Genomic DNA, 72,089 nt, shown 5'->3' on the forward strand with positions numbered 1-72,089 from the left:
ATCGAATTAAGGAACTAAGGTGACTTCACACTTCACCATGATAACGTTAACAGTGATTTCCGGAAAAATTACTTTGAAATTTATACCTAGTAACTTATTTTTTATTGTGATGGAGTGATTCAAGTGTTTTTTACTAATGGTAAGCTCAGTAACTGGTTTAACATATGACCTGAGTAAAATTTAATTCTACTCCCTGAGTACATGGAATATACCATAGCAACGTTGTGGTATACCACTTAATAACAGTAAGATTCAGCCAATCACAATTCCAAATTTTTATAAACATACATTTTGATGTGATTTAACGTTAATACACTATAGGTGTGTATGTTCTATTTTAAAAATTAATTTTGAAATAAAAACAGAATATTATGGTTTTAAAAACATATATTTTAAAAACAAATTCTTTTAAAATAATTCACCATTAGATAAGTAGAATAAAATATGTAAAACAGAATTACATGGGTATTTCGTACTTATTGTTTTTTGTCAAACATGAATAACTATAAACATTGGTAAATTTCATAATATTGTTTATTTTTTTATGTCTTGAACTTGTCATGCCTAAAAATATTAAATATTTAAAAATGTACGAAAAATATTCATGTATTATCCATTAAAATGTTTTACTGTTGTCTGTTTGTAACTTTATACATTGGACAAGTTAAATAAAATAAATAATTATGTGTTTTAGACTACACTAACAACAAATATCCCTTGTAAATAAGTGTTCATTCATTAACCATGCTGACACTTAAATGTTTGATATTATTTATTGGTTTTTTTTTTATTTATTTATGGTCGGTACGTACTCTGGTTGTCTGTAATCTGTAATGTGTTATGAGTAGGGTTCAGGACTTGTTGCATTTGCATGTGGTTTAATAAAGACTGCAGAATAGTCTAAGTGAGGTATAAATTTGTTTTAAGTCATAATGGATTGACATACAAACATTTTGATTACATATTTTCGCATATTTTGCCATTTTCCGAGAAAAATGCATATTTGTGTTATTCATATCATATTTACGCAGTTTTTGTTTTATTTTAAGTAAATCTATTTTAAAGGATACCATTATTTTTTTTTACTTTCATGAGTCGGTCAATATTGAATATACCTAATCGTAGACCTAGTCAGGACAGGACAACTACAGAAATATCTAATTGTTCCTGAGTATACTATCGGTTATCAACTTATCGTTTATAGTATTATTGTTGTCAAAAAATTACTAATTAAAAAAAAATTGTCTAAATTAAAATGAATAAATCAATTTTTTTAATTTCCTTTAAAAAAGTATTGAGTTGCATATTTTGGTTATTTTAAGTGCATATGTACAATGTACATGCATATTTCCTACAGTTTGTGTGCAATAAGTTCCGAACCCTAGTTATGGATTATGATATTTTATTTATGAAACACTTACAGATCTATGTACAGTTTATATTGATAATATAAACTATAAGAAAAATATTTCACGCTATCAAACAATTCTATAATAACCGATGAACCAAAATTACATATTATGGGTAGGTACTCTACATTTTCGAAGATAATTGCTGGATCTCGTTAAAAATATTACCCAGTACCTACTTATATCACTAATTTACAATAATTTTAGATATTGCAGGTCTGTGATAGGATATTATTGCTACACAATAAGGAAACCAGAAAAAAAATGGTTTTAAACCCAATTTACACATGAATTGTATACTTTCAGGTATTTTAATCGTTATCAACAACTTGTAAAACATCTAAGCCTATACGTTTACGACGTAACAATCCCGATGTAACCGTATCATTGAATTATTTAGTTCATAGCGCTGATCCGAACCTTTTCGGGATTTTGAAGGACATATTTGGGTATTTGATTGTAGGGCAAGTGTTTGAGTCCGTTGCGCTTTTTATTAATATTGATACATATACATTTACTAACCTTAATCTATTCATTTTTATAACAATTAATAAAAATATATTTTTATTTATTATTTTGTATGTATATTATGTAATATATATTATAAATTCATATCGAGTATAGATTGATTTACGAGAGCCGTTAAAATATCTGTGTCTATGCTGTGATAATAAAATAATTTGTGACTTGGGAAATGTATATTTTTTGCACATTAAAATATGGCAGAGCTGTGTATTAATATGATATTACATTCATATAGAAAAATTTTTCCTATGCAGGTAATATGTCTTTTGGGTGCTTTTATTAATATTATTAAAAAATTAAATTATATAAATATTCAAAATTGTTTTGACCGGTAGACGCTATAGTATATATTTAAACTGAAGGCATAATCAATAATAAGCCGCTCATCCTAGTCTATAATTCAAAGATAAATATACTTTTTCATAGTACAATTATTAAATAATAATTCTATTTACTTCAATTTTAGATCCGAATCTATAATAAATTAAGGTGTGGAATCCTATAAGTATAAAATATTCACCCTGCTGTATTATGAATTATGTCTTATGGATTACAAATCTCCAAGTGTCCAAGCATATATTTTTAATATTAATAGAATCATACTAGAATTTGTTGTAGAATTATTATTACTTGGGAAATTAGTTTTTTATTGTTTCTATTGTGAGAGATATGCTATTGTTACAATTGTATTATCATCTAACATTGATACTGGGGTCCTGCACCGAATCGAATTAACAGATAGATTTTTCTATTTTAAATTATTTTAAAAAGAATACGTCATTACGTATTTATCATTAATGGTTGAACCTGGCATGGTTTCTTTCATATTTCGATCATAGGAAAAAATGTATCAAAGGTTGATAATTATTTTGATACTTCGTATTATAGACTATAGTATGTACAATTGTGTGTCTTCGTTAAACCAGATTACTGGATCAGTATGATATCCTTGTATAGTTGTATGTAATATATTATGAAATTAACTTTTAGGAATAGGTACCGTTGTATACTAAATTATAAGTATAATAGTATACTGATGTCCTAAAACTTAGTTATTGTTATTATTTAGTAATTATAATTCAAACCAGAGGTGTTTGTGAAAAGTATAATAAGCGATTAATTAATTATTTAATCTCGGTATTCTAATCATAGATATTACCTACATTGATAAAGGTAAGTCTGTCAACAGTAATTTACATTTGCTATCAAGTGCATGCACTCGCTAAAGGATGTATTCTGAAAGTTGCGATAGAGAATGAGAATCCTACTCATATTCTTCAATTGCTATTATAATTATGAGAAATGGATATTGACCATAAAGATAATCGATCTAATATTAGTTAAAATAATTTTTTATTTCGATAAAATTATAACTTACTGTACAATTCATTATTATTCTAATATGCCGAAATAGTTCTAGAATTACTGAATATACTTTGTGCACATAGGTGTGTGTGTGTACTGCAGTGTACTTAGGCGTAATAGCGTGAGCAATGATTGTATTATAACCATAGCAACCTCGACATTAAGACATTAATATAATATCATACAGGTTGCGCTTACGTTGTGATCAACACAAATGCTCATACAATGCGATTACGCGATGTCTTGTAATAATTGATTTGACGCGTGCAGGTCACTGTTTTACGTGGGAGTTATTCACGTAATTTCCCGATACATTCACACATAACACTTATGTCTCAGACAAATACAAATATACAAACAACATTCTACATTTACATACATTTGCAGATCCAAATTAACTAATTACAGATGTAATTAGTGCTAAAATCAACCAAAAAAATATATTACAATATTTTTGTAATTCACTAAATTTTCACTCAGAAAAACGTTAGCAAAAAAATGTATTATATTTTATATGAATTTATAATGGTCGAACAATCAAGATATGAATATCAAACTCAATTTTGTAAAAAGTTGATTCCAAACGGTTATAAAAAAAACCTGCGTCATTACATCGATTATTTTATTAAATTACACATTTATAGGTATATTTCCTTGTCCATGGACACCTCAAAGTAGCAACCGTACATATAACAATATATTTTATATTTTTATCTTTAATTATATGTACAATTAATAAGTAGGTATTATAATATTTTAATGATATCAATTGAATTTGTCTGATATTGTTTTTATCGATGTTTCTCTTTTGAGCATGTCATTAGTGCTCTGTTTATTTTTTCTCTTTCACCCAAGCGCTGCATAAGTAGTAAAATCTCGTTGACGCGGTCTGAGTAGAACTCGTTTAATTTTGGTTTTAAAATGAAAATGCCTATTAGAAAATTGAAATATGAGAATAATTCCGAATGCAAGACCTATGTTACAGCGTTTTTTAAAAATAAAATATAATTTTCATTTAAAAATGTTGAAATGGTCGTTATTTTTAAACAATATAATACTGAGTGCTATATTAGGAATAATGTAAAAAATTCGCCGTCTTGCTTTTCGAATAAAGTCATCTCTTAACTTCAAAATATTTATTTTTACTCTAGAACCCAAATATTGAGCGAGTTCTACTCAGACTGGGTAAACGCGTTTTGTCTATCGGTGGGCGAATGACAGAAAACAAACAGTGCGGCCGACATCCTCTTAGGTTTATTCGTCGTCGATATATTTTGTGACTACCCGCCCGCACTTTTTATAAAATAAAAAATAAATATAGAGCACTCGGTAAACTGAATGGGGCGACGACCAACGAAATGGACAAGTGAGCGTTAACGATATTGCGCGCATGCATCCACTGCAACTTGCAAGCAACCGACGACGGTCAATCGGCTGCAGAAAAGAGGAGGCGGCGTCGGCGATGTGGCGACGACGGTCTCTCCCACAAGCGCCGCGGGAGCACGACGGATCTGTGCCGCCGTCATCGCCGCCACCGCCGCCGCCACCTGGTCTATCCGCCGCCGCCGCCCTTTGTTCGCGTAAAGATTAGGTACACGCGTGCGCGCGGACGCGTTTTCCGAATCGTCCTGTATAATACGCTTATTATACCGTTGTCCGCGATCACGGCGTAGAACCGGTTATATATTTTTATACTCGAGCGCACAGGTACATATTATTATTATACCGTATATACTTATTTTTACTCTTTCTCTCTCTCTCTCTCTCTCTCTCTCTCTGTGTGATCCATCTCTCTCACTCCCCGACCCCTCATCTATGTCATCGCCATGAGTAGGTATAATAATAATAATATTTATTTTTCTTCGATTCTTCGAGCAAACGCTTTTACTTCATACCGTCTGAAGACGACGATAATCGGACTTGAGTCCTATAAAACCGAGTGGTATATAAAATCTAGTTCTATAATGGATAGAGTACTATAAAATTAACTCTTTAAATAAAAAATTCTATAAAATTGTTTTCCTGTAAAGGTTGAGCAAATGACAAGACGTAACATAATATCATGAGAACTAATAATTAATAAGTGATGAGAGCTGTAATAAAAACAGTTACATTTGAATTTTTAAATATTTTGATAATATTATTAATTTATGACTTATTGGACCAATGATATATTTTTTGATATAACGTGTAAAAATACCAATATATAATATTATAATGTGCAACTGGAATTCAAGTCTCTCACTCGCCTTAGTATGAGACTCAAATAACATTTTAATATAGAATTTTATTATAAATTGATGGAAACAGTTTTACGGAACTTGGTTTTCGTAAGACTCGGTTCATTGTAGAACTCGTTCTCATAGAACTCGGTGCATTACTCGACGACGACTTGCGCCCGCCGAAACAGACTCGACTACGCCGCCACCGATATACTTCGAACCGGGTACTCGCCTTCACGTCGAGCGGTGACCGCGACCCGCGATCGGTAGTCGCGCTGCACATGCACATAAGCATTAAGCACACGTACAGGTAATCTGCATAGACACTGTCTTATGAGTATAAATAATAATAATGGGGTTCACGCACACGCATAGAGATGCACCGACAATATAAGTATTTCGCCCCGTCTGATGTAGCAGCAGCAGCAGAATCACCGGTAGTATAGACAGTAGTAGTAGTAGTAGTAGTAGTAGTAGTAGTAGTAGTAGTAGTACCTAAATAGTATTAGTAACCGAGATGGTTGTGACGGTGCAGATGGTGGGAGTCGCTATTATATTGCACCGCGGTATATATCTACGGTGACGACTGTGATGACCGCGGTCGCGCCGCCGCCGGTGTTGGTGGTGGTTCTGGTGGTGGTTCAGGTGCTCTTTGACATTGAAGTTTATTGACACCGTCGCAGCCGCCGCAGCCGCCGCAACAGTCACCGTCTCTGCACGGCGCACGCAGTCTTTTCGTGCACGTTCGTCCGACCGGTTCACGGTGAGTACTAGGTCGTCTCCGTATCGCTGCCGCTTTTCGTCTCGTCGGTCCGGTATAATATAATCGCACCGTCGTTACTATTTGTCGCCGTCACCCGTCACCAATCACCCAATAACCACGACGGTCGTGCGCGCGTATCTCTCACACGTCTTCCCCAGTGTGCGACAATATCGACATCCGTTGCGGCCGTTACGAATTTACGATGCCGCCGCCGAAGTCGTTACCGCCACCGCTCGCGTGATCATCGTGTGTGCGCGGAAGCGCATTTGTTCGTGGTACATGTTTTCCCCGGAAAAGACGTGTACAGGCACCGGTGGCCAAAGATGATATGTTACATGCCTCGGATCCAAGTCAAAGAGCGACTTATCAAGTTTAGAATCGAAGGTACCTAAAAAAAAAAAATATTACATAATAATAAAATATACAATATTTAGTAGGTATGTTATTGAAAATTCCATTTTTTATAGTTGTCTTTAGCTCGATCCAGACCGAAAAATGTTTCTTGGTCTAGACCGGGCGTCTTTATAACTGTAGGAAAATAAAGCTTTGACTGTTTTTCCGCTTTGGTCATAAGCCTGAGCAGATTCCTTATCAAGATATAATGAGAATTATACATTTCATAATCGATTTTATACGATAAATTATATGTAAAGTACTAAAGTATGATAGTAGTATTATATTATAGAGGCTTTGGTAATTTTAAGGTAATTTGATCTATATTTACTGAAATAAACATTGTATTATTTACATTCGATGATTGATACAGATGAGTAACGACTATTATAATATAGTATATGAATAAAAACATAGTATGGCCGTGTATAATATTAGGTAGGAACCACTGCTCATGAAAATTATCACTCGTAGTATTTATGTTAAAATTAGAAAAACAAGTTTAAAATAAAATAAAATATTATGACAAATAATTCTTAAATATAAAAAATAAAATCAATAAATCAATGTACATCCACTTCATTCACATAGCAATTAATAAGACTTCAGCAGTATTATACTTTATTGTAGGTAAATGTATCATTCACGAGCATTAATATTTAATAAGATTTTATTCCAATACGTATTGTGGCTATACGTAAAATGTGAATAATATAATATTTTACGCAACTTCACGACTAATACTACAGTAATGCGACACGATAATTTCGTATAAAGTTGTCATAATATTTACACTACAGACCTCTTTTCTCTCTTATGTACGATCCTCACTTGGATATTTTCTCTTTTGAAATATTTTCCTGGGTCCTATTTTTATTCAATAGATATTTTGACTAGCGGTCTGCGGGGAATTATATGTTCTTATCAGGTTTACCGCATGTGTGGATCACTGGCGCGTGAATATTCACGTTTCAAACAGTATGTAGGTATGTAGCTCAAACTCGAAGATTTTTTTAATCGACTATCCGTCTATCCATCCACACAATCAACGTACACACGAATTTGATTACAGTCGTTTATTTCTATAGAATATGCGTCGATAAAAATATGTTGTTATCGTTTTTAAACTGATGTTCTATTATTTTTCGCATACCTTTGTACGCATACGTATATATTATGTGTACTACGCTTAGCCCTTAGGTAGGTATTATTCCCAATATTTATCATGTGTTAATTTGTATAGATACCATTTAGTAAGCATTCATATTAACTACTATTACCTACTAGTTTCTTTGTGCCTAATGGGAACACCGACCGAGGGTGATATAATATTTTATCGAAGACATACCTAATATTATACATTTATTCAAAATTGATATCTGCTAATTTTAAATTAAATAAAACAATATTTTTATAATTATTATTTGATTGGATTTAATGAATAAGCGAGTGAATATTTACTTGGCCTAGATATACAACAGTTTATTTAATATTTGTTCTATTGTAGATATACCTAACTTTGCGACGCAATTATGTATTCTAAGCATCTATGGTATTGTTTATTTTTTGTAGGGTTTTTAATATTTTTCTAATAATATTGATGTGTTAATATTGGTATCGTAAACTACATAGGTTATCTCTTATCAGTAATTAATTATTTATAGACTTTTAAAAATTGAATGATTTAAGTTGCTGTGATACACGAACATTTTGAATTCCTTTCTGCAATATGATTTTTTAATATTGCTTTGAATTTATATAAATAAATATTAAGGAATTCAGTATAAGATATTTAAACATGTAATTATATTTTTAAATATGAGATAAATATTTTTTTTTATGAATAAAGTTTTTTTTTTTGTCAAAAATGCTGTGTTTATGAATAATACATTTTAATTTACAACAGTACCTACTACCTTGGTATATTTAAAACAAATATTCGCCAACATTTATTGAATATTATGTGAAATAATTGTCCTCTACGACATGATATATTTCCATACTAATTTTAAATTAAGATTTGTGAATGAATTAAAATAAATAAAACATATATTTTCACAAACGTTTTTTATTAACCACTTAAAATAAATTAAATAAATACATTTTTAAAAACATATATATAATTGTATTGATATAATGAGTGGTTATTGTTATAGGAATCACCCAGTATTAAAGATAATATCTATACATAACAAACAAAAAGGGGTCATTTAAATTAAAATGCTTAGGTAACTACCTAGTTTTGCATTCTAAAATGTATTATATTTTAGTTTATTTAAAACTTCAAATAAATTGATAATTTAAATTTAGAATATGAATTTTATTTCGTGACGTATGAGTTATGACTACCCATTAATAGCTAATTCATTAAATGTTATGTATTTAAATATATGTCAATTATTTATGTATTACGAAAATAGTAGTTTATGTGGGTGACAAAATATCGATCTAAATCTGTTATGTAATCCATCACTCTTAGAATAATATAATTGAAGTTATTGTCAACAGAATTGCTTAAACAAGTGTACTACTGTGTTTATAAATAAATGAAATAATGGATACAATGTAAAGATATCAATTTGTGTGAATAAGGTAATATCATAATTATTATGAGATTATTCCAATTCAGATTCAGATTATTTAACACTACATACATTCGAATTTATTTAAATCTAGGTTTACAAATTACAAACAGCATAATGTTAATATTTTTTTAACTATCGCATTACAAAAAAGAAATAAAATAGAAAAACAAATTTTAAATATTCACAATTATACGACAATTCAAGTTTTCTCGGTCATATGTCGTATATTGAATAGAAAAATTTAATTTGGTGAACAAATTTGAGAATATTCTTAATAGTTACTAAACACGATTGAATGCATTAATTTGTCGTACAAACATTACAATAAGTACATAATTTATTTACACAGTATACACAAATAGATGGTTCATAATAATATAATGAAAGCGTCGGATGTATTTCATTCACACATTACGCGTTATTTAATAAGAGTATCGTCATAATATTATAGGATATTATCCATTAATGATATATTACATACTTTATTTAACAAATATTGAAATATAATATAATAGTGTAATTTGTTCAGTTACATGGCAAATGTATTAAAAAATTACAATTTAATCTCTAAAAAATGAATATTTTATAGGAGTGACGATCATATATGTCTATGATAAACAACTAATCTAATTTTTCAATTAGATATTATTTTAAATAAAAATATACCACAAAAACCATAAAAAAACCGCAATGTTAATTTTTAGAGTATATGTTTTGTCTGGATTGCGTATATTGTTGTAATTTAGTTATGTAAATATTTAAAAATAAATTAATACAATAATTCATCGTTGTGTCTGTTTTTTTTAGTAAAATTAATAAAACAAATCATAAACATGTATTCAATTCTATATAATATTAATATGCGGTATACAATTAAACGATACTATAGTATTGCTATAGCAATTAATGATAAATAAATATTTATTATAGGGATATTTTTAGAGATATGATTGATAAAGTTGAACGTAGACGAATAATTATACACTTAAATTGTAGAAGCATACAATTATATTGAGAGTATTAAAATACACAAATACCTCATTTGAATTACGTTTGTATAAAATCTACTACTAATGCCTTCGACAGGGTATACTACAGAATTTGAATAGAAGTTCTATAGAATATATATTATCTATTTATATAGAATAATAGTTTGATATGTCGCATAATATTTCAATACAATTGGATCAAAAGCTCAAGTATGTTTGTACGAAAATGTGTGTCGACAACACAAAGAAAATGTCGGTATAACCGGTATAGGTACAGTGCAATATGACTTAAGTAATAATAATATGATTCAATAATTCAACTTGATATGACACAGACGAAATTTTTATATATTTGTATAATTTATATTATGACTAATTGTATGTGACTTTAAATAATGTGTTTTAAGTAGGTTAAACGCAATTATTCCGTGAAAACCATCATTACCTAACAATCGGTAATGGAAAATAATAGAATAAACTATAAGGTAACACAATTGTGAGCACGCATAACCTATGGCCTTGTTCATGCAGGTATAGCGACTCACCAAATATAGGCATAATAATACAATCTTTGAAAAGCTGTTTCGTTGACATTTTTTTCTTTTATTTCAAAAAGTTTGCCTTGTACAACTCCTACGTGTTACTAACTTCTTTCTTTCGTGCGATACGCTGTGTCCGTTACCATATTGTGTGAACATGGTGATAGGGTATAGATATAAATAGCCAATATGTATTATCACATAATATTATAACATATGAGCGTTTAAGAATTATTATATACGATGCTATTAACATATATTTTAGTGACTGAGTATGAGTAATATAATTTATTACATAGTGAAAATTTAGATGTTCACAAATAAAAATAATATATAAACATACGATTGTAAAATGATACTGTTATGTAATAATATATGGATAATTGGGTAGGAACTAGTCTATGATGTATAGTCATGAGTTATGACCATTAGATTATAAAATTTTTTTTTTCAAACTAAAAAGTGTTTTAAAATGTCCTTTTCTATTATTGCAATAATGGATAAATAATATAATCGTTTTCGTTTCTCAACTAAGTACCTGTCTAATACCTATGACTTACGGGTGGATAGGGTGGATAAAGTGAACTGATTTTTTAAGTGTCATTTGTGTAATACGATTCTAAAACGGAAACCGTGTTCGTGTACGTTGTGTGCGTTTACACAGAATTGGAAAATCGGTCGTCGCGTTGTCGCATCCACGTGACAGCAGGATGACAGCGGTTAAGTTATGTTCAGTGTGCTGACAGCGTTACCGGCCACCACAGCCCAGATAATATATAGGATGAGATGATGGCGTTTTTAGTAATTATTATTATTATTATTATTATTTTCAGCCGGATAGCACACGACACCACACCGTGATGCATTATCCGTTTTAAATTATCCACATGACCGGGTAGTTTTATTCGTTAAAAAGAAATCGAAATTCAATTTATACCATTAAAAATGCGATTATTATTACCAATGAAAACCAAATATTTCTTTTGAAATAATATAATATTATTTACGCGTTTGCCAAAAGAATTACGAAAATGTAGTATCTTTGTACAATATTTACTCATTACACACACTTTAATACTTCTATTGATTATAGTTGAAATATTCGAGTGGTTTCATAATTTAAGCAATTCGTAATGTTTAATAATATAACACGTTTCATTGCCTAACTTAAATGGATTAAAATTGATAGTAAGGGTACTTATGTGTTAGCCATTATAATGTATTCTGTAAATAACTTAATATATTAAAAATATAGAATATGAAATTAAATATTTTTATATTCTATACGTTCTTATAATATCATATGGAAATAATTGATACAAACAAAATTGAGTGCGAATGTTGTACTATTTTTATAGCAAAAACAAATATTAGGTACATTTTTTACATAATATGTATCGTCTATAGTATTATTATTCAATGGTTTCTGACACCCTCAAATTATCTTATCTTCATATTTAATATTACTCATAAGATAAAGTACATTTTTAGTTTTCTTTCATCATTCATGTCTGCATTATTTTTTTCGGTCATCGAAGTCGTCTGTCATAATTATTAATATTATATTATTATATTGTTGTGAGACAAGTTCACTCCACATGTTTGTATCTAATTGTAACCTATCCCATAATGCTTAAATACGACTAGGAATATGTATAATATTTTAATATCTCTTATGCCAGTTTTACGCGATATACGTTGCTCCTCAAAATTATAAAAGTAAGGTTCGAACTTATATATTAGTAATTCGATATTCATAAAAAATATATATATTTATTATTCTGGTAGAAAATATGGCTTGCGTGAGAAAAGATGTGTCAACGGATCTAAAAATATTTTTTAAATTGAGTTTAGAGTAATATTTTCATTTACAGTACACATTTATGTACATGTAAACACATGTAAACAGTACTTGTATAAACGTTCTATTCGGAATTATATACACAGTATCTACGTATCATTTGTATTGTATGGTATTGAATTTGCGAAGGCACTATATAGAAGAAAAAGGAAATGAGAATATTTCCCATTAATATTGCCACCTTACACCAATGCTATGTACAAATTACAAATGTGTAGTCTTCTCGAAAAATTATGGAAAAGAAAATTGTTTTATTTTTAATTACGATTAAACAGGTTTTGCTGTTAAAACATGTTATGCACTTATATGACTATAGGTATAATATAAATTGTTGGTATATCAGCAGTGTTAAGTTTAACACGAAAAATATAAATATAATATACATTATACATATTATAATACATAAGTGTATAATAACATCATAAGCACCTATATTATAATATACACGTTACTTAGTTGAACGTATTTCCCATAACTATATCTAATCAGTTATATTGTTATAAAATATATATAGGCATTTTCAAAAGCTTCATTTTATTTCATTAGTATTTATATTCTCATGTTAATAATATGAAAAACCCTCTACTCCTGGTACAATATACCAGGCTTACAGAAAACGGTTGTCGCAAGTAATATGATACCCGTTTCGAATCGTAAAACAAGCGAGCAGAGACTTAACCACTTAAAACACTGAATACCGGCAAAATCATTCCAACTAAATTAGCTTGAAAACATATACACATCACAGTATAACACGCCCACGACAAAACAAAAGCGTAATCCAGTTATATAATAATACTCGCAATATATTTATTTACCAATGCAGACGACGAAACATTTTGGCTGTACCTATACAGATTATATGTTCACATTAAAATTGCAAATTTGCAACTGTTGGGTATAAATATTTAATTATAGATCAAATTATCATACAAGATTATAGCATACATTTTTTCTCATTCCAGGTGACAAAGGTAATAGAAATTATTTGACATTTAAACGTTTTATTTAAGTTATAATATATTATGAGCTTCGTTTTGAAATACAAGTTAAATTATTCCGACTCAATCTCCTCAGACAGCCAGATACGGATGACAGTCAGGATACGTATATAAAAGGTATATTGTATCTAACCGTATACACTCGTTGTAAGAGAATCCACGTGAAAGTTAATTTTAAACTTTAAAGTTTATCATAATATTTGTGTATTTGTGAATTGTACTTGAAATATTTTTGTTCGAAGCATGCAAATACGAAGTATATAGAATCCTACTACATAAAATATTTTGATGTATAAGACAGTATGGATTGAAAATATTTATATTTAATCGATAAAGAAGAAAATGTAATAGTGTTCTTACTTAAAAAATGGAACTATGTGAGTCTCATGGATTTGATTTATCTTTACCTCTCTGGCTCTCCCACTTAATCCAGGGTTATGTAAAGAGGAGTGTAGTAAACACATTATATTATGATATAATAATTTTGCAAGGTACAGAAAATAGAAACCCTAGAGTTTTTACTTTTTTAGTTAAGTAATTTTATATACATAATGGCGTAAAGTATGATCCTTTACACAAACAATTGTTGTAGTTTTATTTTGTATAATATACCTATATTATTATGAAATATGAAAAGGTGTATAAAAAAATAAACAATAGATACTCAATGAAATAATAAATATAGGTCATAACTCGAAACACTGAAAATGTTCTCTCTTGGCCCGTGACAAATAAAAGTTGTATATGAACTTTAAACCAAATTGCAGATTCACTGATACCCATGTCAGTCCATAAAAAAAATATAATACACTTTATATACACCGTTTCAACGATAAGGTTACTGAGTACTTGCGATAAAGAATTTAACCACACGAAAACACAAAAATAATGCTTTAATTCGGTTATTAGGTTAACAGTTAACTACGCGTGCACAAGTATTATAATAATAGGTTTGTCATGTTACCATAATATTGGTTCGCAACTGTAATATTAATTTGAGTTAATTTAATGGAATTAATAATATATGTATATTGTATATCAATCTATACAATCGTTATAAGTTTAGTTTAATTTCTTCTTTACATTGACAATTAATCGTAAGTTTCGTAACATAGTATAATATTATCAACTATATTCTTTGAACAAATATTATTTGTGCCTTTTTTTTTGCATTAGTTTGTCATTTCACATTTGTGAACTTTGATGTAAATTCGTTTTTACTGCAATTTAATTCGTCGGTGAATTTTATTTGGATAAAATATAATAGTGTAGAAGATATTTTTTAATTCTATAATACGACACCACTTGACAATACCCATATTTCAATGTATACCAAAAACTTAGGTAGGTCTGACATAATATAAATCTGAAATCTGTATACACAATTATCCTCGGCGAAAAAAAAAAATGCTGAATAAAATATTCATACCGTATTTTTTCACCGTCGGTCAACTGCGCTTAAAATTACGAGTACTTCTCTATACATTATAATATATTATAGCACGTATTTATGCCTACGCATAACCTACGCATATATTAAATACTTAAATTTTTTGTGTTATTATATTCATTACTCTCAAAAATACATTTATGATATTTAAAAATTTAAATCTTGATAACTTTTCAAAACGGTCATCTGTTTGACGCACGTACAACAAGGATAAAACCAGTGTTATTTATACGTATATGTAAATTAAAAGTCGAACAATTTGGCACCTCTGTGCCGCATGTGCGCTTATATACACAGTCAGGTACGTACGTATAATATACATTTAGGTACCTATCATATTATACGCTTCGGTGTAGGCACAATAATCATAAACAACCTTGATGCATAAAAAAATAAATCAGTGTTGTATAGTTGTCATGAACCGTAATCATGGGATTAGGTCCTTGTTAACAAGATAATCTCGTAATACAGTAACGAATTCAACACTCGTCGATATCGATAATATTATATCGGCTATTATCATGCTTATATAGTAATTATTAATATGCGGTCTATTGAGTGGAGGAAAAATAAACGATTGTATCAATGTAGGTACGCACCTAAATACTCAGCGCAACCGTATCCTCCGCTGTTCGACGTTTGGATCGTATAATACTATTATGACGTTTATTGACTTGTTTCACATAATTTAATACAGTCATATATGCACCGTTCTCGAGTTTTAATATCGCCAATGCATTTTATTTACACTCGCAGTACAATTATTATCTCGTAAATCAATGTCCGTTATTTGATATAAAGCCGATGAGGTCCCATAAAATACTCAACGAAGGTAAGGAGTATTATGTATATATTTTTTTATTAATGCGCAATAATACAGTGAATTATTTACAACAACGGATCATGACAGTCTTGACATAAATGAGGAAAAACGTTAGACGATTATTATTATACGCGTTATTCTATTATGCTGTCAAACAAAATTATGTAGACGGTCAACTTTCTGACATGACAAGTCACATTTAGAAGTAGTATTACGTTGAAAAGAAGAAAATAAATATTAAAATATCTTTGTAACGTAAGAAAATAATATTATTTTATAGTGGACGCTTTTTGTATCAAAATAAAATTAAGTTTAAGTGTGAATTAATAAAATAATTCCTAAGTAGAACTGTTAGTATTGCTTTTATAGTTTACTTATTGGGATAAAACTTCGTTAACATTTTGATCGACACATTATAACAGTATGTAATTTACCGATAAATTAATTGATTCATTAGATTTCCCGTAGTTGTTGATTTAATATAATAAAGGTAATAATATAATATACTAATAAAGTAATATATTATATTTATAACGTGTGCCTATCGTACTTATATATACTTCGGTCCTTCAGTACATAAAGTATACACTCGGATTTTTTGGTTTTCACATAGTTGTATACATTATTAGTTACTGATTTGTGAAAAAATATATACATTTTCTGTATCAGTGGCACACATGTACCTACACCACGACGATTTTATTATTGTAGTTAAAATCACATTTTTATAGGTTTATAACTTATAAGACGAGACAATTTTATGACAAATAATAATTATATTAAATTATTATTATATATTATATACCTAATATTATGTTCTATATAGTCTGCCTCTCTCTGCCTACGCTCTTCGTGTTGGTGTTTTATAGTGTTTATTTAGACACGAACGTCGTCGTAAACTTTACGCGTGAGCGTTTTTCCATAATATATAAATATAATGCAACGGTATTGCATTATCACCGATTATAATATTATTATAATGTTAAACTCATATTTTTACGCCACGATTATATTATATGATTATGTAATATTCATTTTTGTCCTGATTGCTGCAGTGGTGATCTCGAAAACTCGTACGAATACCAATAAATTTGATTTATATTTATTAAGTACATAGTTACTGGGCTTATTACTGTTAATTTACTTACGCGCGATGATATGACTTGATTCGATTTCTAAACACATTAGTTATACAACATTTCGGTACCTACCTACATTATTGTGTTTGATACCTATAATAATCTATATAATTATTATGTGCGTATATAAGCCAAATACCACCCATACTCACTCATTCATTCATCGCTACTTCTCAATATCTACCAAACGTATGCATTTGAAATTTGGAATAGTGGTTCCTCTAATGGTCTATAGATGCGGATGCGAAATAAGAAATGGTTTTCCGGTATTCGCATTTTAATGCGGGTCAGACGGGGATCTTGAGATTTGAAATCGATACTTTTTTTTTTTGTTCATAAATGGTTGCCATTTAACAGTAATAGTAAAAATTACTATTTTTATTTGTTTGTATATTATAAATGGCTGTCGTTGATTACTCGGGCAGATCAGGTATAAGCGTGCATCAAATCGTAGTGTTTTTTTTTCGTTGTCCCGATTAAAGAAACTATAATATCATAAAACCAAATGTATGTGTATAGCTTGTATTTCAAGAACTACTCAATTGAATTCGAAGAAAATCTCAGAGATTGTTTTTAGAGATGTCAGGAAAGTTTAGAGAGCAATGAGTTTACACCACGTCAAAAGATATATCAAGTGCTAAAGCCAATCAGCGAACTTGCGGTTTCCCATCTAGGTCAAATTATTCCACAAAGCTAGGGGTCGATTTGTCCATAAACTGAGGTACACTAAAATTGAGATATACACTCAAACCTAGACACACCTATATAGCGTATAAAAAATACAGGATTTGTCATAAACAAAAAAAACTGCACTGCACTGGCGAAGCCGGGATATTCAGATACCTGGTTTATTGTATAGCTCAAGCCTCAAATACAATGCTATTATGTCATAACAATAAAAAAAAAACTACAAGAGGATGATATTTTACTATCAATTTGTTCTTATACGTATCAAGTACCTATCACTACTATTATTCTGGAAAACACCGTTTCTTCTTATCGATCGGTCGAATTCGTCACCACAGTCGCGACGAGCAAATATGATCGGTGCGGATTGTCCTCGGGGGATGCCAGCAGCCATCGCGGGCCTTGGGAACGTATAACATTATAATATTTTATAAAATATATCGGGATTTGGCGCGAAATATTCGAACCTGTTCGGTCGTCGCCTTCGTGTATAATATGCAGATGACCAGCGTGTGCATTATAATAATATCTAGTTTACTTGTCTCACACGCGAACGGGAAAAAAACCAACTTTACACCGGTGCGATTACGCTCTGCCCGAGATTTCAAGGTCTGCCGAACACACGGCGACGAGTACGAACTATATACATCTTCAGGTTGTTACCTGAACTTGATATTATTATTATTATTATAGGTAGGTATAACGTTTGTTTCAAAGAACGTCTGCATTTTCCCCGTGGAACGTATCGTAATATTATGTATAGGCACACACAATGTAATATATTATAATAATATAATAATACACGTGCTATTAAAAAAAACGTTCCTTATCCAACAAATCCCACGGTGAGTTAATTAAAAATTCAAAAAAAAAATAATATGAATATAATATAAATTACGCGGTCGCCGAGTAGGTATAGAGTAGGTAGATATAGGTACTCACAATAATAATAATAATAATAATAATAATAATAATAATAATAATATGTAATATGGGTATACGCAGGCGGGCGGGATCGTTATAATTATTATTGCTGCTGTGATAGTTCATCGACTGCTGCACGGCAGTACACTACAATATAATAATATTTTATCGTTCACATATTACAACAATGCGCGTAGGCATCGGTATAATATAATAACATGACGTATATAGACCTATATATATATAGTATTCCAGTGTATTTCCTCGTGTACATACCGTGTTATATATATATATGTACAATATTATGCGTATATGTATTGTGTATAATATTATGTTTATTGTATACGTGCGTGATTCGCGAACATCATATATACAATAGTATTATAATATGTAAATACACCGACTACGACAAAGCGCCGACGACTGTGAAGATATTTCTGCGGGACAATAATGATGATAATTATTATGATTGCAGTTATCCTGTGCGTAGCTCGGGAAACGACCGTCGCAGCTGCAGCTCTATAATAATGTATACAGAGTGGCCCAACGCGTTTTCCCGTTTTTCACATTTAATCGACACAGGGAAACGGAAAATGACGGTGGTCCACTCTGTACAACATATAGTATTGCTAGCGACAAGACGAAATATCGACGCCCTTTCAATGCCGCCCGTCGATGATAATAATTTTTGCTATACAATATTATTATTATTGTATCGTAGCTAGTGTGACGAAATGGTGGTTACGAGTGGATTGGGAGAGGGGGTGGGCGATCACCCCTTACCACATCATGTGCTGGGTGTTTTTTTTTTCGCAATTCTTATAATTATTCTATAATTATTTGTACATAATATGACGATGGCAATATGCCAACATATTATTATAATATAGCTATTTAGACACATGTCATGTTCGCCGGCGAAAGAATTTCACGGCACAATACAATTTCCTCAAAATTATAACACTACACCGCATTACTGCGGCTGATACATGGTGTACATTTTTTTGTTTTTGCAAATTCAACCCCTTCGACAACCCCTGGATCCGCCACAGTTGGGTGACGACTATAGCAGTATATTCTATCGCAATCGCCAAGGCGCCGAGGTTGTAATTATTAATTTCCTTTAGTTTTCTACTACAGACATTTATTTTGTTCCCCCTGGATCGTCCGGGGAGTATTACACCCGTCCAATATATTATTTTAATTGGCATTTGGCGCAAATGACTTTTACACAACAGGCGCATAAGGTACCTGCAGCACATATGTATATTTACATTTTACGTGTGTACACCGGTGGCGCATTATACTTGACTTATGGTGGGCGGCGGATGGTTCGCAGGTTGTCGGTCGTATAATATAATATAATGTACAATAATAATAATAATAATAATAATAATAATAATAATAATAATATGGCGCGTGTGTGTTGTAGATTTGCGAAATTCGAACCGATGTATTTACGCGTAACGCTCTTTTACATTTATACCAATCACTCATCCAAGTGGAAATGAACATATGTATATGTACGAACATGAATTATTATTATTATTATTATTATTATATCGGTACCTGACGGGTTTGTCGTGTGAAGTCTCCTTTGCATTCGTCGTGGGCGTCGATAACGTGTGACACGGGTGTTTCACCCTGCAAAAAAAAAAAAAATTTACACGTATGCGAGGTACCTACGTGTATACACGATTGTAATGATATTATCGTATAATTGAATGAATGCGACACGTCTAGGCGTTTCATTTGGGTGAACAACTTTCTGTGATGTTCGCTAATTTGGGCGACTGATCGCGTTTTTGTCAATCGGTGCGCTGTATGTGTTATTCGGATACCTATAGGTACCAATGGGTAACACGTGTAGGTTGGTATAATTAATTATACCTACCTAATATTGTATGGGTCTACGCACTCGACAATGACGCAACCGCAAAGAATCATAGCCATGCACGAGGATCGTTCGAAAAGCTTTTGTTCGAGTATCAATATATTTTCATACTGAGCATTCATATATTGCCGTATATTTTCCGTATATTATACACTCAATACATGGCTAATCAATAACGTCGTGCTGTATTGTTAATGTTTATGTTTTTTATTCAAATATTAATATGTTGTTTGTGTATTAACTGTATACGCGTTTCGCGATCGGTTGAGCTTATAATAATAATTAACGCCTTTCAAACATACTACTACTATATTGATCGACGGCGGTTTTCATCGTGAACGGTAATTTGCAGAGTAAAAAACTTTAAAAAATGTAGCCACCTATTATTAAATAGAAAACAAATAAAGGTAGTCGCTTCATTTGTTAGTTTTAAAAACAAAAACTACTCGTTTTTCCAAAAAAAATCTCATACGTTTAAAATAGTATAAAAATCAATCAATTACTATCCAGGCAAAATATGCATATAATATTGTAGAAATCGTTATTTACTCGGATAGGTTCATGCTAATTGAATTATGTAATAATATGTATAATATGATGAGTAACATTCGTGGTAATATTTCTTTAATTTTTTTTTTAATTATTAGTAAAAAGTGATTCAGTAACATGGATATAACGTAGTATAGAGTAAGTACATATAGGTACAAAAACACAATTTTATTAATTGAATCTGTCATGTTTTCATACATACAACGATATTAAATGAAAAAATATGTGTAAGTACCTTCTGTAACTATTTTTTTTTGTGCCTGTGTTAAATAATATATATAATACATGCCAGAGTGCATCGCGTGGGTTATATTATTATACTTGGAATTGATGTGATCAAAAATTTAAGATTCCTTCAATCAATTTCAAAATTACTTTTCCGCTGCTAACGTCAGTCTCTCGTGTTTGGTGTTATTCCGTGGTTTGTACATCATTAGAACGAAGGATTTTACGGTCGTTAAATTTGGTTTCGAGGCGTTTATTTATGGAAAAAGTAATAAATCGATTCGAAATAATAATTCAACCAAAACCATCAGGCTGCATCTCTAATATCGATACCATAATATTATCAACACATAATGAGATATGATAGCACAGTGAACAAAATGTCGCAGTGTTGAGAACCAAAATAGTAAATTGATACAGCTGAATAAGCTTTCTATTTCTTATTGTCGCTTAAAGGAGTGGTTTTGACGTCGGAAAATCATTGACCACCGTACCCGACCGTAATTCAGCTGACATTAAAGGTGTTATGAGAAAAAATTAATCTGAACTTAGAAAATTGTCAAATACAACAAAGATTTCTAATTTAGCTTTCTATGTTCATCAAGTAACTTATTAAAATAGCAGGAAATGTATATTTACTAATTACAACTGGTTCAATTTATCCTTCGTGAAAACTAGGCGTTATTTATTTCGTAGTTATTTATTTAAAATTATGAACTTAATATTTACCATTTAAAATATACCGTTTTTTTTAACTTACTTTATATTAAGCTCAAACAATTTTAATCCAGAACATAAATTAAAGATTTATTAAATGAAAAATAAACACCTTCTGCTAATCTTACTTAATTAATAATTCAATGTAGGTAAATTTTAGATTATTAAATAGTGATAGATACAATTATAATAAATTTGAATTTATATCTAGTAAAAAATCATTACATTTTTGAGTGTTATTTAATAGTAATAAAGTAATTTTGAAATACTTTTCAAAAAATAAAAATTAATTAATATAAATTTAAATTAAAAAAATGACCATTTGTATTTAAATTATTGATATTGCTAAATTAAATATTCATACCTACTCTTGTAATATAAATGAAAGGTTAAATTCTTTATTGTAGAACGCGTTTCAAGAACATGAGCTCAAAATTTAAAAAGTTGAAAATCCATTTAAAAACTTGAAAACGTATGACGATAACAATCTGAATCTTTTTTATGTCAATTTTATTGCGTTATCGTAAAAAATTAAAATGTTCAAAAATCAAATATATTTAAAATATAAAATTTGATTTGAATTATTCCAACTGCATATTTTTAAATTAATTTTTTATGACTATGACTGCGATACAATCTACACACTCTTGTGTAAATGTACACGTATTATGTGTTTAAGTTATTATAAACGCTTTAACTATTAATATAATTTATTTATACCTTAAACTAAATATTAGTTATTCATTGTAAATTTGCTTCTAGTTTTTATACTTGAACTAGCTCAACTAATACTAAGCCTCATTCAAATAAATTGTAAATAAAATGTAACTAATGGTATCTATTGCCGAAGTTGTTTAAATTTAACATAAATATTGATATGAAATGAAATCCAGATAGATCTAGCATCATGTTATTTAATATTAATCTGTATACCTAGTGGTTTTCTCACTTGTGCATAAAACATAATATTAGAACTAGACATTATTAATTGGATATAAGTTAGAAGTGCCTACCTAATTCTATAATAGTGATAATTATTCACAGAATATTTTAGAAGACAATTATGAAATTAGCATGTTAATAGAATCCTTATACCTATATTTGCGACTGATGGGTATAAACAATCTTTGATTAAAGATGAGGTACTTACTAAAAAAAAAAAGATACTGATTAATTAATACTATTGTAATACAGATAATTTGTCATATTATACACCACCAATATTGTTTGATTTTTCACTATAAAATGCTCAATTACAATTTAAAGATAATAACTTAAAAATACTTCGTGACACATAATATTATAATAGTGAGTTGGTCAGTGTAAGAATATCATACCACATGTGGAGTCAAGTTAACCAGTTTCTTAAATTTCCAAGAGTCGTCAACCAGCTTCTGTTTATTTTATTTGCATGTACCTACGTGTTTCATAATTTAAAATTTCAACGAGACATGTATAAAATGTTCACAAGATATTTATATTTGACTAAAATTAATACGTGCGTGTGTTGATTATTTTTAAATGTTATTCATTTTTTTTTTTCTTATTTTTAAAGTTGAATAATTATAACAGTTTATGTATAAAAGATATTTTATTTACAGAAATAAATCTGAAAAGTTGATATAATATTATGACTGAATAATATTGAAAGAAGTGTTTACAAATAAATACAATTTAATACTACACCTACCTACATTTTATCTTATTCAACTAAAAATCCAAAATACTTAAAACTTAATGAATGTTTATTGTATAGTGATATTTATTAATTTCTTTAAAAAATGTATCAGAATATATTTTGATTTTTAAACTTGTATTTTCCGATTTTTTAGTTGATTTTTATTGAAATGCCAGTATTGTTGTATTACTCAAATATTTAATAACAATTTTTAAGAATAGAAAAAAACTGATTACATTATTTTCTTTATTCTGTTTCTGTGCTCTATAATATTATAAAAGAAACAACTTATTTTAAGTTGGATGAATACTATTTAACTTACAAGGGTTATATTAGTATTTAGTAGTTTCATAGTATAATAAGAAAAAAAATATTATATTTTGATGATATTTCATTGCTGTATTTCATACAGAATGAACCACCATTATTTACCTTGCTAGTAATGATGTTTATCGAAATATTTTATTTATATCATTCTTATTAAAACATACTTTGTATACTATTTCTTGAATTCACTACCTATTTATAAATTTAATAACAATTTCAGTACTTAAAAGAGGTACATTTGAATAACTTAAACCATAAGTATTTTCTTTTTAAATGTTCAAATATAAAATCATAATAATATTCAAATTAAAGAAATAATGTCATTTTGGCTGAACACAAATAAAAAAAAAAAACAATTTTATGATTTGAGTGAGGATTAGGTTTTGAGACCCAATAACTGAAAAAGTATACTAATTAAAGTTGCTTTAAGGTAAATTTTTAAAAACTCTACCATTGAATCAGTATACGATATAATATATAGAGAATATTAAAAATATATTAATATTTTTAACTGTTTTTAATAACTTCCAAAAAATAAGAATATTGGCTTGGAATTGACTAAAATAGTATTGCCACACTAAATAACTATTAGGTATAATAAATATGTAATTAACCTATAAGTATAATTAAAAAGTTAGATACAATTTTTGAATGAATTCACTGCCTGTATAGGTAATGATCATAAATAAAAAATGTTTTAAATTTCTAGCAACTTATTTTTTATTGGATTGATGCATATTTTATAATTAAGAACTATGGAAATTTTTTTTTTAATTTTAAAATTTTTAATTATTGTCAAGGAACTGGCAAATATTTATATAATCTTTCGATAAATATATCAATTAACTTATTTTTTTTTATCATCACCAGAGAGTTGAAAGAAAGCTAGTGGCACGTAAGTTTTTGTGATTTTAAAACTGTGCTATTGACATTTTTAAAATTAGAAATATAAATAAGTAGATAGAAGTAATAAGTAGGTTTCTAGTGTACCTCAACGTTGAGGTCACTTTGCTATAATGGATGTTTTAAATTTGAATTCAGTTATAAAACTATTGCCAAAGATTCTGAGTGGAGCCACAGTTACTACATCCATCTAATGTTGTTTTATAATTTATTTATATTATTATGAATAGTTTAGTTTTATTTACGAATTACAATAGGTTGAACTTATGGTATAAACATCGCATAGGTAACCTATGATTATTACAATAACATAATGACTATTATATTACTTGATATACTGGTATTATTGTTATTAACTATAAGTAAATAAATTATGGTAGAATAGTGTAGCTAAATAAGTTCGTTGTATAAACACCTAATGAAAATATATTATGTGTAGGAAAGAACAACATACGTAACTTCGATAAGTTTCAAGTTATCACAGGACATATTTTTTATTTAACACGTTTTAACTGAAATTGACAGAGAAAAAGTTATTATTTTTCGTTTCAATATTGAATTAAGTCACAATTAGAGCTTCAAATAACTATAAAAAGAATTGTGTAAATATATTTTTGAATTTTATATGTATTTAAATTGCTCCATAATTATAGCCTACAAGAAATCTTGTACTTCATTATCAAGGTTCTGACTCAGTGTAAACATTTTTACTAACATTTAAATAAAAATCTAAAAATGTAAAACTGTGAAATTCCTAAAAGTAATATAAAAGTAGTATTAATATTTCTTAAATGACATTGTGTTTAAAAAATTATAATTTAGTGAAAAGTTTCAAATTTTTACGATAAATATTTTTGAATTAAAACAAAATAAGAAAAATTGTTTTAGGATGTTATAATAGTTATATTTTTACATTTGAATAATGAGTATCCAAACTCAATAAACAAATTTGAACAATTTATGTCTACAAAATTAATTAATTTTGTCTATTAGCTAAGATTTTTTATTCAACTACAGTTGCAAATATTTTTAACGAATTTTGTCGTTTATTTTCTGGCTAAATTACTAAACATGTATCATACATAGATTTCAAACTAGCCAAAAAATTCTAATATCTATTAACAGCACAAAAATACTAAAATATTTGTTTCTTGTCCAAAAAATAATGTTGTAAAATATATTTGGTAAAAATTTAGTCTGTCAAAATCAATTCAGTCAAAAACGGGTTATGCAAAAATATTTCAGTTTTTCCTGATTATTTATGAAATATATATTATATATACATATATTCATTTTTATCTAGACAGTACAATAATACAGTCAATATTTAGTTTATTATTTTTAAAAAATCTTGACATTGTGAGGTGTACAAGAACATTTATATTTGTACGACTTCAAAGTTTGATGTATTGATGTATTTTTTCATATATTATAATAAGAAAACAAACTAAATTTAAAACATATTTTTCACAAAAAATTGAAGTACGATTCCATATCATATAAAATTGAAAATACATGTATAACTCTTGGGGTTTATATAATATATACGAAATACTATTTGTTCATACATTTTATTTTGTATTAATGATTACAAGCTGTCAATAGGTAAATATACTATACTTAGATACATGAACCAGGTGACTAGTTTTAAAGAGGGGACTCATATCCGATAATATACCTTATGATTTATAAAAAAAAATAGACCAAGAGGATACAAATGTACAGAAATTACATTCACAAATCGCATTCATATTTGAATGATCTTAATAAAGAAATATATGTACCTATACATTTAAATTTACTAATATGAATATTAAGTTTTATGCATTTAGTGCAACATTAAAATTATCATAATAAATATTATTTATTAGTTAATGAAATAAATATTTCCGTAAAAATCCATCCACACCAAAAACTATAAAATTAATTATAACATGGTGACTACCTAGCTGATAATATTAAAAACGTTCAGCTGTATTAGCTTACATACAAAAAACTATCTTATTTTAAACTTTTCAATGAATGTAATCAACCCATTTTAAGAAATCAACAGTTCTCTTTTCTAATAACATTATATATTTTAGGCTTTAGCTTTGTCTTTACAATTTAACTATATAATTACATTTGTATAAATATTATGGCTTAATACTTTAATATGGATATAATATTGGTTTTTTTTGTTTTTATTGTTTTTAATTCCATCGATTCCAAAGGCCATTAGTTACAATTAAATATATACAATTCTACAGTAGAGAGTTGTGCTGTAAATTGTAATACTTATCTATATGATATTGGTTTACATACTCTGTATTAATGTAGGTGTATAATAATAATTAATATGTTCATAAAAAAAATTAAAAAAAAAGAAATGTACCTATCAGCTATATCTACATACTTGTAATTGAAAGTTTTGATAGCAAATATTTTTCCTGAAGTCTTATATATGCATGTACCTATTATATTGTTGGTTGTGACCTAAATTACACCGATTGTTTTAATGGCTATTTATAATAATTATAAATATTAGTTTACAGGCGTACTTCAACACGGCTGCCGTTCCACTGTTGATTATTAATCGACTAAACAGCCGTGGCCCGACAGCTTTAATCGTATTTTTATTCGCTTTAACTCTTTGTCAGTTGACGGTTATGCTTACAACAAAATACTTGTAAAATGTAAAATAATATTTTATAGTCAAATGGCTTTACTGTAAAATACAGGATTTGTAATTATCCGTGGTAAAATATTGCAAACTATAGAAGGAAACGGAACAGTAATTTAAGATCAACCCAAAGCACCCTGAAATTTGCATTTTTAGATTTTCTATATTTAAATAAAATGTAACATAGGTACCTACTTTAAATTCGTATTCGCATTATTAAAAAAATTATTATACTTTGCATTTTCTGTGAATACATTTTTATAAAAAAAATGTTTGATGACAGCGTAATGCGCGGAATTTTCTTTTTTACCCTTATATATTTATTTTCAAAATAATATATATACACTAACACTAAAATTCTAATTTTATAACCAACGGACTAGAATAGATAATTATAGAACTTTAAATAATTAAGAGGTGATTGTAAATTCTCCTGAATTTGTAAGCTACCAAACTACACTGAATCATCTTTAAATTTACTTGAAAGTTGAACGTCTGACTTAAAATCACTGCGGTCATATCCCCACAAGGTCAAGATATTAGTATATTATACTATTATAATAACGATAATAAATAAAATTTAAAATATTTCATACAAGATAATATACGTTTATATTATTTTTGATAATGCTATGTATATTTTTACTATAAAAATAGAATTTAGGTCAAATTGAAAACTATATGATACTGTTTTAAAAATTTTAATTTAAATATTCACTAAAGATTATTAGTTAATTAATTTAAATTTTAAATAAGAATTTAATAACTATTATTATGGTAACACAGGGTGTTTGAATAATCGTTAAAAATATGAATTATATTTCGATTAAATCTCTTATTTGGGTGTTGGTTATGCTGAAGACTAAAAATTATGTAATGATTGATCGGAATTTAAGATTTCTTTTATTGTATACTATTTAGTGTTATGGCACTGAAAAATCCATCATTTTATCATTTTCAGAGTAAACATGGTTGTTTCATTCCAGATTTATACTTAAATACTAAAATAGCTCTCAAAAATAATTTAAAAAAAAAATTCTTTTATGTTATCCTTTAAAATACAAGATATTGCTAAGCCTTCATGTTCAAATGTGAAATGATAGCCATTTACCATCGGATTAAATTTAGTGATTTACCAACATCATGATTTTGAAATAATATATAAAAAAAATATATACATAAAAAAAATAAAAAAATAAAATTTATTATTTTATTTATTTTTGATTTTGACGAATGGTCTTTAATGTATAATATTTGTAGGTAAACAGGAAAGAGTAAACATGAGGACTTATAAAACAGGTACACGTAATTTTTAAAGTGGGTAAATTAGGTAGAAAACAATTATGCCGACTGCAAGTCTTGATAATTACAACTAAAGTACTAAAAAAAAAAATAATAATCATTGAAGATATAGGATTTGAATTCTAATACACACAATTATAATGCATAATATATAATGTTATATATGTGTGTTATGAATAAGTATAACAACTGGATACAAGAAAAACGTGGACCTTATCGTTAGCTTGGAGCGAAATTTAATCATTACATTAATAACAGTGATCGGTAAACTAATTTTACGAACTGTATTTGAAAGTATACACCTACTAAATAGTCTGAAGATTCGTATTTCCTTAGTCGGGATTACCGACTTAGTAGTATCTAGAAATATAAGTTATAACTATAAGTAAATAATATAAATTAACATACTAATTAATAAAATATAACATAAATGCAAAGAACGTTCATTAAATATAATTATAAGACATATTAGGAAACAAATTAGCCACTTCTGTCCTATTCAATCAATTCTGGTTTTGAGTGTATACAATAACAATTATAATAATAATATTTTAAGATACTTTTTAAATGTAAGTACACAAAAAGTTTAGAGGACACATCTTGTTACAGTTCACATATTTTTAAAAATGATTTTAAACATTTTACTTAAAACTACTACTTAAATTATTATTCATATAAAATAACTTTTTTTATTCTTATATTACTGCTTGATTGTTTTCTTAATGCATAAAACGCTTTTAATCAATAATTAATAAATGTTAAGTTCGATATTTTGTATCAGATGAACAGAATAGAACACTTTAAAATAATGCAGATATAATAATACCTAAATGTTATTGTGATCTGTTCTGTATAATATGAGTTATCGTATTAGTAATTACTCCAGTAACAAAAAACGGATCAAATTATAATTTATAAATAATAACGCATAATTCAATAGTTAGCATTTTTGTGATAATATTTTATTAACGGTTTGGGTATTTTCACTCTTTATGTAGTTGAAATTATTATTCGTCATACACTTACAATATTATATTAAATCGTTTGTATTTTATATGTCAAATGCCATACTGCCATACTGTATGAATAAAATACGATTTTATTTTATGTTTTTATTTTAAAAACTATACGAAAAAATCCCTTAAAATGCAAAAAAACTGTTTCATCAGTACCTATTTAATGAAGATGATAGCATTACAAATAAAATTTTCATCGCCTGTATGTATATGGCTATTTCCAAAAAAATCATTGATTACGTACAGCAAATCTAAACCATCAATAAAATAATATTATATTATACAATAAACATGTCACTATGAGTGGGGGGTACTTATATCTATGTCAGCACTAACTGCAAATTGCAATATTTCATGTACCTATTTAATAATATTATAGTGTATATTATAGTGAAATTCAATTCAATCCAATCCAGGGAAACGGCACTAATTATACGATCGCTATAATAATATCACCGCATTATACATCACATATTATTGTTATTTTTTCTATTTCTACTATTATTATTACTATACGAACATCGAACAATTATCGTATGGATACCTATTCAAAAAGGGTACTCCACTATCTTCACCGAGCGACTCTTTTCGCGGATGACACAGTTTTAAACGTGAATAGCTACTCTGTTTATGAATAGTTTATTATTAGATGTATTGAATATGGCGATATAGTATTACATATTATAATATAGTCTGCTCCTCTGTTCGTGATAATTTGAGCCCGTCGTGTTCGCTGGTAATGAATAAAGCGTCGACGACGATAGTAATTATTACGACCAATATCGCATGCGTTTTCGGTCAAACGAATTGGGTGTAATAATAATAATAATAATAATTATTATAATAATAATTTATAAACCTACACATATTATATTATAATTTATTGCGTGTAATCATGAACAACCGGTGAATTAATATATCGTCGGAACGTAAACGCAATAAGGGACGGATTTTCGATTTGATTGAAAAAATCCGTTCTTGTGAATATAATGCAATACACGGCGTAGATGAACATTAATAGTTGTGAATGATGGATAAAAATTGAATGTGTAATTTAATATGTACACAACGAGTATACATAAGACATACTGATAATATAATACATATCATAACCGCATTTAGTCTTGTAACCACTACCTAGCTAAAATGTATCATCTTTTATTTGAACTTTTCAATTTTTATAGGCAATTCATGTTTATCTTTAAAAAAAAACAGTAATTGCAAACACCATTGCTATTTACAAACATACTTATATTACAGTAAATAATATTTAGTATTATACACCTATACATTATCGAACGCATCTGGATTTTTACTTTGTAATTTATGAGCATGTTATTGTACAACAGACTAACAACGAGTACCTTCTATTCAGCTGGTACCGAAATATTTATTTTTCTAAATAATACATTATTTATTAAGCCCCCCACACAATATCGTAATAAATATAAACGCATAAATAAATAGCAATTGCAAACCGCTGGATACCTGAAAACAAGGATTCTATAAAAGTTAGAAAACCTCTGAAAAGCCAGTGTCTATTTCCTGGCAATAAATTCAACCCCTGTTGTTCCTTTAAGACACTCGACGGACAACGGATTGCGCTCAATTACTATAAAGTTTCGTTCGGTTTTATATATCATAATAATATTATTATTACTATGTATAATACGTCGGAGTTATTTAACTTGCATCGCATTCGTTCCTCGGGTCCCACTAGAAATAATGACACACGCGTTATTCACGGCAAGATGTAAAACGCTATTAAACTTCTCGGCTATAACAATTATTATAACAATAATATTATACGCGTTGTGTTCGGAGGCCGGAGACTTTCGTCGATAAATTTCGTTATATTGTTATTATATACAGCATTATGCAGTTTATCCACGATAAACTTACGTCGTTGCTGCTATTGGTTTTCAATTTAATTGCTGTCGTTCCGAGTTCAAATCACCGAGGCGCATCTGGGGCTTATTCGTTTATAATGTACCTATACGGCTGTATATATATTATGGTTGTAATATATCTATTATAGACGTGCGAACAAAACTCATTATCGGTTTTCAATGTTTTTAATTAATTGTGTGTAAATAGTACGCGTACGACGTGTTGTGAGCGTGCAATTCGGATTTCACGGCAGAAAAAAAACCGCTCAAAACCTATCTATACGTGGCCAAAGCTATATAATACGTGCGTTAGGACCTATATAAACGATCGAGTTGAACTCGCTGTGCCGACACGTCGTATAATATCATGGTGCTATCATGCCCGACAACGACCGACAGAACGATATTATTATTGTAACGAATTAATATTGTCAACTGCGTGCTCGAGTCGATAAGCGAGTTGCGATTTTACACGTTAATTATTATGAAACAAAAAAAACGGTATTGCGTGGCGAGACCGAATTATCATTACGCTCGAAAGCTGTCCCAACTAGTACAACCCGACCATCACAATTTTTATAATATAATATTATTATGTGCATTAGAGTAATAATAATAATAATAATATTATATAATATTATCATTGGTAGGTTATCTATCTTTACCTGAACCACGAATCGCATCAAAACTAATAATAAAGCACTTGGACCCTTGTTATATTGTGGGCGACACAACTCCTCGGACAAATAATTCGACGGTTTTAACCTGGGTTATATAACTTTGGGGCTCGGCTTTTAAATCAAGCCACTGTACTTCCAATCGATAAGTTTTCACTTATTCGCAAATAATCCATGGCTAATGATGGCACCCACGCGTACTGTGTCATGGCCACAAATCCAGGAATTACCTGTAGTTAGTACCTACGTATAATATTATATTACAGACTATTATTATTGTGAAAACATCCATGAAAATCTCTCACGATTTTCATTAATCCTAATCCTTGCTCGCGGTATTGGATTCCTGGCAATCATCCTCGTCGGCTTGAAATAAAATAAGTCACGTGATCTCCTTATAATTTAAAACCCATTAGGCACCAGACTACGAGTTCGTTATTTTGAAGTAGGTAGTGTCAATTGACACGAGTACGCAACATACGTATAATGCCTCTGTCATCTCGTCACGTTTCGTGTGCATTATTAGTGTCTTCTAATTTAGTTGTTACGTTTCTCATTGAACCTTTCTACACATCTCATATTTTTATAAAATACATTAAAAAATAAATAATATTTAAGTGGTCTGCAGTTGTACTCGTACACAGCAATGGCCGTCCACACGATGAACAATAAATTGTATTATTATTATATTAGGCGAAGACGATATCCATATTGCCGTTTGTTCGGTAACGTATATTATACTGTACATTAGTAAATGAATAAAATTAAAGCAAAAAAATCACTTTTCAAATATATTATATTGTTTGTTTTTATTTTTGTTTTATATCCGAAGGCGTTTCATGCGCATGACAAGTCACGAAGTATTGGCGTGTAAGACTCGTTCGAGTGAATATAAACGAATTCTCTAAGAATAAAAGAGTGAAATGCAATTTCCAGTCTGTTTAATCAATGATTGCTAGGTTATCACGAGGATTATGTATCCGTTTTCCGAATTTATTTTTTCTTACTTAATGCGGTGTTAACAGAAGAACAAAAAAATCTTGATTAGCACTTGCAAACGTTTTTGGTATCGCTATTTAATAATGTTTTACTCTGCCTAAATGTTTAAACGAAATGAAATTAATGGGAATTATTATACTATATTATCTTGATCTAATAAGTTAAAATAATAAATAAATAATAATAGTATAGTTATCAACAGTTTTATTACTGTTGATATTTTATTATAAATATTAATAATTTTAATTTAACTAAATCAAGCTAACCGAACTCGAAATGTATTTTTAAATTATTAATCGACCCTTAAAACTTATATAATATATGTCAAAAGTATTCTGTTATCTATTATGCATTATCCGGAGATATTTTAAGTTTTTTTCAACACAATTCTAGATTTGTATTATAGATAAACATTAAACATATGCACTTTTCGTACCCAACTTAAACGAATCTGAAATTCTGCTTCATCAACACCTCAATACTTTTACTTATGAATGACAGTTATCATTCGTAAATCGTTATGAAATATACAATTAATTAAAATACTAGTTTTTAGTTTTATTATACAATATGAAAAAAAGGAATTCAATCAATAATACACGTATTTTATTATGCAACGCGTACGTTTTACATTATAGTGTCATAGGTGTTAAAATTTAAATGATAAATGTTTTTTGTTAAGCTTTGTTTTTTTTATGTTAAATAAACAACTCTCGTATACAACCGTTGAAAAAAAAGTCGTCCCTTACAGAATGTATAATGTTTCATGAGCTTTTTTCCATTTAAATCTAAATTGATTTTGAATACTATGGATTTGTATGTCATTCGCACGGATTGTCGTTATACAATAAGAGAACTAGATAGTCATGTGAATAAATAATTGTTTAAAACCAGATATTAATCAAACTCACATTTTTAAAGAAAAATCAGTATACTTATAGAACTAATTATACCGATTATACCGATTGTTGGGATCTGGTCTATAGTTAATAGTGAAATACGGGTAATATTTTAATTTATAATACGTTCAGAAACACAAAAAAATAGAAAATTCAAAGAACTATATTGAATAGAATTAGGTTTCCTAGTATCTATAGCTAAAGACTAGTGTTAATATAAAATGTTGATTTAATTTTGTTCGATAAGGTTAAGTTTTTTGAAAAGTATTAAGTGTGATTTTATAGACTTACAGATAGTTACAGTCGTAACTCCAACATTTTAATTTATATTACAGTTAAAATTAACAATAAATTTCACCATAGGTATTAAATATGTTCAAGATAAAATAATCAGTATCAGTGAAATGTTCAAAATATATAATTAATATTATCTGTAGTTACTTGGTTAGAACAAAAATCGTAATGATTATATTATTATGTAGCTGTAACTTAATTACAGCATGTATAATTTAACGATTTTTTTATTGTTTTGAATCATAAAAAATAATAATTAGGCTTGAATGAAGGATTCGGAATATTTAAGAAAATGATTTTTCTTTCTCATAATTTCATATTTTGCTCAATCAAATATTTCTATAGCAGTATATTCATAGTTTTTGCGACTTTTATTTTACACGGATAATCATTAATATAATGTAACCCAACTCTTTGTTGTATAAGCTATATAGGTAGTACGTGCCGAAAATGAAGGTACTCGACTGCGGTACGCCAGTTGAAATTTTTCAGAAATATAAAAGTAGTTCCAATGAGAGTACAGCAACATCACCAGGTGTGTTATGAAATTATTATTTTATATAACACATGGTTGTTTTTCACATCGTCAGCTGTTTAACATCTTATTGTTGCTTGTTTATCGTAAAGATGTTTAAATAATTTAGAATAATACATTTAAATTTACCGCTAGTTCCTAACCACATGTTTTGGAAGCACTACGTATAGATAATCATCGGGAGTATACAGCCGAGTGCTAAGATTCGTGATGCGCTCTTTAATTCATACAACATACAGCAACATAGAGTAATTAGTTAATATTATATTAACTAATATGTTAGGTATTGTAAAAATGAAACTGTAGGAAACAACAATAATTTGCTTGAATATTCGGAATTCTTATTGAACCTAAATTATTTCAGATAATAATAAACTCCTAACAAATTTCAAAAAGTACCTATGTATACATGTATAATACATATCTATAGTATTAATAGCAATGTTTCTTTTCTTATTTTCCAAAAGTTTCTACGTTATCATGGACTCGAAAAAAGCGGGATTTTAAACATTTTTTTTTTTTAAACCCAAGTTCCAACAACAGTTGGGATCCACCCAACAATGTAATCAACAAATTTGTTGGACAGTTTCCAAAGTGAACTGTTTACTATTTACTATTTACTCTGGCAAGCTCAAAGACGACCGAAAACAGGCAACTTTTTCGAAAATTGTATCACTTGTATACATAATTTAATAAATAACAAACAATTTTTATGTTCGTTATGATAGCCTGTACGTGTTATATATTTACTGTAATATTACAAACCACTGAAAATTATCGGAAATGATTGGAACGTAAAAACATCTTCTGTGTGTTAGGCGTGTGTGTAATGGTATCCCCAAAATACTCATTAGTGTACGCCTTATTATTGTTAAAATACTATACAGGGTGATAAACATAGCATGCGTTACTTCACTTTTTATAATAATATGAATTTATTCAAATTCTTATATTTTTAATAACTGTTAAGTGTAATAATTAAGAATCGCGTGATTTAAATCGTCTAGATTTGTATACAATTTAATGAATGTCCGGTGGTATCACAATAAACTTACTTTTTAAATTTTAAATGCAGATAATTTTTCTGAAAATGTCTATGTATTTAAATCAAAATTCGATTGTAGTTATCAATATATATATACCAAAGATAATAGTTATTAAAATGGTTTCAAAATAAAATATATGTAATATCGGATCTAGTAGTTATTATACTGATATATGTTTATAGTTTATATAATGTTGATAGATTAATGTAAATATTACAGAAGTATTAAAATCATCATGCCTCCTCCATTTTCCAAACTTATTGTCATTAGTAGGTAGGTTTGACACAAAGTTAAATTACTCACTAATTACTCGTACGAATTTCAATATAGACACATCGATGTTTTCAAAAAAAAAAATATATGATTAACGTATTACAGGGAAAATTCTCATTCCTAAATGGAATACAAAATCTAAAAATTGAAAATATGGTCAAATATCTGAATTTGAATAATCATAAAACTATTAAAGGAAAACAATCCTGGGGATGAGCATTCTCGGAGAATCACCCTGTAAATAAGACCGCATGCACGGGTTCGTCGACCGTGACCCACTGAAACGATGAACGAACATATGCATATGATCGGCGGGGGAGGGTCTGGTACGGCCGGCAATAATAATAATAATAATAATAAAGATAATAGCAACGGCGGCGTGGTCGCCGTGACGTGAACTCGCGTATCGTACACAATAATATTATTAGGTATGTACATATGCGGGAAACCGGTAGTAGGTATCCGGTAGAACGCGGTATACCCCCACGGCACGAGGCACGAGGAGCGAGGGGTCGGGGCGGGGGTTGTGCTAGCATCTGCTCTTTTGGGGACCGGGAACCCCCTCGCTGTCGGCCACACGCACCCGGCCTCACCCGCAGTTTGCGTTTGCACGCGTAACGGTCGCGTCCGCGGTAACACAACGTCGCGTCGCAATCGTCGTCACCGCGCAGTAACGCATTATTATAACCGTCGTCGTCACCGCGCTTTCGTAACGGAACTTTTGTCCGGCACATGGCGGACTTTGAACGGCTCATACCGGTGGACCATCGCGAAACTGGAACGGTGGCCTCGGCCCGAGTGTCCAGGGTGCCGTCGTTTTCGCGGTCGTCGCTGGTCCGGTTCAGCCAACGGTTGCGGCGCCGCGGTTGGACGGTGGGCGCCGACCAGGACAAGGAGAACGTCGTTGCCGTCTACCGGCCGGCACTGCCGCAGCCCGTGCCGGTCGTAAAGCGCGTAAAGTTCGACGAACGCGTTTACCACGGCCCGGTCTGCGGCCACGGGTTCGCCCCGACGGCGTTCAGCCGCCGCGGCGGCATACTCAAGGACGCGCCGGCCGGTCCGGTGACCGCGCGATGCCGGTCATCAACCGTCGGTTACTCGAACGTCAGCTACACGGACGCCGACGACGTGGTACCCAACCGGATGCGCATGTACGACGTGCCCGTCACCAGCTTCTACATCGGCGCCGGCGATGACCGTCTGCCGGTGCAGCAGACGCCGTCGACGTTCGCGGCGAAACGGTCGTCGTCTGGTTTCGTCGGTGCGCTGCGTGACGCCAAAAAAACCAGACGGTTCGGCACCGACATAGGTTCGTACAACGACGGTATAATGTTACGAATTACTATTCGCCGACATTACAATATTATATTTTAGGCGTGCGGCAGTCTCCGATTCTTTCCGGTCGAGCCCGAGAACATAGGCTCGACCAGAACAATATTCTTGGGGGGGGGGGGGGGGGGTGGGTGAACAAATTGTAAATAATTCCCATGCCACAGACCGTTAACTGAATACAATTTATGGTCACAACTATTTCAACATGGTATTTCTGTCCAGTAAATTATATTTAATTAAATGACTGCTTGTTCAGGGCGACGTGGTCCACTATCTCGATTAAAATAATGCCATTACAATTACTTTTATTCGGTTGAAAACTTTTTGAATCTGGCTAATTTGAACTAGAAGTATGACAGCTTCAAGCTTCAAGTCCTAGATTAGATAGATTTCAGCAGTATTATTTTGTTTTAATCTTCAAAGGTACATTAATATATTATTATTCGTTTAATATTATTTAATATAAACTATAGGTAAAATAAAACTCAATTCAATTTGGTAGTAATATAAACATTAAATATTTAATCTACACAAAAAAGCCAAACAAAATTTATGAAAATACCAATTGTTTTCATATCAATAATAATAATAATAATAATAATAATAATGTTATGTGATTATAAATATTTAACAGTGTACTTGTATCAAAACGAATTATAGACAAGGAAACAATATAAATGTGTTCGCTTTTATTGGTCATTCTACATCCTGCCATCGATAAAAATAATGTCGTTACGCTGTGTTCACAGTTATCTCGGCAATATATCAGATTATGATTATTATGCCACAAATAACTACATATTATTATATCTGTGACCTGTTGTGTACAACATTCAATAAACTAAACATATGTTCATATTATTTTAAAGCTGGGAAAATAATTAGTACCTATTTGGTTAATACACAGTAGGTGGATAATAGGTGTAGCGCTTTTTTTTGTATTTATTGATAGTATTTATTCAAACTAGAATAGAGTATAGAATTTTATTTAAGGGGGGTTAAAGTTTCCTGTGTAGTGTGTTCCCTCGATCTCCCCATAAAAGTTGTGACGTTAATTGAGTTGAATATACCAATACCCATACTATGATGTGTGTCACTCAACATTTAGATTGTGGATCTTTTTTTAGATAGATTTTAATATGTTACATTTTAAATTAAAGCACAAATAAATCTATGGGAGGTATGATACCTTCCAACAGATGATAATATATTATGTGATTGATTAGGAAAACAACTATAAATACCTTTATACAAATATTTTTAAGTAAATAAATATATTATAATATGAATTATGAAAATAAATCAAAATAAACCCCACTCACAAACTCTCTTTTCGCAAAATATTTTTCATGGCTTTATGTTCATAAAGTACCATCATGTTAATGTTTGTATACACTCCGAGCTGTCAGTAAGTTTTTGTTCGACCAGCTCGCCTCGTGCACACGCCTATGGGTATACCGCGGTCCGAGTGGTGTATTAATGGTATTAAAATATTACAATAATTATGACGAGATTAGTTCTCACTGTTATTAGATTCCAACATAATAACTTTGTACCGTGTGTGGCTTCTATATACTTCTCGCTACGATTTTCTTACTAATTATGAATATTTTGGTATCATTTACCTATTTGAGTATTTTGAACATATATTAGACAGATTGTATGTGTTTTCTTCTTAATCCTCTTTTTTAAAAACAAACTTAATTTGTGTAAATATTTAAAAAAAATAGAGTTTTGAATTTCCTTCAAGTTATGGTTTTATAATTTTTAGTTGTGCACATTTTGAGCAGTAAACTTTAACACTTTGCTTTAAACATGACTATGGATCTATTTTTCGCTAATAGCAATTTCAACGAGTCCATCATCGGTATCGTCGTATTACGATGATATTACTATTTGTGATACTCGGCATGTGATATCTCGCTGCATGTAGATGAAATAATAGGTGATCGGCAATTGGCAACTATATAGTATAATATAGGTGTCTACACACGTCAGATCCACGATATGATACTTCAAGTACCTAATAGTGATTACTAATCAGTATAATATACTGTTTTTAATATTATGTGATACCTACCTATAGTTGGAAGTTCTGCACCACTGTACATCTTGACAGTATTATACAACTCCGTATAATACGTTTTAAATGTACTCAGGTGAATAAAATATTCCATAAAACAGAATAGAGTTTGCAACCGATTTGATCAACCAATCGTAATAGCTTATCATTAATTGACGTTTTGCGTATCTCGAAACGTATAAATGTTATAATAATAGTATAATACGTCTGTAAAATCATGCCAATAATGCTCGGCGAATGAAATAATCATGTAACTGCAGCATATCATGAGCATAAGCATGATTACATCGTTAATATAAGTATAACATCGAAGGTCGTAATTACGTTTGATAAGTCACGCGTAATATTTGTTTTTATTTTTCGTAAAAAAAGTGAAAACATTATGTACCATTACACAATGTAAATTGTGATTGCGAGCTTAACAGTTTAAAAATTAAGTCCTAATCTCATTTGGTTATTTTTGTCCAGCCGTTGTCATTCTTTTTTTTCGGACCATCGTCCTACTGTAATAACAATAATAAAAAAAAAAAAATTCTAAAAATTGTTTTCATTTTTAATATACGTTTGGCGTCCATATTAAACTGTTTTTTTTATTTTTTTTTCATTAGCAATTATAATAATAATAATAATAATAATAATAATAATAATAATAATAATAGTAATAATATATCGTAATTTATTATGACAACGTGCTGTCGTTCATTACATAACGATTTGTAATGCACGCGGAACCGTATAAAGCGGTTATTGTTTCGCACGTGCGGATATTTAAACAAAATATTATGTATGGATAGGTACAATATATATATTATATTATATCGCAACCACCCAAGTTCCGTCGTTCACGCCGTTATTAATGAACATGTGTAGGTACACGTGAACACCCCCACTTACCCTCCTACACATGGTCCGCGTTCTGTGTGTAGACCTTTTATTTATTTGTTTTCCCTCTCTCGCACCGTTGTATTTACCTTTACGAAAAGGCCACGGAATTTAATTTTTAAAACATTTTACATTAGTGTTTCCAGAGCCCTGTTAAATATTTTGTTGTTCGTTTCATTGTCGACAAGAGCAGCGTAGTTGATGATCTGGATTTTTTCTTTCACAAAAGCAAAACATTTCACTTTAAGTTCGTATTGTATTCAAGCTTTTTTTTTTTATTGTGAATTCAAAATCGTGTCTTAAAAAACGGTACCGTTATACCATGTATTAACTAGTAAATGTTAATAATGAATTCAAACGAAAAAGTTTTTAATCTGACGTTTTAGGACACGTAACCATACCCTCGGAATACTTAAGACAATACTGTTTATAATTTTAAATTAAAACTGTTGCCGAATTTCCATGGCAACTGAAATATATTATACGAATATGAATATTAATTCAAAACAAATCCAGGGATAAGTCCATTCCCTATAGAACCTAACCTTTTGTCTATGGTTCGATACTTTCACAATTTTCAATTTTTTTTCTTTATTTCCTAACGTGAAACATCTACAATTTGAAATATCTGTATAAAATCCAGTTATCGAGTTTTTCAATTTATTTTAAATATATTTGTTCTTGTTTTTACAATCTCGTGATTGGCAATCTGTACCTTATACTTCTATTGAACTTATGGTTGTACAGGTGCTATAAGGAACAACATTGCATGGTGGATTTCTGCTGCCTTCCACATTGCAAGTATATGATAAAATATAATATATTGTGTATAAATATGTACATTTATAGAAATATTATAAATAAATCTCAGTGTAAGCAATTCATTTATATACTCCACCATAGCACATAACGTGGGTCTATCATATTATTGAGTATTGTTAAAAAATGTATGCGCAATCGTTGAATCGTTGTGTCGTTGTACATTGTACGTTGCAATAATGAATTTTAAGTACTGTACATTTTTGTTGAAATTAGATGTTTTTTGTTTTAAATTCGAATAAGTAAAATAAAATAAGTCAAATTATCTCAGTATTGTTCAAGTTGATGGACAAAACTCAACATAACATTTATAAGAGGATTACAAGGAAATAGAAAACACTTTGCTCGAATTATTAAAGTTTCGAAGTGTTTGAGCTCCTTTGGTTCTAGCGATGAATGCGATTCTACATTATTAAATGTATACAACATAAAAATACGTATTGTGAATTAATGTGTACCGTACTATGTGCGTAAATGTTTACGATTTATTTGCTAATATTTTAAAACTTCACGCTTCAAAAAGTCAAATTAATAGCCGAAATAGGTACTCTTGAATCGCTAGAAAAGAATCTTGTACAAAAAATATGTAATATTAGGATTGTAATTTATTAGGTTAAATTGAAAGTAATAAATTATCTCTACTCTCATTATAAACATAATACCTACGTTTTTAATTAATCAAATGAATAGGAACAGACAAATTTTAACCAATGGAAAGCTCATTCATTCATGAATTGTGAATTAAAAAATGAATCATTTGTGAAATTCATCATATTTTGGATAACACTAGGTATCGTAATTTATTTATTGGTATTGTTGTGACTTATTGTGATCAATGTATTCATAACCATAATCATAATCGAGATCACAACCATAAACTAATCGATATTGAGATGACAATGTGTCGATGGCAAAATTCTAACAGATTTTATGTTTACCTATGTTTAGGAACTTCAATATCATCGCTGAGAAACAATGGCTCCAGTTCGGAGACACAGACGAAACAACGTCAACATCACCACCCAAAGGCACGAGAGTCTCAAGTACACAACATCAACATTCATTTGCACGGTAATCTAAACATTTATATTTACACTAATCCCATTGCACATAAATTATGCGGTAAACCCTGTGTGCCAGATGTCTCGAGACATTCAGTTTATCTGACTGGCGGAAAGCGTTTTGTCAAATTCCGGACTTTATATAACTGCAATGATGTTTTCGTGAAATTCCGAGGAAATTAAATTGTATGCAACCCCCATTAGGCGACCGAATATATTTGCATTTCTAGACATCTCGAGTTCATTAGGACGTCTCAGCAACGATATATATGTATATTATTTTGTGGACACGTTAAGGACATTCTATACCAAATAATATAACTTCGAAGACGATTCGTTAACGCCGACGGAAAACTGTACATAGTATATGATTGCTTTAACACAATATTAATAATAAATAAATAAATGTTGTATATCTATGCTTGTGCACATTAAACACTATTACGGTACAAAGTTGTTTAATCGTTTGTTATGCAATCGTTTTAGGTCTGTTCGCTGCTGTGGAACACGGCCAACTGGAAAAGGCGAGGAACATATTGACGACATGTGAGGTTCAAGTGAACAGGTAAAGTTTTATTGGAATTCGTATACGTCAAAATACGTAATGTTATACTCATGGATGGTTTTGATTTTTTTCTATGCTCAGTGTAAACAGCGATGGTTTGACACCTCTCGACGTTGCTTTTCTGAGCAACAATCGAGATCTGGTTCGACTTCTATTGGCCCACGGAGCAACGGAAGGTAAACGATTAAAAATCAAAAATACCTATCTATCATACGAAAATAAAGTACTTAAAGTGTATTTTTTTTTCGTTGCCGTTGTTTAGAGACCAGTATGAAGAACCTAGACACTCACCTGTCGAATTTACTCGAAGAAGCCGAAGATCGGGTCATAGGACTCAGACGTCGCGGTAACCAAGATGATTCACAGACCAAATCGCTGGCACTATGGGAGAGACGGAAAAGAGGCTTGAAAAAAATGCGCATTGGTTTCGAACACGCCAGTTAGTATAACACTGTTTTAAACGAAATCTGACCTAAAATAGTTCAAGGGGGAATGAAAGATTAATTTGACACGCACGGTACACAGATGATGTTTGCCTTGAATGAAAAACTATGACGAAGAGCATACACTTGTGAGATGACTTTCAGATCTTCGTAGAAAAACAGTGAGATGTAAACAAACGTGTACGAACAAGAAAAACAAATGTGTGCTCGTGAGGTTTTGTGGGTACAAAGAATTATGTACTTGAGTTGTCGAGTCTTCAAGAAATAAAAATTAACGTTAGGAGGATAACAATTTTATGTTACGTATATAAAGTGTAATAATTGTCATTGTACTGAGTACGGGTATGGAGTTCTTTAATCGAGTGCATAAAAAAAATTAAAATTCAACGAACACTAATTATTTGTATTCTTGAGCAGACGTTAAATTTTTCAGCTTTTTGTTATATTTTAATTATCTACATTTTACAGAATAAATCATTACGGTCGCGGTGGTTGATGTTATTATTTTTTCTATTTGAAAATAAAGCCTTACGAAAATCGTTTAAGTAAAAATCAAATTAATTTTGTTTTATGGGAGAGGTATTATAATATTACAACATATATATTATTACACAATATTACCACACTATACCTAACAATACATAAATAATGTTTATACCGCGATCGACTATTGTTTGTGAAACCGTTATACTTATTTTGCTTATATACGTTCCAGCGATAGCGCCGAGATTACCCTATGGATGTATAATGTTAATAGTGCCCGTCATGTAACGTACGACAATTTAATATTAAATTAATTAAACTTTTATTATTTTTTTTTACAGAGCCACCAGATAAGCCAGAAAAAATTATTCTGGAGGTTACGGGAAACGATAACGTCAGGGTATCTTGTATAGAAGCTGAATACCCAGAAAGCGCTATATGTACTAAATTCAACGGTAAGCATAATATTACGTTTATTAAGACATAAAGTCTTTCGTGAAATTCTGGGTAAAAATGTTAGTTAAGGTAAAATTTAAATTATGATGAAACAAAGCTGATCAATATACAGTATATTCAAATGATACGCGTAATAATTTTAAAAAAAACCATTAATTATTTTGAATATTATCAAAAAGGTATTCTGAAATGTATTAATTTTATTTTCTGTTCAAGGAATGTTATCATGATATAAAAAAATGAGTGAAAACGACCGGTGACACCTATTAGGCAATAGTTTAAGTTACAATTCAATATTAATTGTCGTTGTTATTTTAAGGGGTTTTATTTGTATTCTTAAAAAGTTCCACAATAAATATTTTCCATTTTTACAGTTTAACTTATTTATGTACACCTAATAGACTAGGTATTGTTCTTAGTACTGATATATTAAAATAATTATTTAACGTATCAGAATATTTATAAGACTATTAGAATTATATAATATCCTATAACACAGAGTAACTATACATTTATATGAAACATCTCTAAATATATAGAAAATAGAAATCTTTGATACAAGTATTACATATAATGTTTAGTAAGTTACCCTCTAAAAACTCAATAATGATAACCATAATCTTGAATAAACATAATAATCCATCAAAATATAAATGGTTCATATTAAATTTTATTAATTTTGTACAAATACGCGGTCGTTATGTAGTCATTCAATTAAACTTGACCATTTATTAACTAACTTTTTACAAATTATACATTTTATATAACTAACTACATTTTTTCAAACAATATTCTATGTGTCCATAGTTGAATGGAGTACATCAGAATCCTTTAAAAACGTAACAGGGTCTAAATGTTTACCTGCAACTGACGGAGAAATTACCATTCACAATTTGGAACATGGAAAGACCTACTACTTCCGATGCAGTGCTGGAAACCTGAAAGATTTCAGTGACTACCAATACCCAACTCCGGTTTCTGTTACTATTTCAAGTGAGTTTTACTTCGGTAATGTTATTTAATCTAGATGATCTAATTGCTTTTTCCAATTGTTTTTAGGTTGGTGGGACATCTGTAAAGAACCGCGTCGATGTTCCGCAGCGATGAAAGTCAAGATGGATGACATACTTGACAAAATGATCTCCATTCGTCCAGACCTACACAGGTCGTCATTCGAAGTCAGTGGAAATGACTGTACATCGAATACGAAAAGAAGAAAGCCGCCGACGTTCAAGCAGTTATTTAGCGGCAATACTAAACTTCATAAGAATCTCCGGAGGTATCCCTTCATCTAAATATATTTTTCTTTGATTAATTGGATAAATTACGTTTATGTTATATATTTGTTTTTAAATTGCAGAGGTGTATACCTTTCTTGTCTGCTGTACCACGAAGACAAAGTTCTGGTGACCAACGAGGACTACTTACCTGTGGTAGAGATTGACGACACGTACCCAAAAGAAATGCTCAACGATTTCCATTGGTTCTACAAAATAGCTTTCGCGTGGAAGGATCTCAAATGGTTTAAGGACGACTTGGAGAAATCGACTAATAGTTCGATTAGCTTCAGGACGAAACTCATCCAGGCTGTCACCCAGATGCAAGTAAGTCGCTTGTCTCGTGGACGAATTCCAACCGATCTTGAATTAACATTAGTGTAATTAGCAGTGTATTATAATTAAGTATTATAATTTTTAATTATTTTAGGACATTTTCAATACTCAAGACCTAGGTAAAGTGTACTATAAACCGATCCGAGATTCGGATGGTACAACTGTGATATGTACGGTGAACAACGTGTGTCAGCCAAAAAACGTTGTCAACCTAAAATGGACGCCAATGGCTAAGATTTTAAAAAAATCGTCTCGTTCTGACAATCTTACCGATCTGTTGATATCATCTATCCAAGTAAACTAATCTAAATTCCCAAAACTTAAAGATTTGTTTAAACAACGTAAAATTATTGTTAAATTAGGACCAAATAATGTTTTACCAAACAAGCAACGCCAAACTGCAGAAAGGCTTATACGTTGGATACTTACTAATGAGAAGTTCAGTAGACATGTTGCACGTTATGGTGCCTTTGCAAAATCCTAACATGCCTGTTTGTTGCAAAATACGTGATAACCCGCACGTCACTGCGTAAGTATATATTAATGTTCACTCTAAAGTCAAAACGGTTAGTCCCACACACCCATGTATCTGTCAAGAGCTAAAACACAAATATTTAAAAAAATAAGTAATTAGAAGACAATGTAGTAGGTTAATTAAAGAAAAAATGATTCCAAAACCGATGTTAAAAAATAAACCAAACATAAAAATCAACACAAAAATACAAATATACCTATGGGTGTTAGGTATTATATACTGCCTCCTAATCATACAATAAAGACATTTTAATTTGTAAAAATCACTGGGAATAAGCATAACATAGACAAAATTGTACAATATAATTAATATACTAAAAACTAAACATGGTTTTTAAGCTTCAACTTCAATTTATTAATTAATCGAATTTATAGAATTCTATAATATATACTTTTATTGACTTTTAATATTAATAATTTGTTAATATTGTAATGTGTTAAAATCCAAAACACATTTTTTACCTACATTTTCTTTTCAGGTATTTTTTATTATATTATTATTATTTATTATTTTTTTTTTTCCCGGTACAAATGTAAAGTGTGTACTAACCATTGATCAATCAGTTTAATGATTATAACTTATTAGTTAGGTAATACACATACAATATTATATTCTCCTAGGAAGTGTCCATGTATACTTTTCATCGGATTTTTAGATTCATGCCTATGTCTTTGCTTTAAAATTTGGTAAGTGCTCTGTATGTAACTCGTTTTTATTGGGTATCATAAATGACCATAAGCTCGTTTGCACCAAGATTGTGCTAAACCATATTCATACTTGTCTGAGGACGGTTTTCCTCATTAAAGTTGTAGGATAAATAATATTTACGACTGGCAGGACAATCGTAAACCAAACATTTTTTTTTTGCAGTGAAGAATGGCTGTGGCTTCAGCAGGGCGCCGGAGCGCCGTGTGATTACACGTGCCTCGGGTTCGCCTCACAGTTCAAGATGGCCACCAACCGACTGTTCTCTCTGGTCCAAATACCGAAAGACAAACGGACTGTGCAGAGGGTGTATACCAGCGAAGTTATCGAGGTCGACCGCGATGTGAGTCTCATAATGATCGTGCCCCCGGCCGAGGTGGCTTGTGCGGTCGGGGAGGGCAACCAGTCAGCCGTCCACCTGCACCGGATCGAGCTGGTGCCACTAAGCGTTCAGGTGTTCGAGATGATACACTTTGGCACGTACAGAGCGGAAACGCTGCTCCTGTACGCCCGCCTTTCCAGTGTAGTGCAGCTGGACTCAGACGATGCGAGGTACTCGATCAGACAAGCGTGGAGCTCGTCTGACCTGGAAACGGCCAAGCAGAGATTGGACACCGTGGAGTCACTGGAGACGGGCTTAAACGCCGCGTGGAAACACTTGCGGTGGCTTTTGGATGTGATGAACTTTGCGCGCGAGCGACTGTTCCAGTCGCAAATATCTAACTCCAACTGTTCAAAGAGTGCCAGCAACAGTCAGCTGGAAATGAAGTCCGCTAAAAGTAACTCGGTAAACGCTCCCTGCCACCGAATATCTGACTATTCGACCGTTCGGTATATAGTAATTCTAACCTAGGCATTATTTTTACAGTTGTTACAATTGCCCGACTCAAAATTGGTCAAGTCCCGGGGTAGTTGGCCGGGCCCGGGATTGAACTCCATGCGGACCCTGGAATCTGTGTGTCCGGAGATAAGTCGCAGTGAACAATACCTATCGCCACCTGTCCACGACCGAGAGTACGTCTTGGCTAAAAAACAGAGTTGCTCCTCAGAAACAAGCAACGGTACGCTGATAGTTTTACAAGCTTCACCAGATTTTTATTTGTACGAATTTGTCTCTGATTTGGTTACAGACAGTAAAGACGAACCGGAGTATAACGACGGGCATTCTTCAGATCCAGCCGATCTATCGTCGAAGTCCAATCACGTGACGTAAGTTTATCGATAATGCAATAATAACTACGCGTATGCCGTGCAGTAACATCGATAGACTCGATCTTGACAATACTATGTTGAAAAGGTACATTTAATTTGTTTTCACGTATAGGGTTAAGGACGTCAATAAAGTGGACGATGAAGGGTTTTCTGATGCTACCATGAAGAGCGAATCTCTTGTGCCCGTCCCCGCTCCAGGGATCATCGAGGTAAGTGGTTTTTGTAAACAGTTGGGCGTGGAGCCTGGTATACACAAATATCGGTTGGTCTTACGATAACCATGGTTGTTGTCACACAGGTTTGCGCTGCGTACGACACCGGTCTGCCACACCCTACCAGCCTGAAGTTGCACATCAGTCCGACGACGTCAGCCCGCGAAGTAGTCCAGCTGTTCCTGCAGCAGCTGAACATGTCCGTGTTGGTCAAAGGAAAGACTGGACCAATATACCCGAGCACTGAATTTGGTAACTTTTGTCTGGTATCTGTTACCGGGGCCCGGGAGCGGTGTTTGCGTGATGACTTCAAACCGCTTCAGTTGACCCACCCGTGGCGAGATGGCCGCATGTACATTCGGCATAAACAGGACGTGCTAGCTGCTCTCGAGCTCCACTCGTCCATACTGGCGGTAGCTGCCACCAAACACCACTGATGACGACCACCATTGAATATTATTATTATTATTATTATTATTATTATTATTATTATTGTATATTATTATTATTATTTGATGATTTATTCATGTGCCATGCACCTCAGGTGAAATTTTAAGTGTTCTTAAAACATACGAGCAGAGTGTTTTTTTTTTAATCATTTAACTAAAAATATATATTATACTATATTATATTATGATATATCATCAAAGTATTGATTTATTCAATCATCAATACTACAAAATGTATCTTATACTGCATAATATAAACAAAACCTAAACGAGTTAAGATATTTAGATTATCACATACCGTTCGACCTGTCTATTAAACTACAATATGTTATTGTAATTGAATAAATGTTTTACTTTTTATATTATAATATTTAAATAGCATTTCAAGAAATGCCACCATATAGTGTTCCGATATGTTGAACATCTCAAACAGCTATAGTTAAATATTTCTGTCTATACGATAAAAAGTGAAAAGTAATGAAATATTATTATTTTTTTATTGTTCTGCAGTAGCTGAGCAAGTATACATATTATTTGTTTTACCGTAGCTTATTAGAAATTGGTGTAAACAAGGATGAATTTCAGTATCTTGCCATTAATAGTCATATCATTAGTTTAACAGAAACTTACTATGGACTGTGATTGTACGATTTAGTTTAAAAGCAGTGTTGAGACTTATCTATAAAAAAATTACTCATATATTATCTAATCTAGATAACTATTGTGACATTTATCTATTATTTATCTTAGATGACATATTTACTTATCTAGATATATTTTATTTAAGTCCTGTACGCGGGGACCAATTTGGATTTACTTTTTGTAACGATCCGAGGCCCGATTTCGGATACGCCGGATTACACTACATAATGATTTGAACTGGGCGAACTGACGGGCCACTGTTTGAGGGCCCACCAAGAGCCCGTGGTACACGGACCTAAATCTTGTAAGGATCACAGCCGAGGCTTCGGCCGACGAAGCTCGGTCCGACCATCCAACCAATGATGTGCCCACCGAAAGGGGGCGAGAATGGTACTTCGGGATGTGGGGGGGCCCCACGGTGCTGAGCAATTGGCATCGTGCCCCCATACGACGATCCCGCATCGATAGATGCGTGACCGATGGCGGTTTGGTTTCGAAGTGGCTGTTAGCAGGAGCTAACCATGTGGTTAAAAGACCAAGCTCGGTTTAGGGAAAGGCTGCCGAGTGAGTATACCTCCTTAGCGCCCACCCAGCCTACCGGTGGGGCTATATGCACCGGAGGTTGCCCGTGACCAAAAACGGGAAGCAATGAGGATAGCTTGCGATCCCACCTGGATGGTGAAGCGCACGTGAATGCGCCAGCCAACGGTACGGGCGCTATCTCTCCCGACTTCGGTGGGAACGGGTGTGCGCCCGGTGCTCGTGGTCCATAGACGACGCGCGGCCGGCTTGCCGACCGTGAACCTCCGCGGCTCTTGACTAGCGCACAGCGCTAATATAAGCTCCGTGGTTGTAGCCGAAAGGCACTAAAAACCCAGGAATCTACATGTTTGTTTACCAAAATCTAAGTCCATGCATATTGCATATAAAAAATCAACCGGATGCAAACGTTGACCGCCAAAATCATACACCCTAAATTACTAGACAAGCACTGTGTTTAACAACAACATTACGAGCGGCGTAATAACACATCTCAGTGATGTAGGCTGCCCATACGACAATAGTCTATATATATACGAGTGTCTTACCCTACTACCCCACCCTACGAGGAATTGAGTACTCAAAAAACTCCTTTATCTGTTGTTACGCTCTCCATACACTAACTGATTGTCTAACAGTATAAGATCCATGGACAAAATCCGGTCGTCTGTTTGGTTTCTATGGTAATAAACAATAATCGATTCGTCGTATTAGCTTACCTCTGTATAATAATAATAAATTAATTTCAATGAAACATTTTATTTTTATTTTTCCATTACAAACTCATTTTTATACCTTGATGAACCTTCTTCGCATACCTACCTAATATGTAAAGAAATTTCCCTCTATTTAAGCGTGGTATTGCAACACGTGCGATTTTTTTTTATTTCATCCATTTTCCTTTATTTTATAAGCATCATGTATTTTTATGTATTATTGAGTTAACAATTTATATTGAAATTTATTTTATTAATTCCAATCTATTGATTTTATTATTTATATATCTGTCCATTTCTTTTTTTATAAATATTTCCTGGTTTTTAGACTTAAGTCTGTACTTTAAAATTGTATATAATATATGTTTCAATTTGAAATTATTTTAATACATCGATGAATTGAAGGATTTTTAGCTGTGTGGAATGTTGGAATATAGTTAATTGTTGATTTATGGGTGTGTGCCACTTACCTAGAATGTCAGCAACCAATTCGGATGTGTGCTGCCAGGAATGACGGGAACCAATTATTAATTTATAATGTTTGGGTATGGAAACCAATTTTTGGATGGATCCATGTAATCGTAATACATAGTTGTTTATATGGTATTCATCACGGTCTTAGATGACCGTGGTATTTAGTACAAACTATAAATATATTTTATACATAGTTATATGATGATAAATTTTTTCAATAGACGTATTTATTTATCTATTTGTTTAATGTTTACATTAGGCTTTGTTGTTCACATTATATTGTAGTAGTTAACAGAGAAATTAAATTCAAGTCAAATAAAATCAATTGCTCAGATTTATCTTAATGCTCTAAGTGCACAATCAAACATAGACTCCTAGCGTATTCACTATTCACGTTATATAAATGTGTCTAAAATATTGTTTAAAGATATTGTTTTATTTTAAAAACATGTACAGTATTACAATGTATAAAAGTTTTGTCAAATTATCATTACACAGCTTAAATTCTGGAGAAGTGATGATATGTTGAGTTTAGATTAAAAAAAATCGGCAAGAATCATTTAATCGGAAATGCTCAGAGTATTGTTGATATTACAATATCCTTTGTCATTTTGTGTTATTCCTTCAATGAGTTAATCACGAATTACTTATTAGCAACATAAATAAACTCCATAACATCTAAAATGTTCTGTTCACACTCCCACACATTTGATTCTAGGATTATAATAAAATTACAAACACATCCTACACAAACTACTATAGAGACATTATAAATCGAATCAAAATCGGTTCAAAACCACATCATATTATACGCACTAATATATTTTATACATTGCGTTATATTTATTATGATAACATAATATTATGTGTAAAATATTTTTTATAGTATAAGTTAAATATTGGTTTTATTCTAGTTTGTGGCTGATAGTATTAATTTTTACTTTTACGTGGGTATACGAATATTATCAATAGCCTATTAAAAGACGAAGGGCATTGATAATATTATTTTAATTATAATAATAATATTTTATTTAACTATGTATTATTATGGTGAGTGTTATCCATATAACATAGTACACCGTGATTTAATAATACAATTAATTTGACACTAAAATATTTAAAGCACACATTAAGATTTTATCTCTTTAGTTTTTAATTTGGAAACGGTGTCTTTTTTCAAAAAAGAACTCGTTATTCAGCAAGTTGTACAAATCATATTTTCTGTGACTGCAGTTGAGCGCTTCTCTAACACAAATCGTGTGCACAATAATGGTATTTATGTGAATTATTGCATTAATAAGTTAGTTACTTAAGTCTATAGTTGGTACTTTAAGGGGACAAAAGTCAAAACTTCTAGTACTTTGCAAACCAACAAAATGTTAAAGAAAAGTAAGGATCTCATAGAAAATCAGTTTCGACAAATAATTTAATATTTTTGATGTAACTCCAAAACTAATAACGGAAGATAGGTGTTTTAAAATTTCACGAAATGTTTGAATTGCAATTTTCTATAGTTTATAATATTTTGACCCTTTTTTGAGCAGTTTTTTACCTATGAGATATTTTCGGTTTTTTCAGCTATTGTTGATAACATTTTTTTGCTTTATCAAAAAACTTGAAAACCTAATACATGATAGGTCCTTAGAAGTTATTACTAGAGAAAATTAAGAAAAAAGATGAGCGAGAAATCTGCAATAACTTTTATGAGGGACTGAAGTATGAATTTTGAAAAATTTCATCAAGATCATGAATATTTGCAAATTATTTTGAGTTGCTTAGTCTTAGCATTAATGTTATAATATATTTTCAACTACGAAATTATTTAAAAATATACACCGATTTAATGGATTTTGTCAAAATTCAATGTTTTTGTAAAACTTCAAATGCTTAAAAAAAAAAAATGTTTAAATATGTATACTAGCATGTCGATAATAAAAATTTATGAGGAACCTTATATACAATTTTCAATCTTTTTGACTATGCGAAATTTTGTTCATCGACAATTTTAGTGAGAAAGCTAAAAATAATTAAATTTAACAAAATTTATTAAAACTTGAATTGTACCACAAAAAGAGCAAAAATATTTTAAAAATAATAGTATGCATAGAAAATGTTCCCGATTCCTTAATTCTCCAACGAATATTTTTCATAGAACTTAGTATATTTTTCAAATACTGAATATCATAAACTGTTTATTGAAAAAAAACTAAGCATCAGATATCAAATATAGGGAGAAATCATCCACACAGTTATCCACACATAGTCTCTGCAAAAATGGTTTTGGATTATAATAAATTAATGCCTCAGTTGTGTATTTATGCATTATTATATTATATAAGTGTATAGTGTTTTTTTTATATCATAATAATATTTATCTTGATTTATTTGAAAAATAAAGCTGGAAGGAGTCTTTAATAAAATAATTGTTTATAGATTAACAATATTATAATATGGAAAGTAAAACTTTTGAACAGCGCAGTAGCTGGTAGTAGAAAGTTGTGCAAACATAAAACCTATTTCAACCACAATTATATGAATGGACTATTTTTAATTGTATATACGATGGTAAGTACGAATACTCATTACAAATTTTAATTTAAGAACAGTGAAAATATTTTGTTTTGTTATTGACATGTTCATTAAAATATATGTTCAAATATTAATTTAGAATTTTAATATAATAATTAAAAACATCGTGATAAGCGCTTTGCGCTACTCTACACAAAGTTGTATTAGAAATATAAAAAAAATTTTAAGAATAATTTTGAAATTATAGGTATGAATAAAATAGATTTGAAGATAAATACAGAAATATAATAACAGTTTTGGTCATAAATTATCAGATCGTTCTTTGCATGTAGTTAGATCAGTAGGTTTCTAATCAGTGGTCCGTGACCGCTTGGAGGCTTATGAGATTTTGTCTTTCTGGTCATACACACACTCAATATAATCGGATATTTATTAATATTTATTTCCATTAACATTACTATCATAGATGTTATTGGATTGTTTCTAATAAAATAAAAGAAACTCTTTTGTAAAAAAAAATGTTCAAATGTCAATATAAAATGTAGGTAAAGAAATTAAACATTTTTTTCTCATGAATCGAATGTCCGCCTTCAAAGATAATTTTAACTGGAGCCCGTTTTCCACAAAAGGTTAAGAACCAGAGAGTTAGAAAATTATAAATTCATTCTATCAATAACAGTAAAAAGTTTGATATAAATTTCATTCAAAATATTATTAAAAAATGACTATATTATGTATAATAATTAAGTACTTAAAATGTAAGTGTAGAATAATAATTATTTTTGGTTTCTATAGGCTTTGATGTTTCCATCACATATTAGCACACTTGAAACGGAGTCTAATAAAATCAGGTGCTCAGATTCAATGACGTGCACCAAATGTACAATCAAACCAATGTGTGCATGGTCTCTTAAACAACAAGCTTGTGAAAACAAGAACACATTTGCCTCGTCGAGTTTAATTTCATCTAGAATAGGAGAATGTCCTCAGTATTCAGTGGTTACAAAATATGAATATAGTAATATAACACACATTTATGTAGATATCTTTCTTAAAATAACGAATGATTTAGTAGGTTTCGTGAATTATATTAACAGCAATACAATGTATTACCAAGTTCAAAATTCTTTTACAGAACCAGTTAATAGAATCAATGAAACGAATATAAATTACTCGTTCGTTTTCCGAAGAAAATTTTTAAATGTTAATACGCCATCGCTCACTCTTTTTGTATTTCTTAAGTTCAATGATGTCATGCTGCGGTTTGACAACGTTGCAGATAACTATGTTACGGTTTATGAACACGAGGAATGTGTAACCGACGATAAGTATAAATCCTGTGCTACGTGCGGATGGAATATCGACGGATACTCGAACTATTTGAGGTGGTGTCCCTCCGAGAATACCTGCAAAGTTAGCAAGAATTTATACATGAAGAACAGCGCTACAAATGAGTTACATGAAAAGGTAGCGTACGTGACGAATGATTGTGCCGAAATAAATGTAACGGCAGTCGACCCACTGTCTGGGCCGAAAACCGGTGGAACGACGGTAACGATTATAGTTAGGAACCACAGGATATTCATGGAGAATCGATCGTTAAAGGTAATGGTGGCTGGAACATTGTGCATGAATCCCAAGACGTCTGGAATCGAGACTATAACCTGCACTACTTCACAGCCATCTGGAACACCATCCGGTCCGGTCCTGGTTGAGTACTCATCAATCGAAGGCGTATTGAAGATCGAGTCGTCGCAAAGATTCCAATTCTGTTTCAACCCCGTACTGGACGCGAACCAAACACTTGTAGGCGTAATGTCCGGTGGCACTTCCGTGCTGGTCCGTGGTGGTCATTTCGTTGAACCTTGCATTGTTTCCTCTGTCCGGCTGTACGTTGACCTGCCCGACGGTGTCAGATGGTACGCAGATAGTTATTGTGACACACCGATTAACGACACATACATGGTTTGCCGTTCGCCAAGAATGAACTGCGCTCATTGGGACGGTAATATGAAGGTGGTGGGACGACTGTTTAATTTTGGGCTGATGAAATTCACTGAAAATCAGCCGCTACACATCAACGGGACGTTACTTAGCTTTTATGTGAACCCGGATCCTGTTCTTGAGAAATTCATAATAGACGAAAATGGTTCAATAGTCATCAACGGCCTTAACTTAGAACATCTCCGTCTAGATGATATCGTGGTACGGTTTCTTAATTCATCGGATACCGATTGCGTAGTAATATCAATTAAATTAGAACTTATTATATGCAACCCAACCACGGCAATCAACCCAGATAAGTTGCACGAGATTTTAGTCAATATTGGAGATTCTTTGTCGTACACATTAGCCAATAGATCACCGACACCTATCGTTGGTCCTTCCAATCTTCTGGTTTCCGAATATCCGTCCATACTTCTATACTCAAATGAAACTAGTTGTTCAGATTCAATGACGTGTACCAAATGTACAATCAAACCTATGTGTATATGGTCCCTTCAACAACAGGCATGTGAAAACAGGACTCAATTTAATTCTTCTGGTTTCATAGTCGTTAGAATAGAGAAATGTCCACGGTTTTCAGTAGTTAAAGAATTTAACTATGATAAATCAACCGTTTCCCTGAAATACATTGTTAAGTTATCTAATGATATGGTAGGTGTCAGAAATTATTTTAACGACATTGTACTTTATAACAGATTTCCAACATATTGCAAATATCCAACACGACAAGTTAACACATATAACGAAACAATTATATCGTGTGATTTTTTTGTAAAGAAATTATATTTTGATCATAATAATCCATCTTACACTTTTTTCACTTTTATTAAATTCAATGACGTAATTCTGCGGTTTGATAACGTCGCAGATCACTATGTAACATTTTATGGGCATGAAGAGTGTGCTAACGACGAGAAGTACAATTCATGTGCTACCTGCGCATGGAATAATGATGGGTACTCGCACTACTTGATATGGTGCTCTTCCAACCACACTTGTCAGGTTAATAAAAATGTATATATGAAGAACAATGGTTATGAACAGTTAAGCTTAAAATTAACGCACTTGACAAATAATTGTGCTGAAATAAACGTTACGGCAGTCAATCCGCTGTCTGGACCAGAAACCGGTGGCACGACCTTAACAATCACAGTTAGGAACCACAGGATATTAGCAGATAACCGAACGGTAATGGTGACGGTAGCTGGAACAGTGTGTGTGAATCCGAGGACGTTGGGACCAGAAACTATAACTTGTACTACATCACAATACAACGAAACATTGTCGGGTCCGATTCTGGTCGAGTACACATCCATTGAAAATGTACTGAAGATTGAGTCATCTCAGATATTCCAGTTTTGTCTTAATCCAGTATTGGACACTAACCAACAACTTGAAGGCATAGCTTCGGGTGGCACTTCCGTACAGGTCCACGGTGGTCATTTCGTTGAATCATGCTTCCCATTTTTCGCCCGACTGTATGTCGACCTAGCTGATGGAGTCAGACGGTACGCAGACAGTTATTGTGATCCACCAGTCAACGAAACGTACTTGGTCTGCCGATCACCGAGTGTGAACGGCGCTAGCTGGGACGGGGATGCATCGGTTGCGGGGCGTTTTCTGAACTTCGGACTAGATATCACATTCAGTAACGATGATTTCTCTGTGAATCAAACGCTGCCAATCGTGGTTAGTGGCCCATTACTCAGATATTACGTACAACCCGATCCAGTTCTCTTAGACTTTGAAATAGACACAAGCGGTTCACTAGTTGTCAATGGCCTCCACTTGCAGCATGTTCAGCCCAAAGACATCATGATACGGTCAGTGGATTCATCGTCCTCAGTTTGTGTAGTCGTATCGGTAACACAACACAGTTTGAAGTGTGAGCCGACCATGAATGTCACTGAAATTTCCGTCACATTAGGAAATTCGTTGGTGTTCACGGGGATCAAGAAAACATTGTCTCTTCACGAGGATCCATCCAAACTTCCTAGCTGGTTCCTCGCGATCATTGCCATGTTCACGGTACTGGTGTTTGTCTGTGCCTTAACTTGTTGCTTAAGAATGAAATATCGTAATACCGCAACGGAAAATATTCATAACCCGTCGGTGGCATTCACAAGATCACAGGACCTAGATAAACATACCGCACTATAATTTTGAATAGTTTTATTGGTAGTGTATATTTGTTAGTTGTTATTAAAAATACATTAATATTTAACTTTAACGATTGGTTTTTTACACGTCATTGTACATAATATACACACTGTACAAAATTAAAACATTTGATGTTGATGTTCTAATTATGGTTCCAGATGGAAATATTCGATTGAGCACATATAATTGAAGCTTTAGAGATTCCAAGAAAGAATTTGTATCTTAATTTCCTTGCTCATTTATATCTCTAAATAAAGAAATTATAACTCAAAATAGTTAAGAGAGTTCAATGTATGTTTGTACCTTATAAGAGTATATTTCTATCATACTATATGTATTGTTTTTATTAACTATGGATACTATCCCAATATACCACCTAACCTTTAAACAACGTAAATACTGTGGTATCACCCATCTACCGTACAGCGTACACACATTAAATCCTACAATACACCTTACCTCCTTACACTCTAAGTTAATAACTCTTTCTAGTACAGTTAAGTTGAGGTCAGGGCACTAGGTACATTAGGCACATGTAGTGGCTAGCAAGTCTTTACATTACATATTATGAGTATCTACCTTTTTCTACAACTATTATTTTTAAATTAGTTGTGCACGTCTACAGGCACAACCCTTTGATTTATTTTATTGTTGGTCCAAAAGGGCCATACCATAATTCATCAAACCACAACCTTTTATTTAACTAATTTTATTGATCTACTGTTGAATTATGTGTTGGCTGTATTTTTATTTATTATTTAATTTTTATAATAAACAATAACTTATAAATACTGAATTACCATTTATTATGTTAGTTCCCTGTTTGTCCATTGGTCTTAAGTATAGACACATACAAACAAGCACTTACAGGATTTATTCAATGAACCTGTCCCCCTCCTGTTGAGTGATATATACATTAATCACCTAATAACATATTGGCTGGTTGGTGTGTGATAAGGTGCGATCGAAGTATCTCTATGACCGGGCGCACGACCTATTATTGTTCATTCTTCTTCCCAATAAATACAATTATTGAATAAATTATCAAATATAATATTTGAAATAATATAGAAAAAGTATGTACACAAAACCTCTGATAAAATGATTTCGAAAATGATTATGGATTGTTATATGTAATATTATATGTTGTATTGAATTGTATTGCACATTTATGAAAAATGATTAATATGTTTAAGGTGATTATTAAGCAATAACAAAATGTTTTTAAAATTAAAATTACCTAAAAGAAAAATTATTGAATAAATATTTTTAAATAAATCATTATTAACTGAAATCGTTCAAATAATATTTAAAATTATTTTTTTCATTTAAATTATTATCAGAGAAATTACTGTACAGAGGTACCTCACTGACAAAAACATGTGTGGGGCCCAGGGTTATCTTAGTTTACAGTTCTTCATAATAATATATGTGCAATGTACATTTAAAGCTGAAATTAAACATTAGATTAGTTATAAAGTTGCTCAATAATAATAATATAATCATTTACAATCAGATAATAAGTATTATTAAATATGGTACATTTTCATAATAATATGACTATCAACTATTAATTTTCACCATTTAATGATCTTTTAATTTAATTTTCTTACTATGAATTACGTTCCGTAATTGATCTATATAGTAAATACCAAGTAAAAAACCTAACTTGGAATAATTGTCTTAAATATTTTTGTCACTTTGTTCCAATTTAATTTGATGACATGGTATAATAATGTTCGCAGTTTGAATTAATTAATACAAAAGAACATACAAACTAAATTATATTAGAGGTAAGATACAAATATGAATATGATATTATGATGTGTATGTATAATTGTATTGTATTATTTGAATTTAATGACGAATACAATATACGTTGTATACAAAAAACGATTACGAGAGGTTTAACCATGTATTTAGATATTTATAGGTATCAAATTCAAGTATAGTATGTATAAGTTATACTATATTTTCATAATTCAGTAGGTCTACAATTCATTTTTTTTCAACTTTGCTTACAACATAATAATGTATTGCAGAAAGGAGTGAACAGGTTTATGATATGGACGTATAGCTTGAAATAATTCTTAACTTTAAACAAAATTGTATTGTGTATGGATAATACAATAGTCAACAAGACTCTTGGAACCAATTGAGAAAAATTACTGTTTTTGTTTAAGACTCCAATTTTATAAATATTTGAAACATAATATATCCAAAAAAAAGTTTTGAAAATGTAAAATAGGGAAACTTGCGTGATATTCAATAGTAACAAAATATAAATATAAAATATCCATGGTGCAGCATAAATAACTTGATATTTAAAAATATCATTAATTTGCATTCGATAGTGAAGTTAACTTCAAAGATCATACTCACACAATAGTCAACTAATTTTGTAATAAACGGCCTGTGTATGTGTGTGAGTTGCTATAGTATGCAAAAATATTACCTATACAGTGTATAGTATACATATATGGGAAGGTAATAGTACCGAAGACAGGAAATAAAGATAATTATAGATTAGCTGGTCTCGTTTTGTATTTCACAGCAGTACTTTTCGGACACTGATCAGTGTGATGTCTATACTTCGAGTAGCTACGAAATGGTTTATTGTTAGTAAGTATTTACGAGATTATTATTTATTTAAAAATTAAGTTTATTAATTTAAAGATTCCTATATTATCTATCCCTGGTTACTGTTATTATATCTATAGCTCATAGGGTCCATCACTCTCTGGATTTCTTATATTTATATGATTACACCCTAACCGCCTTACGTTATCTGTATTATTCATATAATATTTTATAGAGTTAGGTGTAAAAAAAATATAATACAAACATTATTGAATTTAGTTCGGTAATAAATGTATCGTAAACATATGAATGTAAAATAATAAGTGAAGAGACCATGTTTTTGTAATGGAATACTTACTACCATAAGTAACTAGATAATATGATCTTGAAGCGCCGATATAATTTCACGAGTACATGACGTTGCCGTAACGTGGTCAACTGCAAACACGAAGAATGTGGCACATATTACCACGTATTTTTTTTATTTTTTCAAATGTGTGCATGACTTATCAACATTTATTCTCAGAGTAATCATACTTGGTTATAGCTTATAAGAAATATAATTTTTTTTTGTACCTCCAGGTTTTTAATGAAATTTAACTGCATGCATCACGTGTCACAAAGCGAGCTACTCAATCACTAATTTGGTAAGTACGTATGCAAATATATTATAAAGTTAATATGAATTCAATTTATGCAGATCCAGTAGAAAATTACCTATACTCACGAAATGCACCCGACTATTTTTTATAACTGTTGTGTAACAGATCCATCTAAAAAAAAATATTACTGCCATTATACCTTTGGGACAAACTATATAGAATGTATTACTTATCACTTCTGGTCTTTATAAACGATAAGTATTATTAATTTGTATGACTAGCGCCGAAATAGCTTGCAGTGGGGTGGAACTGAACGACAACCTGCCCAGCGGGCATATCATCGATATGTATAGCGGTACATTACATAATTTAAAGGCGCAACTTAAACTTACATAAGCTTACTGTACTTCTTGAATTGATTTAAAAAACATGTATCATTCTCCCTGGGAATAAAAAAATCATAATCTCTGAAGTAGGCATACCGACAAGGTTCCTTATAACATATTTACAAACAAAAACCTCCTAATAAAACCAGCAAATAATAACTTCGAGATAAAATGATCATTCCTAAAAAATAAGTTTTCTAATAGTTGAAATAACTCTTCAATATTCAACTTCGGTATCTTTTTTGGTGGATAAAAGAATCTAATAAGTTCAAAATATTTTTCAGTTATTTATAGGTATGAGTAAATTTTGATTTTTTTAAATTATTGCCAATTCAATTTTTTAACTTGATCAAAAAACTTGAAAATTTGGTACAAGATTCCTCTTAAGTTGCTTGGGAAAATAAAAAACTTACTAATTCCAATTGATTATGTACCTGAAACCACTCCCAAATCGAATCACTTTAGATTTATAAACATAAGCTACGAACACCTTATATCCCTGTTGTGTCCATCCGTTCGTTAGTTATCTGTACATAGTTAGGTTAGATTATTAATACATATTGGTGGTTTTTTATTTATTTAATTTCCATAGTTATCTACTGTACATCAATTGTACATATATGTCGACCGTCCATCATTGCAATCATATTATTACAATATGAAATAAACTGATAGTGGGAAACACTCGGATATAGGAGTAGGTGTCTAGAGTTGTCACTGTAATGACTATACAAGTCAAATTAGAATACAATGATATAAAATAATTGTTTATAAAAATCGATTATGAACTAAGATTGAATTTGTCAGTCTATATAGTTATTCATATTCCTAATTATATTTTATTTCATTATTTTAGGATATTGTAGGATATTATTGACATCAAAGTAATTTATTTTACTATAAGATATTAGTAGTACTGTAATTGGTAGGTTAGTTATTATTGATTACAATGTGATCTATGTTTGAGTTTTCAAATGCGATGGGAAAAACGAAACAAAATTTAAAGTAAACCAGAATTTTCACTAAAAATTGATTTTGGTTTTAAGTGTAACTTTAAAACAAATGACCGTAGATACATACAATTTTCGCTTTATATTAACATTTGCTATGCTCCATACGATTTCCAAAATATTTTGACTTATGTTGAGCTATTTATTAGGTTATGAAATGTTCAATTATTATAAGTTCTTTTAAAACTATAATTTCAATAAAAAAAATGTATAACACATATAAAATCAATTATTGAATACCATAAACTATTTAATTTTTAAATATATACAATTATTAAATAAAAGAACTAAGCATGCAGTATGAAATATAGGAAAAATGTATACACATGCTTTTGGATTATAATATTATATTCATACTCTGTTGTCTAGTTATATTATATGAATTATGATATATAACTGCATACATCTTGAATTTTTTCAAAAATAAATATATATATACATTTAATTTAATAAAATAATTGCTTATAGATGAACAATATTGTATGGAACATAAAACAATCAAGCAGCGCAATGGCTGTTAGCAGAAAGTTGTGCAAAAATAAAACCTATATCAACCACAATTCTATAAATGGACTACTTTTAATTGTATATACAATTGTAAGTAATAATTTTAATTACAAATTATAATCTAAGAACACTGAAAATATTTTTCTGTGATAATTGATGTGTTCATTAAAATATTTGTTCAATAATAGATTAAGGATTTTAATAAAATATCATAAATCGCCTAGAAAAAAATGGTGTCACTATTTTATGCTATCATAATAAATAACATATAAATGAATCTACATAAAGTTTCACTAGAAATATTAAAAAAAATTCAAAAGAATGATTTTAAAATTGTAGGTGTGAATAAAATACATTTATACGGAAATACATAAATATAATAACAGTTTGTGTCATAGTCATTGGTTAGTTCTTTAAATTTAGTTCGAATAGCTTCTTCAACCTGAAGTCCTTCGCCCATGGTATATTGTGACTCTTTTGTCTTTGTTGTTGTACCTCAACACACAATTCACTAAAATATTAATTATTATTTATTTTTATTGAATTATTATAGAATATTATATTATTTAAAGATACTATTGGGTTGTTTGTAATGAAAACAGAAACTCTTGTGTGAAAAAATGTGCAAATGTCAATAAAAAATATGGTAACAGAGTTATAGAAATTTAAGATAGCTGTTATGTGGGTCCACGTTCTACGAAAGGTTAAGAACCACTGAGTTAAAATATTATAAATTCAATATATTAATAACAATATAAAGTGTGACACCTTATTAAAATAAGACTCGACTGTATAATAACTACCTACTCAAAATGTAAATACGATAATATATATTTTTGGTTTCTATAGGCTTTAATGTTTCCAATGGATGGTAGCACATTTGATACTGAATCAAATAAAATAAGGTGCTCAGATTCAATGACGTGCGCCAAATGTACAATCAAACCAATGTGTGTATGGTCCCTTGAACGACAGGTGTGTGAAAACGACGAGTACCATGCATTAAATACGTCACGTTTAATAGTATCTAGAATCAAGGAATGCCCGCAGTTATTGGTTACTAAAAAATATCAATATATTGATAATAAAATTAATGTAACTTACACAGTTAGGATAACAAATGATGTAGTAGATTTCATACATTATCTTGATATGGGCACAGACATTTATTACAATATGCCCCATTTTAATATGTATAAACCGGTGAGGATAGTTAATAAAACTGACATATTGTGCTCATTCCGACTACCAAATAAAAGCAAAACTACGCTAACTTTTTTTTGGTATATTAGCTTATCTATGATTATGTTGCGGTTTGACAACGTTGTTGATAACTATGATACGGTTTATGGACTCGAAGAATGTGCCATCGACGAGAAGTATAAATCCTGTGCTACATGTGGATGGAATAAAAACGGGGACTTGAACTACTTGAAATTGTGTTCCTCCAAAAACACCTGTAAAAGTAACAAGAATATATACATGAAAAATCAGGAAAAAAAAAAGGTAGCGTACGTGTCGAATAATTGTGCTGAAATAAATGTAACGGCAGTCGATCCACTGTGTGGCCCGAAAACTGGTGGGACGACCGTAACGATCACAGTTAGGAACCACGGGATATTCATGGAGAGCGGATCTTTAAAGGTAATGGTGGCTGGAGCTTTGTGCACGGATCCCAAGACTTCTGGACCAGAGACTTTTACTTGTACCACATCACAATCCAACAAAACATTGTCCGGTCCGATTCTGGTCGAGTACTCATCGATCGAAAACGTACTGAAGATTGAGTCATCTCATATATTCCAGTTTTCAGAAATTGAAATTTCAACAGAATTGTTGTCGAAGACCCTGGACAATAAATCGCCGACACATATTGTTGATCCTTTCAATGTTCCAGTTCCCAAATATCCATCCATACTTCCTGGCTCAAAGAAAACCAATTGCTCAGATTCAATGACGTGTATCAAATGTACAATCGATCCTATGTGTGTATGGTCCTTTGAACAACAAGCTTGTAAAAACTTGCCTCAATACACAACGTTACCTTTAAGGACCTTTAAAAAATTGGAATGTCCCCGGTTTTCAGTAATTAAAGAATATTATTATGGTGAATCAAATGTAACCTTGAAATACATTGTTAAAGTATCCAATTATTCGAAATTTTTCAGAAATCATCTTAACGGCATTATACTTTATAACAGATTTCCAACATATTGCAAATATCTAACTAAAGAGTTTAAAACAAATCAAGAAATGATAATATCATGTGAATTTTATGTAAAGAAATCTATTTTTGATAAAAATAATCCATCGTTCACTTTTTTTACTTTTATTAGTTTTAATGGTGTAATGCTGCGGTTTGATAACATCTCTGATCACTATGTCACTTTTTATAAACAAAAAGAGTGCGCTAATGACGAGAAGCACAAAGCATGTGCGACTTGTGCATGGAATGATGACGGGTACTTGAACTATTTGAGATTGTGTTCTTCCAACCTCACTTGTCAGGTTGATAGGAATTTATACATGAAGAACAATGGTAAAGAACAATTAAACTTTCAATTGGCGTACTTAACGAATGACTGTGTGGAAATAAACGTAGCTGCAGTCGATCCGCTGTCCGGGCCGGAAACTGGTGGAACAACTGTAATGATCACAGTTAGAAACCACAGGATTTTAGCGGAGAATCGAACTGTTATAGTGACGATAGCTGGAACGATGTGCTTGAATTCCAGAACTTCTGGACTCGAGACTATAACTTGCACTACGTCACAATCGGTTGGAACACCATCCGGTCCGATTCTGGTCGAATACTCGTCGACTGAAAACGTACTGAAAATCGAGTCGTCTCAGATATTCCAGTTTTGTCCCAATCCCGTACTAGATGTGGACCAACAACTTCACGGCATAGCATCTGGTGGCAATTCTGTCCCGGTCCATGGTGGTCATTTTGTTGAACATAGCATTACATTTCTCGCCCGACTGTATGTTGACCTGCCTGACGGTGTAAGACGGTATGCAGACAGTAATTGCGATCCACCCGTCAACGACACGTACATGGTCTGTCGATCGCCTAGAGTAAACGGGGTTGGTGGGGATGGATATTCGTCGGTTGTGAAACGGTCACTGAATTTTGGACTGGATATCACTTTCAGTAAGGACGTTTTCTCTGTGAATCAGATGCTTCCAATCGCGGTTCGTGGCCCATTGCTTAGATATTATGTGCAACCCGATCCGGTTCTCTTAGACTTTGAAATAGACAAAAGTGGTTCAGTAACCATCACTGGCGACAACTTGCAGCACGTTCGGCCCGAAGATATCGTGATACGGTTCGTAGATTCGCAGCATTCATGTTGCGTAGTCGTGTTGGTAACGCGACACAGTTTGGTGTGTGAAACCACCATGTCCGTTATTGAGCCACAAGTGATTTCCATCACATTGGGTAATTCGTTGGTATTCACTTTGCTCAGGAGATGGTCGACTCCACCTGACAACCCGTCCGTATTTCGTGGTTGGTTCTTCTTGATTATGTCCACGGTGCTTTTGTTTGTCGGCGCCTTCACTTGTAGACTAAAAATGAAACATCGGTATAACAGGATTGAAACAAGATCGCAGGACCTAGAAGTACACACCGCATTGTAATTAAAAACCGTATTAGTGGTAGTATATATTTGCTGGTTGTTATGATAAATATATTAATTGCACTATATAACTCGAGGTTTTTACACGTTATTGTACATTAATTATACACACTTTAAAAAAATAAAAACATAATATGGTGATGATTAAATTAAAAAATTATTAAAAAGAAATGTTTTTTATATTTTAGTTACGGTTCCAGATTGAAATATTTTATTGAGTAGTTGAATAGAGAGATAAGCGCCACTCGGTACTTAACTATTTTAAGATCCCCCATTGTCGTGGTTATCGTATACCAAGTGCTATATCGATTATGAAACCGGCGAATTGTCTATCTCAGTCGTATTACTTCACGAATCGAAGTACATCAACATGGATTTACCTCTGAAAATAGTTATAATAATACCACAGACACCTACATTAAAGCACTATGTTTTATATTTTTTCCATTTTCACACGACTGAAAAATGGATGTTGGCTTACTCGAAGTTAATAGATTTATAAACTACGGTACCGTTTTCAATACAAGTTTTATAAATAGATTCCATTATACTTGTGTGGTGTTCATAGCTTATTTTTTCTACCCTTATAAGTAGCTAAAGAATAGCTCACACATGTATTTTTCTCAACTCACGAAACATAAATATTTAATTTAATTTATTTAAATAGTTTTCATTGGTTTCATATTACGTTTATTACCATCGTAATTTTTTTACAGATTTATTTATAAAAAAAAATCATAATTTGATACCAGCAATGACAGACAGCTCAACTAGTATAAAATATATAATATATTATTAAAAACGTATTACTTTATAGTATTAATAATATAGAATATTCATATTATGGTTGCGCAGCCCGAATATTGGCTTACAATAATTACACACGTTTACAGCATCGTATCATAATATACCTACCATTCATTAATAAATTAAATACCTATATTTTCCATATTATCCAACAAATATATTAACTCAAATCAATAAACAACTTAATTACTAAGGGACCAACAAGCCGTCGCCCACCTCTATAGGCATAATTTCGCTTAAATTCAGGTTAAAACTAATCAAAAAATTTACAAACCCTACAAAATCAATAACTTCACTTGCAAATTTATTTACAACTTTAAATTCGATTTCATTTTATTGATCAAAATTGTATTCACAATTCAGTATTATTTTTAGTATGAATAAAGTAATTTTTATTATTGTATAAATAATTAGTCAACATTGTGATTTATTACAATGGTATAATACATATTAATACATATTAATTAACACATTAAATTGTTTTTAAGCGTCTACCATGTATAATTGCTCTTGGTTCACCATGATTTGGTATACCAGTGGCATCACCATTAATCTATGTTGTGGTATCAAAATCCCTATATAAAATTAATAGGCTACAGGCCTATTATAGCACTGTTGTAGATATCTAGATCCGTGGCTAAAAATATTAGTACATTCGTACGTATCGTGATTACACCTGAGATAAGAATACAGTTTTCCTATTTCCTAATGAACTTATTATATAACTATTGGTTAGTGGTTTTTATTACTAGGAAAATATAGATATAAAAAACAACTATTTCTTATCACACTAGTGAAATCAGGAAAAAAACAGGTAATTGAAAGGTATCACGATAATGTGATAATTATGATGTTTTTTCGTCGGTATCATTATTTTATAAATGTTTAAAAGTTTGGCATTGTAGTTAAACATAATAAATGTAAGCAATTTAGAGGGAGAAAAATTAGAGTATTGCGCCCCAACAAAATTGTTTAATCTATATTCAGTATTATGCACGTGGGTAAACTTTACTAGTTTCAGGCCTCAACTTTTTGTGTTGAAATATGAACATTTAATACATATAATTGCTCATAGAAATTGTTAAAATTTGATTTTATGCCGATGTTTAAGTTATTTAGTCTAGAAATTAAATTCAAGCTTTTTTTTACCTAATTATGGTATTTTAATAACATTTTAAAATTCTTTTAAGGTTTTAATTTCGATAAAATTGAATATTCAAGTTCTGATATTATTTTAATTTATAAATGTATTTTAATTTTAGAATTAACATATCTAGAAAATCTTGATCAATGATGCATTGTATATACATTTTTAATTTTAACTGAATAGTATCTTAGATTCTGAGCCCGGAGCGATACATTTATTGATTTATCATATAAGCTTTTATTATTTAAAAAATTTTTTGTCTGTATACTTACAGGTAATACATACTTTTCACTATTTAAATTAACTTCAAACTATAATATCTACAGACTACAAAAATTACAACTACATATACTATATGTAATATTCAGTTAAAAAACATTTGTTAATACTGTTAAATGATTTAGGAATGAAACTCATAAAGTCATATCGAAATGTGAAAAATTCAATTTGGTGTTTTTTTTATTAATAGGTTTGATAAAATTCATTGGAATTTCTGAATATACAGGATCACATAGTATGATAACTTCAACGACATTATAATACGATTTTAAATGTACGTACAGGTGATTCAAAATTATATTCGATATGACATAGCAAAGAAATGAAGGTTGTCCAATTTAGTCACCGATCCAATATTTGTGATAAAATATATTCATGTATATTAAGATTATAATTCTGAAGATAGCAAATAGTTATAAGTATAAATTGAGATAGTATTATTGCCAGGTCTTGTAATGCTCAGTAGTTCTCTAGGGGCACAGATCGGTGTAACGACTACTTCGAGTAGGGACAAGTCTGTCTAATTTGTAAGTATTTAAGTGACTATAATTTATATAATAATATAATAATATATCATTCAAACATTTAACAATTAAAGTTATTATAGATACTCATATTTTATTTTACTCCTAGCTAAAGTTATTAACAATGATACCTACAGGGTTTAACGGGCCACGAGTGTCTTTTATATTTAATTGGTCGTCCCTTAATCACGTTATGTTATTTTGTATTATTAACTTAAATATTTCATAGCTAGGAGAGTATTGTAAAAATGATAAAATGATTATTTTAATGAATAAAAATATGAAACTCGAAAATAGTATAAGTATAAGTTCTCATATAATATTTACCTACCATGTAAACATACAATAATATGAAAAGAGTTAATGAGAGCGAAACTAAAGGGTTTGTGATGATATGTAATGGTTATTGAAGATATTATGTATGAATTATTTTTAGTTATTAATAAATTAATAAAAATAACAACTAATAAAGTTTTAGAACATCAATTAGCTTGGTGGGCCGAAAGTTGAGCTCTGTGTTCAGCTCAGCTAGATTATTTTTTGAAACAAAGATGAAAATAAAAATCTTGACTTAAGTGTTACGGTTGATTTTAAAATAATTAAAAATCACTATAATATTATACAAGGATTAACAAGATTACCAATGCCAAAAGAAATAACTTTTGTTTTGATTAGTATTTAATATTTTTTTTGTTTTATAGGATTACAACATTACAACATTACAATTACAGTAGACGTTTTATATTTGAATACCGAAAACTAAAAAATTTAAAATTTCAATAGTTTGTTTAGGAAAATTAAAAATAGCTAATTAATAAATCTAATTCTTAGAAAATGTTGGTGTCATAAACATTTATTTCAGTCAGGTAGATCATTTTTTTAGAATTTTATGAATGTCAATATTATTTGCAATACATATTAGCTATATTCGAAACGTAAACATTTTTCGAAATATTTTTTTTTAGGTTTTTTGGGAATTAAATATACATTCAATTATGTTTCAGCGATATTATTTACATCAATTTCTTTAAAAATATAACTAGTATCAATTGTTTATCTTTCTCTTGTCAGGTCATTCTGTTACAACCCGTTTAATTTTAAGTATTTTATAGAGATACCACCTAGCTACACCCTATTATTTGATAATAGTGCATGCACTAATAATAATAAAACTGTAAATTCGTTAAATAATAAAACAGAATATATTTCTAAATTTCCTTCAGTTTTTATTTTTATTTTTATTTTATTTTTTGTCTCTGTAAAACGTAATATTGACGTGATTTAATATTTAATATCGTAAAGAACTAGATAACATAATTATGTAGTACTGATATTATGCATTACGCTGACGTAACTCGGTCAACGGCACAGATGAAGAATGTGGCATATATCGTACTTACATAACTTTTATTTTATTTCCATTGTGTGCATGATTTATTAAACATTTTTTATCGAACTAATCATACTTATTTATAAGAATTATATTGTATAATTAATTTTTGGTACCTTCAGGTTCTCACGCAAATTTTACTACACAATAAACCACATGCCACCCAGAGCGACTAAATCATTTTTTTGGTAAGTACTTACCTAAATGGATTATAAAATCTAAGAGTATTTAATTAATTTAAAAAATTCACTAGATAATTACTATTTACTCACGAAATTCACTCGAATACCTGTTTATTGTGCAACATAAAAGTAGATGCAACTAAGAAAAATATTTCACTTTTAATAGGTCCTGGTGCCAACCATCCAAATTTTCCAAAAATCTGAACAATTATTTTGTTTTTAATACTTTGTTTGCCACTTTCGTGTATTATTTATCTACTGTACTATATAATTATTTATAGGATGGTAGAATTACACTAACAAAAACGAGCATTTTTATATTTTTATAATAGATAGACAAAACAGGCACACTTATGTTGAGATTAATGCTATTTGTTAATATTAAACTATGGTTGTTACAATCATAAATCATTGAACATTTTAAAATATATATTGTATTACCAAAAACCATATGTATAGAATTTCTAAGTTTGCAAATTGTTGACTTCACTGTTTAAACTTATATAGAAGTACGGTACTTTAAAAAGATCATTGTTTGGTTAGCTTAAAATTAATT

The 72,089-nt window shown here is 30.7% G+C and overlaps 4 protein-coding genes across 7 annotated transcripts in view; all 4 read left to right on the plus strand.

Moving 5' to 3' along the window:
• Positions 1-6,225: 6,225 nt before the first annotated feature.
• On the plus strand, positions 6,226-49,775 carry LOC111034176 (ankyrin repeat and fibronectin type-III domain-containing protein 1-like). 3 transcript variants are annotated; one of them, XM_022315253.1, is made up of 16 exons: positions 6,226-6,668; positions 42,625-42,747; positions 43,224-43,302; positions 43,384-43,478; positions 43,565-43,741; positions 44,570-44,683; positions 45,492-45,677; positions 45,744-45,963; positions 46,045-46,288; positions 46,392-46,592; positions 46,660-46,826; positions 47,703-48,324; positions 48,406-48,598; positions 48,668-48,746; positions 48,862-48,958; positions 49,048-49,775. In XM_022315253.1, exons 1-16 carry the CDS (start codon positions 6,608-6,610, stop codon positions 49,396-49,398), a joined length of 3,009 nt encoding a protein of 1,002 aa, XP_022170945.1. In that variant the 5' UTR covers positions 6,226-6,607; the 3' UTR covers positions 49,399-49,775. The 3 variants fall into 3 exon arrangements, with proteins under 3 accessions (XP_022170945.1, XP_022170946.1, XP_022170944.1); XM_022315254.1 differs by lacking the exon at positions 6,226-6,668 and adding an exon at positions 15,716-15,934; XM_022315252.1 differs by lacking the exon at positions 6,226-6,668 and adding an exon at positions 37,293-37,869.
• Positions 49,776-52,812: 3,037 nt separating this feature from the next.
• LOC111034179 lies at positions 52,813-58,811 on the plus strand. Its single transcript, XM_022315258.1, has 3 exons — positions 52,813-53,054; positions 54,216-54,347; positions 55,107-58,811. The coding sequence occupies exons 1-3, from the start codon at positions 53,052-53,054 to the stop codon at positions 58,476-58,478; spliced, it is 3,507 nt and encodes a 1,168-aa protein (XP_022170950.1). The 5' UTR covers positions 52,813-53,051; the 3' UTR covers positions 58,479-58,811.
• Positions 58,812-61,013: 2,202 nt separating this feature from the next.
• Positions 61,014-67,367, plus strand: LOC111034181. Its single transcript, XM_022315259.1, has 4 exons — positions 61,014-61,100; positions 61,641-61,705; positions 63,525-63,653; positions 64,413-67,367. Exons 3-4 carry the CDS (start codon positions 63,525-63,527, stop codon positions 67,203-67,205), a joined length of 2,922 nt encoding a protein of 973 aa, XP_022170951.1. The 5' UTR covers positions 61,014-61,100; positions 61,641-61,705; the 3' UTR covers positions 67,206-67,367.
• Positions 67,368-69,850: 2,483 nt separating this feature from the next.
• The window catches only part of LOC111034177, a 6,781-nt gene continuing 4,542 nt past the window's right edge, over positions 69,851-72,089 (plus strand). Inside the window, exons 1-2 of one of the 2 annotated variants that reach the window (XM_022315255.1) lie at positions 69,851-69,964; positions 71,474-71,539. The gene's annotated coding sequence lies outside the window, so the exon portion shown is untranslated. The remainder of the gene's footprint in view (positions 69,965-71,473; positions 71,540-72,089) is intronic. The other variant, XM_022315256.1, reaches the window with a different exon arrangement.

The sequence above is a fragment of the Myzus persicae genome, unplaced genomic scaffold, assembly GCF_001856785.1.
Source record: "Myzus persicae strain clone G006 unplaced genomic scaffold, MPER_G0061.0, whole genome shotgun sequence".
In the NCBI taxonomy this organism is placed as follows: domain Eukaryota; kingdom Metazoa; phylum Arthropoda; class Insecta; order Hemiptera; family Aphididae; genus Myzus; species Myzus persicae.

What these genes read in the sequence shown, in the direction of transcription:
- LOC111034181 (XM_022315259.1), top strand. Translation starts at nt 63,525, where the DNA reads ATGAACAATATTGTATGGAACATAAAACAATCAAGCAGCGCAATGGCT. An exon ending in TTTTAATTGTATATACAATT is followed by an intron (nt 63,654 to 64,412) that starts GTAAGTAATAAT and finishes TGGTTTCTATAG; the next exon opens with GCTTTAATGTTTCCAATGGA.
- LOC111034179 (XM_022315258.1), top strand. An exon ending in TTTTAATTGTATATACGATG is followed by an intron (nt 54,348 to 55,106) that starts GTAAGTACGAAT and finishes TGGTTTCTATAG; the next exon opens with GCTTTGATGTTTCCATCACA.
- LOC111034176 (XM_022315252.1), top strand. Translation starts at nt 37,293, where the DNA reads ATGGCGGACTTTGAACGGCTCATACCGGTGGACCATCGCGAAACTGGA. An exon ending in TATATGTACTAAATTCAACG is followed by an intron (nt 44,684 to 45,491) that starts GTAAGCATAATA and finishes ATGTGTCCATAG; the next exon opens with TTGAATGGAGTACATCAGAA. An exon ending in GGTTTCTGTTACTATTTCAA is followed by an intron (nt 45,678 to 45,743) that starts GTGAGTTTTACT and finishes AATTGTTTTTAG; the next exon opens with GTTGGTGGGACATCTGTAAA.